Genomic DNA, 72,089 nt, shown 5'->3' with positions numbered 1-72,089 from the left:
TTCTATGTTCGCCGATGTGGGGGTAAAGTGTGTGGAAGTAGGCTGACGTGTCGTGATTGGGCGCATGAGTGTTTATAATGCACACTTCCTTGTTCTCTAACAAGCCTTTTATTATGACCATTATCCCCTCCATCCTTGTCTTTATCTATGCGCAGCACTATCGGAAAGTGACCGTGGGTACTATCCAGGTTAATACTCCCCTAGGGTATGTTGAGTACGAGGAGTCCGCTGTAATGCCCTGCCATCTCCCCATAAGCGCCGTAAGTTTCTCTTTGTTAAGGTGTGTTTCTTGTAGGAGCGCTATATCTATCTTTTGGCAGCGTAGGTATGTCATCACTCTATTCCTCTTCATATAGCTATTTAGGCCCCTTACATTCCAAAAGGCTATGTTTAGTTCTCCTATCATTAATGCACTCTACTGTGTTTCTAAATAACATACTAGGTCTCACATATGCACGCTGTGTGATTGTATAGGCTGTTCCCCAACAATCTCCCACCCCTTATTAATTCCCTTAACCCCAACATTTGCCCAGCTCAGTACCTTGTGCTCGGGCATTCCCACTTTTCAGATATGCACCAGTTTCTTGGTCAGGTGTCTAGGGTGCGACAGGTGGATACTTAACAGCTAGTATCCAGGTAATCAAACCTTAAAACTACTCTTGGGTAAAGAACGCGTCTTTGACTCCTGTACTCTGTAGCTTGGGATTCACGTGGGGTGTTCCCGGATTCCCTTGAGTAATGAGTCGCCAAAGACTATGGTCTCGATGTGCCTATCCGTGTTCAATTTGACTTCTGAAATTGACCCTTGACCTGCCCGGTTTGCTGCGGCTTGCGCTTATATGTTGGCTGTGGCACCTTCTTGTTTGTCCATCCCTGATTGTAGATTTTCAGTGTCCATCCATGTTTGTGCATCCGCAGGGGTATCAAAGAACCATATACGCCCCTTGTGTATTATTTTCAGTCGTGCTGGGTATATCAACATGTACAAGAGTCCGGCTTCACAGTCGCCTTTTCACAGTTGTGAACTGCATCCTTTGCCTTTGCACCTGCAGGGTATAATCTGAGAATGCCATGATTCTAGCTGATGCTCTGAGTATCGTGCTCCCTTTCTGAAGGGTTCAAGGATTTACTCGCAATCTTTATAATTCAATATGCGGGCTATGATGGGTCTCGGTGGGGCTTCCGGGGGCAGTTTCCTAGCATAGGATCTATGCGCCCTTTCCACTGTGAAGCCCTGGGATAAGTTGCCTGGGCCTATGTCTTGGAATAACATGTCCTCTGTGACATTTGTTGGTTTTGCGCCTTCTTCCCCTTCCGGGTGTCCAATGATACAAACATTATTTCTTCTTGCGCGTCCTTCTGCATCCTCGACACTTCCCTCTAGGTTCTCCATTTGTTGGTGCAGTGTCAATATGGCTTTTACAGCCCCTGTCAGATCTACAGTGTTTGCAATCACTTGTTTCTTGAGGGTGCCCGCGCGGTCCGCCAGTGCTCGGACATCCTGTTTTAGGAGGTTGACATTGATACTGACAACATCCATCTTTGTTTCTAGCGCGATCTTTAGAGCTGCGATTGCTTTAAAAAATAAAGGGCAGCTGGTAAAGATCATTTATAGTCCTCCAAGTGAGTATACCAATCTAACAAAAATGGACCAATAGATAAAGATGACAGAGTACTCTTGTTGTTGATTCAATAATTCACAAAAAAATATTTTAATTAATCATATATCAATACAGTACAAACTTTATATCTAGAGTATAAATATTCTAGGATGAATCCCAAATATGCTCTGTCCAAGGATCAAAAGAATGGTGTTCTTACAGAGCGGAGAACAAACAAACAAACAAACAGGGGGCCTAATATGTAAAACCTTTTCAACCAGCTTAGCCCTGACCGCATATACAAACAGCAGTGAAAAAGTTTTAGTACTCACTTGAATTAGTGAATTAATCGTATCAGACATCCAGTAGAAAATTTCTGGGTATGTAAATGTAAGGACCACATCTAGTTCATGGATCTCCTATTACAAAATAGAGTGCCCATTTTAGTGGTGCATTAAACCTTTAAGTTATGTAAAGTAGCATCTATCTAAAGTAGCTCCACCAGTAACTATGAGGTCAATCTCATATTTAAACTTACCAAGTGCCGATATGCATCTTGTGTATCCAGAGGATAATTGATGCTTACACACGTCATGGTATATATAAATAGTGATTTCCTGTCTGCATACACGTTGCAATTGGTGAAACCAAAGGCATGCAAAAAGCTTTTGTTTCTATTCCTTATTTCACAGTGATTCATGATTAGACATAGGACTGTGTTTCCCCTGTGATAACATCCCTCGTTCTTTGTATGGAACAGGTAAAGGAATGTGTGCTCCTTATACTTTCACCGTACAATGAAGACAACAGGGTGTGGATTATATTTGCAACTAAGTCAACACTTAGTTTCAATCGCAGCAACAGGCAGATGAAGGCTGCTTTTACATGTTAAAAAACTTAATTTCAGTTGCAACAAACAAACAGATGAAAGGCTGCTCCAAATTAAAGAGACGCTGCCAGAAAACATTTTTATTGTTGTCATTTTTACATGTTTTGTTTGTACCGAGCAGGGCGTCAGACACTGAACACAAGTAAAGTTGCCTCTCGCCTCCCGCGGTTTTCCCATTTTTCAAACACCCGGCGAATACACGCAGTGCTCTTCCGTTAGATTGTATCAATACGATCCCCACTGTGGTAGGCTTAAGTCGAATCTCCTTGTGTAAACCGCAGCTTACTTTTCATGCATATACGTGTGGTACATTTACTTACCTTTGGCTGGATCGGATGGATTCTCAGTTCTCTAGGGTACGTCCACAAGGTACGGGCTCCCGCACGTCTATGAGGGTGTTATGGAGCAAAGCACACAGGCCCCTTTAAGGGAGGGGCGGGAGGAAGGGAGGGGGAGGGGGAAAAGGAAATCAGCTTTGTAGTAAGAATAAAGAGAGTGAAGACGTGCCTAGCGTCCGTGTATCATTGCGTGAATGGGCCCAGGTACATCATAAGAACTGGCGACGAGAAGAGTGGGCCATGCCACCATCCCGTGAGGAGGGGACGCGTGCATCCAGAAATAGCGAGGAGAGCCGAAGTAAGGAAGCGATGGAGGATGTGCGCGGTGCCGCCAGGGGAAGGAGGCCCAGCGGAGCTGCCGGTGAGGAGGACCGACGTGGTAGTGACCTTCCAGGCGGAAGGAAGGGCCAGCCCAGGAGACAGAAGAAGCCCAGCAGAGCGGCCGGCAAGGTAGACCGACCAGCCCAGGAGGGCGTAGAGACCCAGAAGAGCTGCTGGTGAAGAGGACCAGGCCGCAGGAATCCAGGAGGGGCCTGCGGAGCTGCCGGTGCGGACGACCGACCAGCCCAGGAGAAAGAAGAGGCCCAGCAGAGCGTCCGGCAGGAGGAAGACTGGACCGGAGGACGCCCAGCAGGACCGCAACGTAGCAGCGGAGAAACACAAAGACCACATGGAGCAGCATCAGCCTGCCGCAAGGAGGTACGGCGGCAATCAGAGGGGCGGGGGGCACGTGGGCAGAGGAAACGCACTCCAGCCAGAGGATTAGCAGTGCGGAGAGTAGCATATTCATAAGGCCACTTGAAAGAGAGGATCATATAAAGTGAGGATCATCAACACAGAGAAATCATACCAATAAGGCCACTTGAAAGCGAGGATCAGTAAGGATTACCAATAAAAGGGAGAAACAAAGCAACAAAGCCACTTGAAAGCGAGGACCATTCATGAGGATAAGAGAACACGAAGGACACACCACTAGGACACGAGGATCACGCACAAGACGATACTGCGTCACAGGCCACGAACCAACACAATTCACTGCCACAGCACCACATCTGTGGGAAAGTGAAGGCAGCTCGCTAACTGACACTGCCAGAAAGCCCAGGACAGCCCAGGACAGCCAACACGACATCACGCGCTTAAGAAACACAAACCCACCAACCATAAAGAAGTCAGTCCAACCTGACCAAACCTCAAAATGACGCAATCAGGAGCCACTGCATTAGATGGCACCGCACCACCCACACCTTGGGTCGCCCCCAGGAACACAATATCATTTCTATGCCGCCCAAACCCCTTCCCACTGGAAACCCAAGAAAATAAAGGCCAGAGATGGCAGGAATGGATGGATGAATTTGAAGAATTCATGAGAGCCCTGGGAAACCAAGATGCGCCAAACAAGCTGGACATCTTCACCAACCTAGTTGGTAAGGACATCAAGAGCGTCATTAAAACGATCCCGCCCACAGAGAGAACAACTTACCAGAAACTCATCGACGCTATTAACGGCCACCTAGTCGTTGTACCAAACCGAGATTATGAATGATACACTTTCAACCAGTGCAACTTCACAAACTTCAACGATGACGAAGCCATCCGGCTAAGGGTAACAGAAGGGTGTTTGTCCTCCCAATTCTGGAAACACCTACTAAAGAAGCCCCTTCCCCGGCAAGAGATAGCGGAATTGGCAAAGGTTTACGAACATGTAGATGTCCAAGCCGCTAACATTGAAAGCCCAAAGAAGAGATTCAAGATGGCCGCTGGCACTTATTGGACGTGCCGACATCTCTCCCGAGGCTCAAAACTGGTTTGGGCGTCCCACCACCCCGCCAGAGTCTCCAAAGCACTCTGTTAGCTGTCGTGGGAGCCGCGCGATGCAGGAGGTGGCCGCGGGACCCGAGTGCGTCGTAGTAGGAATAGCGAAGTGTGCGGCTGGTGGAGGCGGTTGGGAAGGAAGGAGAGAGAGCCGAGAGCGGAGGCGGGCAGCAAGGCGAAGCCCGCGAGCGCGAAGACGCGGCTCTTCCCTGACGTCGGAGGAGGAGTGCCACACGAGGAGGACTGGGACCAGCGTGGACCTGAGAAGGTGTGAGTGACCTGCGGAGTAAGGCAGGCACTGGAGTTGCGGCCCGGCGCAGAGCTCTTGGGCCCGCGTGGAGATCGGCGCTAAGGGCAGACCGCCGGAGTTGGAGGAGGGGCGGAGCACAGCCGAGCCCCGAGTGTTATACGGGGCGGCTGGCCCGACGGTGTTCCGTGGCGAGACCGGGTGGCCCAAGGAGAGAGAGAAACAAAAGGGGACCCAGAGAGAAGGAGGTAAGGGAGCCCCCAAGAAGACCGGAGGGAGAGCCCTCCCTGCTACGGTCTCAGGGAGGAGGTGGCTGCCCCCAGAGCAAACAACTAAGACGCTTTGGCAGTGGGAGGCAAAGGGAAAGAAAACATCAGCTCCCCTGGAGGAGAAAGGGAAGAGAAAGGAAGTTTTCAAGCCCCCTGGTGGGAGGAGGAAGGTTATGGGCGGACCCGGGCCCGTGGGTACATCTGGACTGTGATATTTGGACTGAGCCAGGAGGCCCTTCCACGTTCTAAAAAATCTGGAGCTGGGGGTCTGAGCAGGGCTCTGACGTGTGTTGACGTGTGCGGTCTTGTTGCTGCCGGGGCCCCTGGGGGCCCTGCGAATCGGGCGGCTAGCCTGGGCCCCCCGGGAGTCGGCACCAGTTCCCCTGTTGTACATGCTGCTCTAATAAAGGCTGACCAGACCAGTTGGACACAGGGAGAGAATCTCCCACGCCGAATTGCAAGGAAAGGCTGAAGGAGGGAGAGGGTGCTCAGGAAGCTTCAGTGGGCAGAGGAATAGTGCAGGAGGACACAAATCAGAAGAGCATGACAACGAAAACAAAAGGAAGAGGAGGGAAGCCTTCTCAAGTTTCTGGAGACACATCGGGCACCCTTCAAGCAATGTGGTCACCGCAGAACACCAGGGATGGAGCTAGCAGCAGTCAGGAGGAGGGCTCTCTTCCTGGAATTATGGAAGGTGTGCCCTCGATGTCCCGACAGGATCTCTTGGGCGAATTCCAGGCGTTGCAGGCTAATTTGACAAAAACATTCCAAGACCAATTTCAACTCATGCGAGCTGATCTTAACGGGGCCCTTGGAGGGATCAGACAAGAGATGAGACAACTAGGCGAAAGAACTGATCTCCTGGAAAAGGACCTTCAAGAAGTGGATAAGGAAACCACTGAGAATAGTGAAGCTATTGAAAGGCTCCATGTGGCAACACGAAACCTGGAAATACAAGTGGAATATCTGGAAAACAGATCTCAAAGGGCAAATATAAAGATAAAACTGCTGCCGGAATCGGTGTTGGATAAAGATCTAAAGATGGTGGTCCAGGAAGTGTTCGTAGAAATATTGAAGGAAGAGAATCTGAGCAGGATTGAACTGGATAGAGTACACAGAGTGGGGAGACTGGTTAAGGGTCGGGCGGCGAGACCAAGAGATGTCCTTGCAGCATTCACCAGGTACGCCCAGAAGGAAGCAGTCCTGCTGGCGGCAAGAAAACAAGAACCCATTTAGTAACAGGGGCAGCAGATTGCATTGTATCAGCATCTGGCGGGTAATACGCTCACAAAGAGGAGGCAAATGAGCCTAGTGCTGAGAGCGTTGAAGGAGAAAGGCATTCGGTATAAATGGCCTTTCCCGTTCGGAGTGGCTTTTGAATGGGAGGGGAGCCAAAAGCGCATTACTTCGGTGCAGGAGGGAGCAGACATCTTGCGCATAGAACTAGAAGGGGACGCCTCAGGACCCGGCTTGCAGAGCGTGAGCAACCAGCCTAGACCGAGACCATGGGAATGGTCAACGGCCGGGGAGAAAAGGCAAAGGGCTCTGCAGGAGAGAGGGCCAAAACGAAAGGAAAACACTGACGGGATGGCGAAGGGAATGCAAGAGAGCCCCTGAAGTTATATGGTGGTATGAGGGGAGGTGGGCCTCTAAAAGGAGTAATGAGATTCTTGTGCTTGGTGGGGATTTTGAATCAGAATGGGCAGGTTTGCCTGAGTTAGGAGTGGAGGACGAGCGGGAAGGAAAAGTTCTTACAGGGGGAAGGGGGGAGGGCATAGGGGATGGGGGGGAGGCAAAACGGGGGGGGTCGACAGGGCAACTCTTCTGGGAAAGAAGGTGAAAAAGAGGGACGAGCAGCCGGGACACGGAAGTGGGTTGGTGATCCTTTAAGTGGCTAACACATAATGTACGAGGGCTGAACACCCCTCTTAAAAGGAAGAAGTTGGAACAATTCACAAGGAAAGAGGGGGCGGATATCCTGGGGCTTCAGGAAACTCATCTATTGTCAAAAGATCAGGGGCGGTTGAGATTGCGGGGGTTTGATAAAATCCTTCATTCTACTAGTACCAGCAAAACGAAGGGAGTGGCTCTGGCTTTTAGAAATACTGTGGACTTTAGGATTGGGGATGTCATAAGAGACAAGGAGGGGAGGTATATAATAGCTAGGGGGAAGTTTCAGGATACACCCTATACCATAGAAGTCGTGTACGCACCAAATTCGGGTGAGAAGCAGTTCCTACTGTGAGTGTTGGGGGTTTTGGAGGAGAGGGCTTGTGGCCAGGTGATCCTGATGGGTGATCTTAACATTGCATGGCACAGGGAACGGGATAGGCTTAGGAGCCAGTTAAGAGGAGGAGGGCAGTGATGTCAGCAGCTTTGAAGGATAGGATTGAGAGGATGGGATTGCGTGACACATGGCAGGAGCTGAGGGGGGAGGAAAAGGTATTCACGTTTCTGTCCGGGGTCCATGGGTCGCAGTCCAGAATTGACTACATCTGGGTCTCTGCGGGCCTGGTGAGTAGGATTCGGGAGGTGAATACTGTCATGATGCCTGCCTCCAAGGAGCCAAACCAGGCCCGGCACCCTCAGTGACAGACACCATGCATTCAAGGGAAGTCCCAGCAGCACCAGATGGCGGCACTTTGGTCTCAGTCCTGGCGCCGTTGGCGTCAGGCTCATAGGGGACATCAGTCCTGGCGCCATCAGCGCCAGGCTCATACAGAAGTAGGTTGGGAGTAGTGCTTGGTGTAAACTTACCTGTGCAGACCATGCTGCAACTTCCAAGACTGGAAGGAACTATTTTTCTAGGGACTACTTGATCTCTAGGGTGTGACCGGTGGAGGAATACATATTTCTGGGGGAAGAAAACATACCTGGAACTACTTGAAAGGCTATTTAAGCCACACCCAAGCAGCAGACCACGCTTCGCGTTGTTCTGCACTTAGCAGCTGGACGCTCACCGTGCCTGCTCCTGCCTTGGTCCTCCATCACGCCTGCCAGCATCCTGGAAACACCTAAAGAAGAAAAGGGAACAGAACAGGTGAAAACAAGAACCTTACCTGATACATCTGCACTCCGGATTCTGCACGCCGACGATCCTGCAAAGAAGGCAAACATTTTAAACGCGCATCGCGTCACGCGCAGCACGCTGCATTTCACTCACCTGCACGTGGCGTTTTCGAGTCCTGCGACGTCCATCCGGAGCTTCCACCGCCATCCAGCACCTATTGGAAGGAAGGAGAAAGAGAGGTGAGAAGGGAAACACGAATCTAAGTAGAACTTACCTGTGGTTCAATTCCCTCTCCGCCTTCAGGTTTGTGCCATACCTTCGGTATCTCAGCACCCCGGCCCCTAAGGGGAAAAGAAACAGACATTGTATTAGTGAGAGCATGTGAGAACATTAGCAATACGCTCACTCAAGACTTACCCATTTGCAAGAGAGACACAGCAGCTCTTTTCGGGTCGGCGCCTTACCTCCGGCATTGCCGTACCCCGGCCCCTATGGGGAAAAAGACATTGGACATTAAAGGAGATACTTAAAACTGCAAAGGAATCTCTCATTGGAATTCTTACCAGAATTTGGCTTCATCCAAATCGCCTGCAGCCCGGAATCTTCTCCAGCACCTGCGAAAGAAAAGAACAGATGAGTGAATATAAACCCAAACTTGCCATAAACATTTGCGGTACGACGGGAATGGACAAACTGGTTTAAACTCATCAATCCAGTGAAGTAACTGGAATCACAACGCGCCCCTGCATCAGAAGCAGGATGGAGAGCTCGTCATTTTGGTCCCTAAGGTGAGTCTTCGCAGGGAATCCCAAAAGGGTTTCACGGAGGGAGAGAAGGGAAGTGGGAGGTCGGAACATCACCCGCAGACTATTAACCCTTCCTTTTCACACACAGTGGGATATTCCTCCGAGCCAGAAAAGCCAGGTTGGGGAATCCAGTCCAGTCCATCTTCCGGGTCTTACGCATCTCTGCAGAAGAGGTCACAGCAGTCCCAGCCACGCCCGCGCCTCCGTGGGAGCCAGGTGAGCGTTACAAATACAGGCCCTATAGGAATAGCAGACCATAAGACAGTCTCCATTGTTTTGGATTTAGGGCGAAAAGAAAGGAGGGTGTGGGGATGGAAGTACCCTAGAGCCTTATTAAGGGATGTGGCGATTAGGGAAGAAATGGAGGAAAAGATCAAAAGTTTCTTCGCTCTTAATAGGGAGGGGGATACGAGTGAAGGGGTCAGATGGGACGCATTTTAGGCCACTCTCAGGGGGGAATTAAAAGCGGCGGCCACCCTTCGGACAAGGCAACTTAAGGCACTTGAATCACAGTTGGAGGTAGAGGCAGTTAGACAACAAATGGGTATGACTCCGTCCAGGTCAGCCATGAGGGACTACAGGAGGGCAGTGGCGCAATTAGAGGTTCTCTGGACCAAAAACGCGGAGGGTGCTCTGCTTGCAGTGCGCCAGAAATATTACGCAAAGGCGGGTAAAGCCGATGCGCTGTTAGCGCACCTCCTTAGAGGAGTGAGATCGAGGAATGTTATTACAGTGTTAAAAACGGGAGCAGGGGAAAGGATGACACGTCTAGAGGATCTACAAGAAACACTCGCAAAGTACGCTTCGCAGAACCCTCGGGCTGACCTACAGGAGAGGTTTTTGGGGAAGGTGCAGCTGGGGAGAATAGGGAGGGAAATACGGGAGACCCTAAATCAAGAGATTACAGAGGAAAAAGTAGGGAAAGTGATTGGGGGAATGCAGGCTAATAAAGCCTGAGGCCCAGATGGGTATATGGGAGCTTTTTATAAAACATTCAGCACACTACTGATCCCGTACCTGACCTCACTCTTCAATACATTTAGGAGGACAGGCAGAATAACTCCCTCCATGGAAGAGGCTAAGTTGACCCTCATTCTAAAGCCTAATAAGAACCCAGAGGAAAGGACTTCATATAGGCCTATCGCGTTGATAAACACTGAGGCTAAGATTTTTACTAAGGCTTTGGCGAATAGGCTTGAGAATTGTCTGCCGGATTTGATGCACCCGGATCAGGCGGGCTTCGTTAGGGGCAGGCAAACGGCGGACAATATAAGGCGGATCGCCCATTTAATAGAAAAGGCGCAGAAAACGGGCACTCCCGTGGTCCTTCTTGCTTTGGATGCAGAAAATGCATTTGACCGCGTGGAGTGGTCCTTTCTGTTTCGGGTGCTACGGCAGATGGGATTTGGAGAGGAATTTTTAACGATGGTGCAAGCCAATTATCAGGCCCCGTCCATAAGGATAGCTGTAAATGGAGTGATGTCCAGAATCGTTGGTTTGCATAGGGGTACGAAACAAGGTTGCTCCCTCTCCCCAATGCTTTATGCAATTTATTTGGAGCCTCTCCTTCAGGCGACAAGGGAAGTGGGGGAGATACAGGGTACTTGTGTATAGGCGCGTTACAAATGCCATATCATATCATATCATATCAGGGTATACCTTTTGGGGGGAGGCAACAGAAGGTAGCAGCGTTCGCTGATGATACGCTGCTTACCCTGACAGATCCAATTAATTTAGTACGGGCTAGTGTGAGCCTGTTAGAAGAGTTCGGGGAGGTTTCGGGGGTTAAAAATTAATAGTGGTAAGTCTGAAATTTTGAACCTTTCGCTTAGGGGAGGAGAGCGGGACATGTTAAGGGTGAGTACTCTGTTTCTGTGGAGACCGGGGGGCATTAGGTATTTGGGAGTCAAGATTACGGCATCCCTTGCGGACTGGTACTTGGCTAACTACCCCCCTCTTCTGAAAGAAATGAAGAGGGATTTTCAGAGGTGGAGAAATCTTATGGTTTCATGGCTGGGGCGGATTTCAGCGGTCAAGATGGTCACGCTCCCAAGACTCCTCTACTTATTCCAAGCGATTCCGCAGACAGTGCCTCTGGGGTTCTTTGGGGCTTTGGGGACACTGACCAACAAATTTCTATGGGGGGGGGAGCCAGAGTCAGCAGGTGTCTGTTAATGGCGTCCAGAAGGGAAGGAGGACTGGAACTACTGAATTTCAGGAGGTATTTTAAAGCGGTCCAGTTGAGAGTGATCAGGGAATGGTTGAAAGGGGAAGACGGGTCGCAAGACAAGCTATGGGATGGATGGATAGGGCGGTTGTACACCGTGATTTTGCAGAAGTTCTTTGGTTGCCAAGTCTCATAGGCCTACACATCTATATGAGAGTTCAATAACTAAACTTATGGTGGACACTTGGGATAAACTCCCGGGGTCCATAGGGATAACGACATTCCCATCCCCATTTACGCCGATTTTTGGTAATAAGGACTTTACGCAAGGAATGGAGAAAGGGGCGTTTCAGCAGTGGCGGGATGTAGGCTGAAGGAAGTTATGTGATATGTTTTGAGGGGGGAAATTGTTGACTTTTGAGGACTGTAAAGGGGAGTTTGTGATACGAGAAGGGGAAAGGTTAAGATACGCGCAGATAAGGCACTGGGTGAACAGGAAGGCAGCAACCAGGGAGCTAACGAAACTTGAAGCCTTTCACTTATCCAATGCTGGGGTGAAGGGCGTGATCTCAAACCTTTATAAGATCTTGGGGAGTGAGAGTGTGGATCAACGGTGGGGGTATATGCAGAAATGGGACCGTGTCTTGGCAGGAGGCTTGGTACAAAATTCTGGTCGGATGGCATTATACGCCAGCTCGTCTTCATAGAATTTATCCGGGAACTTTGGGCAGATGCTGGAGGGGTTGTGGGCTGGAGGGCACAGCAGATCATATTTGGTGGACATGCCCAAAAATAGTACCGTTTTGGAGGGAGATTCAGAGGGCCCAGGAGCAAGTCTATGGTCTGAGGGATGATAGAACGCCTGCTCAGATTCTCCTGGGAATTGGAAGAGCCCGGTGTGCGAGGGAGCCTAAAACGAGGGAAAAGGTGAGACTGATATTAACTTTAGCGGCTATGATGGTAATAGCGCAAAGATGGAAGAGCCCGGAACCCCCCATGATGCAAGACTGGCTGCGAAAGGTTTGGGAAATAGTATCTCTTGAATGGGCGACATTTGCCATGGACAATAAGGTTCAAAATTTTGCTGGGGACTGGGGAAACATGCTAACCTTTCTTCGGGATGATTTCAGAATAATGTGGTGTCCGCAGCGCTTGAGACTGCTTGAACTGCAATGAGAAACGGGGAATGGACAAAAAAGAAAACAAATCGGGATGGAATGGAAGTTGCCTTAGGGGGAGGGGGAAGGTGAGGGAGGGGGGCATTGTTGGAAGAATGGTTGAAATATGTTGTAAAACTTAATAAAAAGAGTTTTAAAAAAAAAAAGAAAGCCCAAAGAAGCTGGACACGATAGCGGCCATCACCGCCAATCCACAAGGGCAGGCTCGCCAGTTTGGCACCTCATCCTGACAAGACTCCTGGAACTCAGCACGGCGATCCCAACTAGAGAGACAGTGCTACCTTTGCGGGTTTGAATTTCCCCACAAAGGACAGTGCCCGGCAATCGGCCAGATGTGTATGAGATGCGGCCAGGAAAACCACTTTTAGAGCATGTGCCCGGAAAGAACACCACAACTGCAAGCCTACAGGCCTCAGAGCCAGTTAGCACCAAACAGACGATATGAACCGCCAAGGCCACTCAACCCGTGACCATAGCCTGAGAGGGACAACACCAGAAACAACATTCCCAGAAACACCATTCACCCCGGATTCAGCCGAGCAGTAGAAAACCTGCAAATGGAGCCGGTAAGTGAAGCATATCATAATCAAGAAAAAATCTACCATGTACAGACTGTGCCCAATGAAGATCCGAGAAGAGAATTCAATGCCCGGGATCCATATGAGAACCCTCCCGTTGAAGAGAAGCCACCAGTGACGGAGCAGTATCCGGAATACAATCGGTACAGTAGAGAATATGTCCATCTCATATCTGACTCATCTGATGACAGCACTGCGCCCCGAGGGACGGTCCATCTGGGAGGGATCGACATACCGTTTCTTATCGACACAGGTACAATGGTCAATGTAATGAACCAGAGAACATATGAGGCACTCGTCGAGGAATATCCCATACGACCTTCTCAGGCCCACATCTTCCAATGGGGCATGACCCTACCACTGACATCCAAGGGTCAGTTCCTGTGTGATCTAGTACACAGAGGAAGAAGGGTGCCAGTAACAATCCACATCATCCACAGCCCAGTAACAGAGAGATGCCGCCTGAGATTTAAAACAGCCATCGCGCTGCACCTAATAGACATCCGCTATGACCAGTCGAAAACGATTCAAGGGTTGCCACCAAACGCCCAATCCATACAGGCCATATCCCAGAAGGAGGTCAACATTGAGACATTGAGAGACACGTTTCCCAACCTGTTCAAGGGCGTCGGCATGTTGAAGGACACTGTAATCAAACTACACATCGACCCCGCTGTGCGGCCCATAACGCAACACCCCAGAAGAATTGGGTTTCACCTGCAAGCCAAGGTGACTCACGAGCTGCAGCTATTACTCGACAACGACATCATCGAGAGGGCAGAAGGACCCACCCTGTGGGTATCCCCACTGGTAGTTGTCCCCAAGACAGACGGACGCCTTCACCTCTGCATCGACATGAGAATTCCCAACACAGCCATGCAACGCGAGTGGCACCCCGGACCAAACATCGCGGATATGCTGGTGAGCCTCAACCAGGCCACCAGGCTTTCGAAGCTGCACCTTAACAAAGGTTATTACCAGCTAATAATTGATCCGGAATCAAGACCAATAACAACTTTTATGACACATGAAGGACTATTCCGCTATAAGAGGCTGAACTTTGGAATTTCATCAGCGGCCGAAATATTCCAAGAGACCATTCGCAGACTAATCAGCCCAGTGACTAACGCTTTCAACTACAGCAATGACATCTTAGTGTTTGGAGTGACACTGGACCAACATGACAAGGCACTGAATTAGGTATGCCACATCCTCCAGGAAGCAGGTCTCACGCTCAGTGGTCTTAAGTGTGAAGTCAACAAACACAGCATGTGCTTCTTTGACCACATCTTCTCGGACCAAGGCATCAGAGCAGCCCCTGACAAAATCAGCGCCATAGTCAACTTAACAAGCCCGAAAGATGTGTCCAAACTGCACTCATTCCTGGGCATGGTGGGATATTGTGCACAATATCCCCCCACTACGCGACACTCACCAACAACCTACGACAACTGCTGAAGAAGGACCAACCATTCATCTGGGAGGAACAGTGCCAACAAATGTTTTCCACAATGAAACAAGAACTAGTGACCAACCGCCAACTAGCATATTTCAACCCACAGTGGGAAACAGAAATAATGGTGGACGCCAGCCCCGTAGGCTTAGGAGCCATATTAGCCCAGACCAATCCACAACAAAACACTGAAACGCACGTGGTGGCGTATGCCAGCCGGGCGTTGAACTCCATTGAGCAAGCCTACTCTCAGGGAGAATGGGAGAGCCTGGCGGCAGCCTGGGCATGTGAAGAATTCCCCCATTTCATCATTGGAAGGACCTTTGTACTGATCACCGATCATCAGGCCCTGCTAGCCCTATTGGGAAACCCCAAGATAAAGATGCCGCCATGCATCGAACGTTGGGGCATCCGTCCACAAACCTGCAGGCTAACCCAATCCAGCTGACTACCTATCAAGACATCCGTACAAGCCCCCAGACACCGAGATGCAGGGTGGCATTAAGCGGACGCGCCAAAAAGCTGTAACGGACCAAACCTCCATGCCTCAAGCCATCTCTCAAATGCTGAGGAGCTAGCGACACACCCCACGAAGCGACTGGCCGACCCCAGCAGAACTGATGATCAGGTACAAGCCGCAAACCAGATTACCACAACTGGAAGACTATACCCCCGGCAGAGGACGCCGAAATAAGAAAGCGGGAGGCAGAGAACAGAAAGAAGGCCAAGGAGTGAGCCATCCAGAAACAGAGAGCCAGAGAACCTCAAATTCCCGTAGGTGAGATTGTGCTAGTCAGGCAAGCCCAAAACCGGAAAACTGACTCCCGATACAGATCGGAGCCCCTAGTGGTGACTGAAGCCAAAGGGCCAATGGTCACTGCCATAGGAGAGCAAGGGGAAATAACAAGGAACGCATTGTTCTTCCGCAAAATGTTCCAAGAGGACCCGGAAGAAGATGCACCCCTTGAAGAGGAAGAGTCCAAAAGCCAGGAGACACCCCCTGAACCGCCTGAGGACCCCCCACCACAGGCACCGGACGATGATACATGCGACCCGGCTGGTTCGCCTCACGGGTCTCAAGGAAGCCCGCCCACCTCATTGAAAAAATGTAAGCACTGAACTTCCATGATAAGTAAGGGGGAAGGGGGTGTTATGGAGCAAAGGTCTGAAGGTCGGAGTGACTGCTCATTCTTCCGGCAGTGCTGAGGGGATCCTTGGGCTCAGACGACCCACCAGTCCTCTTTCTGTGTCCTAGGCTCTGCCCCCGCCTCCCGCCTCGCTTTCATACCGCTCCAGGCACTTATGTGCTGGATCGGCCGCCCGCGCGCATTGAGGAAGCTGCTCCGCTCGAGGACAGTTCCCAAAATTGGTTTTTAACCATTTTAAAGTATTGTGCTTTAGCTTTAATTTTAATATTGTTTCCCTGGCATTACAACTGTGCAGCAGTATGTTTTGACATGTTTGGATGCATGAAGGTATCGAATGTCTGAAGGTCGGAGTGACTGCTCATTCTTCCGGCAGTGCTGAGGGGATCCTTGGGCTCAGACGACCCACCAGTCCTCTTTCTGTGTCCTAGGCTCTGCCCCCGCCTCCCGCCTCGCTTTCATACCGCTCCAGGCACTTATGTGCTGGATCGGCCGCCCGCGCAGCGGGCGGGCGCAGCGGGCGCGCCGCCAGCGCGCCTAAGGCGCGCTTAAGGCAAGCCCGTCTGTGCCCGTCCGTGCAGGGACGCGCTGGAAGGGCTATTTAGATAGAAACTTATTAATTTCCTTAGCCCACCCCAGCACCAACTGGCCAACTGGTTGGAACCATAATATAACCCCATCTACCCCCTCTCCCACCAGAAGCACTCCTAGCAGCGAGTCCACGCTGGATAACCCTACTCTCTGCCTGCTTAACACAAGGTCCCTTCCTGCTCACTCGGGTGAAATCCGGGACCTGTTAACCAATAGGCAACCTGCCCTGCTATGCCTAACTGAAACGTGGCTGACACCGAGCTCGGCACCTACAGTAGTGCAAGCTCTCCCCCCCGACTATCGCATCATTCACTATGATCGCCCCCCCCCTAAGCGCGGTGGAGGCATTGCAGTTATTTTTAGTGACAAATACACGGTGAACCAAATACCTTGCTCGCATACACTTAACATGGAAGCCCTCCTCTGCCGATGCGAGCTATCGGCATCATGTACCACCCACCTCCTGCTTATCTACCGCCCCCCAGGCCCTATGGGAACTTTTGGGAAGGACGTAGCTGATCTTATTGCTGCCCTAAACTTGCAGTATACCAATCTCGTGGTATTAGGTGATTTTAATTTGCATTTTAACCCTCCAAGATCAGATGAACTAAATCTGCTTTTAGATAGCCTCTTCGATCTTCATTTCTGTTCATTGATCCAAGCACCCACCCATCTGCATGGAAACACTCTAGACATGGTATTTGCCAATGATGCTTTACTTGGCCCTGGTCTTATTGAGCCTGTGACCTGGTCCGATCACCATCTGATTTCATGCTCGTTTACTCTAGCCACCCCTGTCTGTAAAGCTCGCCCTCCCAAGACGTTACTTCGCTCTTGGCGATCAGTTGACCCCAAGGCACTTGGTGCCTGCATCGTTTCCAAGTGTACCTCCTTGGGACCGGTATCTCTATCCACGCTCTCTACATCGCTGCTCTCCGCCGCTAATGTTCTCGCTCCTCCAAAACTTACCCAGAGTCGGAGATTACTCTCTCAGCCTTGGTTTACTGATCAATTAAAAAACGCCCGTCTGCTACTCAGACAAGCCGAACGCAAATGGCGGGCTAGCTACGACCCTCTACTTAAAAACCTGTATAAGCTCAGTCTTTCCACCTACCTAGCCAATGTTAAGCGGGCTAAAGCTACTTTTTTCGCCCAACAAATTGAAAGTGCCCTGTGTAAACCCAAAACACTATTTTCTATTGTTCAATCACTTTCCTCCTCTGAACCCCTCACCTCGATGGTCAAACCATCGCAAAAGCTATGCAATGACTTGGCATCGTTTTTTATTACGAAAATCGTTGCGGTACGATCTAACATCGCCTCATCTCTTGCTATGCAACCTGCCGGCGCTACTTGCTTTGTACCACTTACCTCTACTGATCCCCCGGCCAGCTGGTCTACCTTCCCTCTATTTACTGAGGCAGAGGTTTTAACAGCGATTCTTAAAATCAAGTCCTCCTCTCCAGAGGACGCCATTCCGGCCAGTATGATGAAGACTATTGCTCCAGACATTCTGTCTGACGTCACAATGGCTATAAATAACTCATGCCAGTCTGGTCTGGTCCCGCCGGAACTTAAATCGGCTAGGGTTATCCCCCTGCTCAAGAAGCCGTCCCTCGACCCTACTATCCCCTCAAATTTTTGCCCCATATCCCTGCTCCCGTTCTTGTCTAAACTCTTGGAATCTCTGGTCACACCCCTTCTCTCCTCCTTTCTGGAATCCTCTAGGATCTTTAATCCTGCCCAGGCAGGTTTCAGACCTGGTAGGGGAACGGAGAGTGTGCTTGTCTCAGTACAAGATGACATGTCTAGACTCGCAGACGCAGGTGGAGTTGGAGCTCTGATTCTGCTGGATTTGTCTGCCGCATTTGATACAGTGGACCATCCTATTCTCCTCTCTCGCCTAGCACAAATCGGGATCTCTGGATCAGTTCTGGCTTGGTTTACCTCCTTTCTTGCAGACCGCACTCAGACCCTTGCCATGCCCCCTTTCCTTTCTGTCCCCTGTGCCCCCACCTGTGGTGTTCCCCAGGGATCCTCTCTTTCCCCTATTCTATTCAATATCTACATATGGGCTCTGGTCTGCCTTATCCGTTCGTATGGACTTAATTGCTATTCCTACGCGGATGACACTCAAATCCTGATCCGTTTGGATCAGGATCATATCAAGGCTTCAGCTTCTCTTCATGACTGTTTGACATCAGTCGGCATTTGGATGGACCAAAACTGGCTCAAGCTTAACGGCGACAAAACTGAGGTGATGTTGGTGGGTTGTCCCCCCCGCCCATCACTTTGGACCCCTGCTTTCTGGCCCACCTCACTGGGCTCCCTGCCTTGTCCAGTGGACAAAGTAAAGAACCTAGGAGTTATTCTCTCCACTTCCTTGTCCATGTCAAACCAGGTCTCTACGGTCTGCCAATCTGCCCATCACCAGATCAGGATACTCAAGAAGGTCCTCCCTATGATCCCAGAGGCTATGCGTCCTCCTGTGGTAGCCGCATTAGTCCTCTCACGGTTGGACTATTGCAACTCCTTATACCTTGCCCAGCCAATGGGCCTTCTCCAACGTCTCCAGCGCATACAGAACCTGGCAGCCAGACTGGCCACAGGTTCCCCCTATGGAGCTCACATCTCGCCAGTGCTTCGCCAACTTCACTGGCTCCCGGTGGCCCAGCGAGTTAAGTTCAAGTCACTATGCATTGTCCACCGGGCAATCCAGGGCCTAGGTGCTGAGTTTCTCCAAACTAAATTTGTCCGTTATATACCAGAACGCAACCTTCGCTCCCTGAACACCAACCTTTTGGTGGTTCCTAAGTACAATCGGGAAAGACTCGGCGGCAGAGCCTTTTCCATTGCTGCGGCAAGGCTGTGGAACGCCCTCCCACTGCCACTCAAGTCTATCTCCAACCATCTGGCTTTCAGGAAAGCCCTGAAAACTACCTTATTCTAGCCCCCCGACTATTACTGCTCTTCCTGTGTGACAGTTTCCTCATCAGCGCCATGATGCCCCTGGGCGACAGTGCGCTCTACAAATTTAGGTAACATAACATAACATAACAAAGCACACCGGCCACTTTAAGGGAAAGCAAAACCACGAAGGGGGGTGGGAGGGGCGGGAGGAAGGGAGGGGGAGAGGGAAAAGGAAACCAGTTTTGTATTAAGAATAAAGAGAGTGAAGATGTGCCTGGGCTTCGTGTATCACTGCGTGAATCGACCCAGGTACATCATAACAGAGGGCAGAAAGGAGAATGCTCCTCATCAGAGCATCTGTTGTATTAGAGGAATCATATTCATAGAAAGGGGACTGGCTGGTTGTCTCCCGATGTCCTGGAAATGGCTACTGGCAGTGAACCCAATAGTGATTCTTCTTGATGTTAATAATAAAAATGAAATAAGTGTATGGACCATCCTTAAGTCCTGCACATATTACTCCAAAAATATAATGAAGGGTGCCTCAGAAAGATATGACGTCTCCTGGGTAATGTAGTTTCAACTTGGTCCACATAAAACTGTATCTTAGAAAATCATGTAATGGCAAACATGCAGCTGCTTGCTGACTCAGGGAGGCTTTGCCTCGATCCTGTAGCATTCCTTAGTGCTTTTTGGTGTTTTTACACCTATGGGGCATACTGATGTGGAATAAGTGCCTGTGAACTGCATTTAAGTCATAATGGACCAACGCTCACCTGGTGATTAAGGTAGTCCACTCTACTGCAATATTTAGACCATGCCGCAGCTGTATCTAAGGAGTAAATCCAGCGTTGTTCCAACTTATGGAGTACGGTCCATCCACGAGTGGGGCAGCAGGCACACCATCAAGAGGGAGAGGTCAATATCAACAGCAAGTGTTTTTTTCCTGAATGGGCTAACGGACGCCCACGACAAAGACCACCCCAATACCAGGGTGTAAGGACACGACAATGGTATTCGAACCAATGAAGACCGATGGCATACCCATTGTAAATTTGTCCTCCCACATACTTGGCACCAGTGAAATAGAACTGCTTTCAAAGGGTTTGTCCTACATCCCAGTGGCTAAAGCTGACCTATTCAACACAGAACTGGAGCTACTTCGATTCTTTTAGAAATGTCTGTTTAAAACAGTACTATTGTTATTTAGATTACGTTGCTCACCCCATCCTCACCCCATCCTCCTACGAGGCAACATAGTGGATAGTTGATCTCTGTCCTGATGAAGGTTGGCAGAATTGAACGGCACAAGGTATGATGCCCTACACAATATCAACTGAAACACTGTTAGATCTCCTGTAATAGATACAGAGGGACATACCTGAAAATTAGAATGGGTCTAAGCTTTTATTTGTATTATGTTTTATGACATGGTGAAACTAAGACACCATTTTTGAAAAACATCTGAGAGCCTATGTGTATGAATGAGTACGAAAGAGTGTGGATGATGGGTTAAAAATGTATGAGATTCTTTTTTTTAGATACTAAGTTTTTACTGTATTGATATATGATGAATGAAAATCATTTTTTGTGAATTATTGAAACAACAACAAGAGTACTCGGTCATCTTTATTTATTGGTCCATTTTTGTAAGATTGAGCTGCGATTGCTGCAAGTACTTGGTTGTCCCCTTGGGTCTGGTCGGGTAGTGGATGTTGTGCTGGGGTCGCTGTCGTCAGGCTCACGTCGGCGTTTGGGGGAGCCGCAAACTTATCCAGGGTGGGTTGCTTAAATTTGTTCTTAGGGTGTTTGGACGCCATGCTGGTGGCTCTCCTGGTCACTTAGCTTTGTTGCACCTGTCTGCGGCTTTGTGCAGTGGTCTCTCTAGGCCTGCCAAGCTGCCTGGGGCATGTGCCTGTTGTAGTATGGGCCCACTCTGTTTTGTCCATGCCGTGGCTAGGATTGCAGTGTTCTTCACCTAAAGCACAGGACTTGTGACTGTTGGGGTGGCAGGAGGGGCCTTGTCAAACACTGAGCACCTGTCCGAATAATCTTCCTGTGGCAGTGATTCCCTGCCTTACCCTGCGTTGTCCGCTTTGTCCCGCTGTGCTCCTGTTTAGCGTGTCCAGTGGCTGTTGGTTCCACCACCTAGTGTCCATGTGGTAGCGCCCCTGCGCCCGTACTTGCTTTACCAGCGGTGTGGGGCCTGCAGTGCCTGCTTCAACTGTATCACTGCCCTCCTCTGAACCTGAAGAGCTCTACAATATTGCCTTTCCTGTCTGTTGCTGCACGAGGTGAAGGGGCTATGCTCTGTATGGGCAGGGTTTATGTATCATTATTGTCCTCCTTTCCTTCCCTCAAAGCTTAGTGTAACTTATTCAGCCCCCTCTGCTTAATTCACTGTGCCGGCCCAGGTTATATCGTTCGCTCTCCGCCTCATCGCTGCCACGCGTAATTGTGCCCTTACTTTATGGCTTCTGTCTCTTCGCCCCATAGGGGGCCTGCTCCCTTGCTCGCGGCCATTTCTCCGTCCCGTTGCAAGTCCCGAAAGCTTGCACGCCACATAGCACCGTCCTCTTGTTTGTTGCTGTTTTGGCTGCTACACTGTATCCGTGTGGGGATTTCTTCTCTGCCTTCGTTTCAAAGCAGTTTCATCTACAGTGCATTTATTCTGGGTGATCCTGTCTGAGCGACCCCGTCTGAGCGATCCCGTCTGAGCGCAAAGCAGAGCGTCCGACCAGCTCTATCTTCCCTTTGCTGTGGGAATCTGAGCATTGCAGTGCCCACCGTGCGTCGGCTGTCCATTTCTTCCTGTGGTTGCCGCCATGTTTTGCTTGTGTCTGTTGGGGGGGCCCGCCCCCGGGTCACCGGAGTGGGCCACCCCAATGTCGGGATCACCCGACATGGTCATCAGGCCACGTTCACACAACCAGCTGGACACAGGGATCACCCTGCCTGCCCCGGATCACCGGAGCTCTCCAAGTGGGCTGGGGGCACCCAGCTAGCACCAGCCTCGGCTGTGGGGGCACCCAGGCCGAGGATGGTGAACAGGCCATGCTCACATGGTGGGGGCATTTACAGAGAGGATGGTGTTGCCCAGCAGGGGCACCGTCCTAGGGCCAGGCCGCATGGCTAGGCCCATGGCACGCTGCGCAACACCAGCATGGTACACCAAAGGAGACGAAGGAGTCCAAGTAGGATTGACTGACGAGCCGGAAGTGGCTTGTCCCTTTTATTTACTTGGTCACATTGTTACCCCATGTGACCATGCTGCACAAACTGGGAGGTACCATGTCTCCCAGAATGGGTGACATGCAACAGTGTCCATGCTTCACAGCCAGCGTGCTGTACTCCTGTTTCATATTTCCAGGCACCGATTTCATCTCACAGTTCGTTGTTTAATTCCTCCATTGCTCCGGTGTCGGTGCATAAGCACCTGGCTCATATATGTTACGGGATCTATTCCTTTGGGCCGGATCATTTAGGATCTTCCAAGAGTGTTGAAATAGGCGTCCTTATTGCATGGCTTGCTAGCCACGCCCCCAAATATCACTTCTGTTTCCTTTAGACAATCCACCTTGTGTTCTAAGACCTTCAACAACATTCTCTTTATAGTACGCGACCACTCTGATACAAAGGATTTTGAAATGTATTATTACCCAGAGTTCCTTTGTTTCACTTCTGTATGAAGGTTGACATGTTCTTTGGGCTTTGGCACTGCACGCATCAGCTGTTTCCCTTTTTCCAAATACTTTCTCTTTAAGCCTTTGTACTGTTAAAGGCTTAATAACTTCACAATGGAAAAGTTCACTTACATGTTGTACCTCTCTCTCTGAGTCCTCCAAATGATTAACTTAACAATGGCCTATTACTTTGTCGCTGTTCACATACTTTAAGTGGTTTCCCTTCAAACGGTGGAAACGTAATGAAGATTTGCTTGGGAGTCATCTAACTCTCGCTAAATCTTCCGAACAATGGCCTGCAACAACATCAAATGGATTTTGCATTTACTCTTCGTGCATCGCTCTTGACTTGCTAGGTTCAGCGAATGTTTTCCCTTGCACTACAGACTTCAGGGGTCTTCACTCTGTCCTTATGACACCCCAAATCCCCTCTCGCCCCTTTAGGTAACGAGCAGCTTGCACTGGGTTTCAGGAACCGGTGCAACGTCACTTTTTGCTATCTGTCAGAAAATCCTATCGGTAGGAAAATCTGACAGGAATTGTAATGTCATTTTTTGTTACCCATCAGAAAATCCTACCGACAGCAGGCATTGGGCAAGCCACCCAGGGGTAGGAAAATTTGACGGGGTAGGAAAATCTGACAGCCTGACCTGTCATTTTTTGCTACCCGTCAGAAAATCCTACCGCAAGTGGGCATTTACCCTTGTACCAGGAAAGTGGGGTAAGTGGAGTAAGAGGTTATGGAAACTATTCCTCTTTTTTCAGTTTGATGACATACTCAAGTGGATTGAAACGTCTCCCGATGCAAGATACTCACGGAAGTCGGTGGAGGTTTCCGAATGCCCAGCCAGCGTGTGTGTGCCGAGGTGCAATGTTCAAGGTGCTTTAGGAAGTAGCAGCCTATAGAGAGAGGGGGCATTGCTTAAAGAGTCAGGGACTGAACCCTGTGAGTTCCCGGCAGTATGCTGTCACACGTGGGTGGGATGCAGAGTGCCCTCTTACGGCAGCCCAAAGACTGATGTGCTTTCTTCAAAGAGGTGTTTTATTTGCAGGTAATTTCTTAATGGGGGCGGGCATGTTAATGGCAAAATGAGGAAAGCAGATTATTGTGTAAATATAGACTGGGGTGTGAGAAAATCGCCCCTCCAACAAAAGGGCCCTGCCTCTCTGACTTTCGATCCTGATGAGACCCCCGGCCCAGCCCAGATCCCCCATGAATGAGGGTCTTGTGGAACGCCAGGCGCCCCCTCCCTTCTCCCTGACATCAGCATGCTTTGCCCTGTCCGCCTCATGTTACTGCTGGGGGAGATGGCTCATCTGGGCAGCATTGAGCCTTGACCACATCAAACAAGATCTAAGGCAGGGGCACCTCCTCACCCACTCCCTGGGCCGGTGTAAAATGGTTGAGGTGTGTAGACACTGCCCTAAGCGCCCCCTCCCGTGCCCCTACTGCTTTCCTCTGTACAAAGATGCCTCTGCTATTCCGGCGGCCCTGCCCCCACTATTTAACTATATAGTCATGACTGAGCATGTGTACGCACTGCACACTTTATTTAGTATTCATTTTTGCAGTTACATAGCGCTACAGGCTTCTGAGCGCTGCTCATTACCAACAGAGTATGGTGCTCATTTATCGAGCTCAGCAGGTTAAACATCAAAGCTTTCTCTGAATACAGAACATGAGGGAAGAAACCTGGGCATGTACTGCAGTCGGGGCGGGGAGTGAGAGGATGGATGCGAGCACGTGCGCATGTGTGAAAGAGCCCAGGGGGGCATGGAGAAACATCCACAAGGGGCTGAGAGGCCAATGTGGGCATGTCTGCATACAGACTGGTGCAGCAGAGGTCACCTAATGGCAGAGTTCACTCTGGCCATCTTATGGTCACAGTAAAAAGAGCTTCCTGGGGGGCAAGAGGGGCTCGGGGTGGGTGGGGGGGACACACAAACATCACACAGAGGCAATATGCCCTGGTCTTTCTACAGCACAATTCCAACCATGGAAGTGACTTTTGAATAAGTTGCCATAAGTAAGCAAAATGGGAAACAAAAGAAAATTAAAGTTATTTAAGAGCAAACTTACCTGGAAAGGCAGCAGCATTACTACTATGGGATTCTACACCTTTCATCGTCCAAGTCAGCAAACAAAGAGGGCTACTACTCCCCAAACCTCTGCATATAAGCATTTCCCTGCCTCCCACTATCCAGCCTTGCCTCTGGACAGCCCCTCACAACTTGCCCCAGCATTTGGCCAATGTCCTTCTGCCTCCTGCCATCCTCTTCACCCCAGCATGCCCTCCCTTTTATCACACTCTCCCATTTGCCAGGCGCCCCTTCCCCTTGGAGCTGCCTGCATCACTTCCCCCCAAGCCGGTGAATCTCCATGGCTGGTGGGGGGCTCACCAAGAGGCCAATGTGGACAGGTCTGCATATAGACTGGTGCAGCAGAGGTCCACTGCACAGTTTTAGTATTCATTTCTGCATTTACATAGCGCTACAGGCTTCTGCATTTTGGAGCTCGTAGTATGTCAAATTTAATATGGAACTCCAAGTTCCAGGGTGCAACGCACGGTTGGCTAAAATTATAGGATCGTCCTACCATTTCATACACCATGAGGAGAAACTCTAAGATTTGGTCACAGAACAAGTTTGTTGATAATTGTCCAGTAATCAGGGTATCTGCAAAAAGAAAGATGTTTTTGGAGGGGACACCATTGTGTTACATGACTGGCATACTTTTGTGTTCTTCGCTTGTGTTTGAGCCAGGATCATGACCTAATCCTGTTGAACGTTAAATAATGAACAATGTGCGCATAACTTTTAGTTTCCTTTTCAGGGCAAGATAGCTCTGGGAGCTAATGCAGAGCCGGATCGACCTGGTTGTTTTTGAGTAGTCTACTAATAACGAGTCAGACTCTATCGCGCATATTTGAAGCCATGACTTCCAGGCACTTTTTAAACAACCCCTATAAAAGTCATTGTGTTTAAAAAGGTTTACTAAAGCGGTTCCATTTGATGTTACCTTACTACCTGTGGATCATTTTCCAAGGCATGCTGAGTAATGGTACACCAGCATTAAACTGTTTCAGCGCAAAGCCATATTCACTGACAGAGGGTGTTTCTCTGTTGCATCCCTTGTGATGATGTAGCGCTGGTGTGGTTGCCCTTGGCCCCATTACCCAGACACCCTGCACCGGTCGCCGGCAAGCACTGCGCCTGGCAATTCTCACTTAACCACAGCCGCAATCATTGGGTCCAGTTGTTGTGTGTTTTCTCTCCCTGAGGAAGGCAACTTAAATCCTTTCTTGGAATCATTTGCCAGACAGGTGGCTCTTTTGCCGAAACGTGTTTAAGATGTCTATTTAGTTTGATGTTTTTGTCACTTTCTATGCGATGACACGTACACGTAGGCAGACCTGTCAACTAAAAGAATAACAATAATCAAACATTGCCAACCCGAAAAAATTCTTTGTAGAATTTATCTTGAATAATGTGAGTGTTGGCTGAATATAAGCCAAAAACTTGAGTGTTGGCCTACCTAAGGTCATCACTTAAAGTTGGCATTTTGTTTCTCTCCAGTTTATATTATTTGTTACTATCTGAAGTAGGATCATTGTTTTTGTTTCTCTGTGTTTATGTTCAACAGTTTAACTACAGACTAGTTTATTTATTTGTTTACAAGACTGCTTTATTTATTTATTTATTTACTTCCTTTTTATGATGTTTTTTGTAAAATAAATATGTTTACTTTTTCACCATGAGACTATCCTGATTGCTTTCAGAGTCTGCTGCAGCCTAAATCTATTGGTTCAGTGATACCATCTTGGTACACTCATTAAATAAGTAGACAAAGTAATTTTCTAATTGAATTTACAGCAGTGTGGACCCCACTGTTTTTGTCTAGTTCATAGTCCCTCTCCATCACTGCCTTTGGGACACTCCCCCCTCATTTGTGTTTGAGCTAATGCACTCCCTACAAGCGATCAGCTAGCAACCACCTGGTCGTGCATTCACATCATGTCAGGGTGCACAATGCTCAACTCTTCTTAATTAATTCCAGATACATTTATTACAACTGTTACGATGCCCAATGCCTGTCACAACCATTCTAAATTAACATCACGCTTCATTGCACCCAGAGTTTGCGTTCTATCTATGCTGTGCCCTGTCTACTGGCGAGGAAATCGCACGCATCAGTCCCCTGCCTCTGTTTACTGCCCTAAATTCCTTAACCTTGTGCCTTAACCATTGGACAACCTACACCATTCACCACGCGTTTGAGACATGCTTGACCTGCGGTTCGGGAGCCTCATGTGCAATGTTTTATGTGCTCCCTTATGTGGGTACCCCACCAAATGCATTCTGGTATCTGTGGTCCGGAGCTAACTATCGCAGTAAACAGAAGTTGGGTCAGGGCTGTGCTGGGTTGTGCCAGGATTGGTGGAGGCTATGCTGGGGTGACCTAGGTGAGTGGGAATTGCGGCAAGTGAGCTGCGGTGGGTCAGTGCTGTGTTGGGAGTGGTTGAGGTGCTGGCTTGATCTGGGGCATGTTGGGTGCCAGGTCTAAGCTAAAGTAGGAGGGTGGAGTGCTTGGAGGCTCTAGGGGTGGTGGAGGAGGTCCTACAGTGACCTGGTTTGGGCGCAGCGCTGTGGTGAGTGGGCTGCTCGGCTGTGCTAATGTGGGTGCCAAGGGCCTCATTACATGTTTGGTGTTCATTATGTGGCCCCTATTCTTCATTACCATTTCCGCCACTTGGTCCCTTGAGTGCACCATGGGATTACAAGGGGTGGTAATGTGGTGTAATTCCCTATGCATGTAGTGCACAGGTCTCCATGAAGATTTGTGGCGGATTTACCACCGGCAGATTTGTTGCTGCCTCCACTTTATATCCAAATGTATAATTCAGTGGTTTGTGAAAAAATGGCGGTAATTCTGCTACTGCCCAAAAAGGTGGCAGTAATGGAATTACCACTTTTTGCCGTGCCACTGAACTTGTAATGAGGCCCTTAAAGTGTGCTGCTTTTAGCTCAGTTGGGTGTGTGTTGTGCTCGGTCGAGCAATGGGATGCTTGTGTGAGCTATGGGATGCGTGTGTGAGCTAGGGGATGCTTGTGTGAGCTATATGATGCTTGTGTGAGCTATGGGATGCTTGTGTGAGCTAGGGTTTGCTCGGTTGATGCAGTGGGCGGGCATCAAGAAGATGCAATCTAGGGTGGTGTGTGATGTCTTGAGAGGAGCCTGTACTGGGATGTAATTGGGTGCTTGGCTATACAGCTCGGGTGAGCTTATGTGTGTGTGTGGGTGGGCTGCTGGGGTGAGCTAGACTGGGTGGGTGCTGTGCTGGGGTGAGTTACGGTGGGGTGCTTGGATGAGCCACGGTGACGTTGTTATTTGCTCTAGTGTCCTAGGGTGGGTGGGTGATGTGCTGTGATAAGATATGTAAGCTTGTTCAGATGCTGGGTGGCTAGGTTAAGTGGGCTGGGTGCTGGTATGAGCTTAGGTCCAGCGGGATGATGAGGTGAATTAGGGTAGGCGGTTGGGGTTAGTGGGAATAGCTCTGGTGGGTTTGGGGCTAGGGGGAACTAGGGTGGATGGTTTGCTGGGGTGAATTAGGATCGGCGTGCTAGTCTGTGTCATGCTAGGCTGGGGCGTTTTGCTGGTGTGAGCTACGGTCGGTGGATGTTGTACCTGATGAGCTAGGTGGGTGAGTGCTGTGTTGTGGTGAGCTAGAGTGAGTGGCTAGGGGCTGAGATGAGTTAAAATGTGCGCAGTGTTGGGGGAGCTTATGGTGGATAGGATGCTTGGATGATGGGATGCTTTGGTGAGCTTGAGTTGACAGATGGGGTGCTATAGTGATGTTGTGCTGGAGTGATCTGGGTGCAGGGGGTGTTGCTAAGAGCTAGAGAAGGGTGGTTGTACTGCACAGGTGAGCTAGGGCGGGTAGATTGTATGCTAGTAAGAGTTTAGGTGAGTGGATGTTTTTTTGTGGTGAGCTATGTTGTGAGCTATGAGCTGGAGAGAGGAAAGGTCGGGATTGTACTGATGCACGCTGGGATTGGTTTGTGGATTGGTTTGCTGAAGCAGCTTATGGTGCCCTGGGTGAGCTACAATAAGTATTGTGCCAGGGCAAGCTATGCCGGGAGGTTTATGTACTGGAGGGAACTAGGGTGGATATGTTATGTGCAGGGATTAGTTAGGGTAGATGGGTGGCATGCTACGGAGAGCTAGTGTGGGTCGGTGTTATTTTGAGGAGCTAGGGTGGGGTGACGTTGTTGGGTAAGCTTTTGTAGGATAAGTCAAAGTGGTTTGTTGAAGTTTGGTGGGGTGTGTGAGGTCTGGTGAGGTGTGAGGGAGGTTGTGTGACTGGGGAGAATGGGGCGCTGGGGTGAACTCATGTTTTCTGGGGGGCTTTGGCAGTGGTTGGATAGGTGGGCTGCTGGGGTGAGCTATGTTGAATGAGTTGTGTTTGTTTTTATTGCATTTGCATTAGGGTGAGTGCTTGACTGAGCTAAGGTTCCTGGGTGTGGTAGGTTGTGCTGGTGTAAGGTAGGTTTGCTGGGATGAGCTAGGGTTTGCTAGGGTGCGCAAGGGTGGTTGGGGTGCTGGGGTGAGCCGGATGTGTTGCAGTGATGTAGCCGGGCTGGGAGTGATCAGGGTATTATAGGGTATGGGGTGGGCTAGGGTATGGGAGTGAGCTTGGGTGGGTTCTTAGGGTGTGTGTGTTGGTGTGATGCTGCAACCAGCAGGGGGGATTCTAGGTGAGGAAGAGTGGGTAGAGAGTTAGGTGTGATCCTGGGGTAGCAAGTGTGGGTGAGCTATTGAGATGCTTGGGTGAGCTTGGGTGGGTGGACTCCTGGGGTGAGCTCTGGGTGGGTTGCTGGGGCATGCTGGGTTGGGTGGGTGGTGTGTTACTTTGAGGTGACCTAGCGTGTGTGAGTGGGGTTTTGGGGTGAGCTATGGTGTTCTGGGGCTAGTTATGAAAAATGGGTTGTTGTGCCTGGATGAGCTAGGATAGGTGGGTATTGTGCTAGGGTAAACTAGGGTCCTGAAGCATATGTGCTATTGTTAGCCTAGGTGGGAGGGGTCCTGGTGTCAGTGAGGTGGTGGGGTGATATTATGTTGGATGAGGCGAGCTAATGTGATGAGGTTGGGTTAGCAGGTGACATGGTTGTGTGGGTGCTGTAGATGGGGTGATGTGAGGTAGTGGGAGGTTGGTTTGGTTGAGGAGAGGTGGTGGTTGGGTGGAATTAGGTGTATTAGTGGGGTGATTGTGGGCGGTCTGAGATTTCTGGGTGAGGGTTCAGGGTGCGTTGAGGTCGTTGGGACAGACTGGGTGGATGAAGTGAAGTGGGGTGGGGTTGGGTGTGGTGAGCTTTAGACTGGCATGTGCTAGGGTACATGGATGGAGGAAGGGCAAAGCTGCTGCAGGTAAGTTGTTGACCAGAACTACGGTTGGTTCCCGAGGGCGTTCAACCTACCAGCACTTTGAGGTCATACCAATGATATATAGAGCGCTATATAAATGCCAAGTATCCTAACATAACATAACATAACATAGGACTGGGGTGTGCTCGGATTGGTTGGGATTCACTACTGGCGTGATCTAGAGTGAGTGGGTTTCAGTGCTAAGGTAAACTAGGCTAGGTGTGTTTCGGGAGTAGGTAGGGTGACGAGACGATCTAAGATGGGGTGCTAGGGTGAAGTAGGTGAGTTGGGGTCAACAAGGGTTGGTTGGTGGTTGAGGGGCTAGTGAAAGTTTGGGATTCTGGGTGGGGCTCGGCTGGGTTAATGAGTGGCAGGCCAGGGCATGCTAGGGTGGGTGAGTAAAGGGGTGCAGTTAGGTTTCACAGCCATTTGGAGTGCTGCGGTGAGGTAGGATGAAAGGGTGGGCGGTAGGGTGAGCGTATACTGGAGGTTGGGCTACTGGGGTGATCTAGCGTGGAAAGATGAGCTGCTGGGCTGATCTAGTGTGGAAGGATGAGCTGCTGGGGTGATCTAGAATGGTTGATGTTGTGCTGGGGGGATCGAGGGTTGCTGGGAGGTATGCTGCTTCAAGCTACGGTGGTAGGCAGTGAGATGGAATGACTATACCGTGCTGGGGATGAGGTAGGATGGGTCATTTGAGGTGTTCTGGGGTAAGATTTGTTGAGTGTGCAGGTTGGTGTGTTGAGCCAAACCAGGGTGGGTAGCATGCTGGGACGACATGGCGTGGGTGTGTTTGTGTGAGGAAAGGTGAATGGGTGGTGGGCTGTGGTGAGTTAGGGTCTGTGCATGTTAAGTAAAGTGGTGCGGTAAAGATGTGTGGGATGAGGTAAGAGAGAGTTTAGTTTTGGTGAGTGGATGGAGTGGGCAAGGTGGTGGGTTAAGGGTGGCTGGGGTGATGTTGGTGAGGTGGTGAGGAAGCGGTGGATGGTGTGGGGAGGTTGGGTGGCGTGAGCTGTTGTGCTATGGTGAGTTAGGGTTGTGGTGGGTGGCAAGTGTGCTTGGATAGTTCATTGCTGAGGTGAGCTTGAGGGAGTGGGTTGTAGAGCTGGAGCAAACCAGGGTGGGTGGTGTTCTGTGCTGAGGTGCATGATAGGTGTTTAGGTGGGGTGCTGGAAGCTGCTAAGGTGGGGTGGGCATGATTATTAGGGTGGACGTGTTCTTTAAGCGTTGCTTGCAGGGGAAAGCAAGGCATCAGCTTTCGCTGCACTCCACCCCACGCCTTCACAGGGGAAGCGTGAGGCATTTGGTTTGTAGCAACCCAGCAGGGGCTTGTCTTGAAGACCCTGACTGATCTTGGCTTGGCCAGACTTAGCAGATATGAGGATGAGCACAGTTCTCAGCAGAGAGCAATGAACTCGCTGAGCTATGCAATTTCAACACTTTTCCTCCCCTATAACGAGGCTTCACTAAGAGGGGGGCAATATGGACAGATGGCTGAGCGCCCCGTCCCCTGCCCCCACTGCTTTCATCTGTAGAAATATGCCTCTGCTATTTTGGCGACCTTGCCCCCACTGCTTAACTATATGACATGACTGAGCATGCGCAGTCAGCCGGATTTATCATGAATATGTACGTGTATGTGAAGTAAGTGAACTATTAACATGATAATGATGCACTTAGTTCGCATACACGTACATATATATTTGTTATGGATACTTTCATATGTTTTGCACATTTATTGGTTATTAGAATCCTGGGTCTTTATGAAACACAGTGTCCTCTGCGTTCATCTTCTTGAGTCCGCTGGGTTTGTGTTGTTTGCGTCCTTTTAAGAGTCGCTCTTAACACGGCTTCACCGTGTTCTGTTATTTCAGTGAGCCTGGCTCACATCAAGTTACAGAAACTGCACCCCTGGGACCCCACAAACACAGGCACACCACATTCCTGCTGTCAAAAAATTATATCTGTTAAGTACTGACTGAGCATGCGCACACATGCTCAGTCAGCAAGATAGGATTTTCTGACAGATAGTCACGCCGCGTCCCGATATGCAGCCTCTGCTATATGGAGTGCCTGTTCCAGCGCTACCCTCAGCGCCCAGTCTCTGCTCCTTCTGGTGCTTCTCAGTGCCACGCTCAGCAGTCCACGGTCTGCCACAGCCCCCACAGCTGCTAAAACTCCTCTGTTCCTCTACAGCCTCTCTCAACTTGCCAGTTCCCAGTTACAGCAAGCTTCCATGTTCCAATCTGCCTTGCACTCCTGTGAGTTCCACCTTATATACATAGGTGTGCTGCTAACAGGCAGCGGGTGTAAGGTTTCAGGTTTAATTACCTGGCCCTGCCTAAGCCTATTAGTGGAACCTGCCTGACTCAGGCCGTAGTATTCCTCCATGGCCCTCTTCCTCGTCCCAGTACTAGAGTAGTGTTTGACATAGGAAGTGTGTACTACTCCTAGTCCCCTCTTCCTCGTCTCAGTACTAGGTAGGGGTGAAAAGGGAAGAATGAGGCAATGACCCATAAAGTCTGAGTGAGGATAGGTTAGGTTAGTGTTAAGAAAGGGTGATACTATAGCATTCCTTCAGGCCCCATCTCCCCTTTATCCAAGGACCCTCCACCCAGGTGATCCTCCCTCGCTTGTACACCCACAGGGTCAGGATCCAACAGCGATGGCCCTTCCCTGGCCATCTGGCCAAAGGTTCCAAGGGGAACAAATGTGAGGACGCCCTCCGGTTTCTCACAGTACCCCCTTTTCTCCCCCTGCAGTTCCCTCAAGCAATCCACAAGGGCCAATTCTTCCCCATGGTGCTCCCTGGCTATAATACACCTTTGTGCTCCTGTCGGATCGTGGATCCCACCCCAAGTTAAAGTCCCCCAACAACATTAGGTAACCTGTGGTGAATCTCTCCAGCGTAGCCAGCACTGATTGTATAAACCCGTCCTGCCCTGTGTTGGGTGCATAGATCATTGCTATAGTATATGTCTCCTTCTCTCAGCAGACAGACACTGCCAGGTACCTTCCCTTGTTGTGCCCCTCGGTGGCTATGATGTTCAAACCGCTAGTTCCCAGATGGCTATCATCACCCCCCTCTCTTTCCCTAGCGTTAGATTGGAACATATGGGGAAACACCTTGCGTTTCAGTTTGTGCTTATGCTGCTTTCGGATATGCATCTCCTGTAGGGCCACAATTTCTGGCTTCCCCTCCCCAAAAACTGCTCCACTGTCATGTCTCGTGTCTTTCCCTACCGGCATCGGTTCGCCCTCCGCAGTGTCTGGTCCTTGCCTCGGCGTTTCTCGCAACACCCATTATGCCGCTAGCTTGGACGGGACTGCATAACCCCGGCATCCGTCCATATGACAACCAACATATAATCATAACTCATTGCCCTTTCCCCCCCAGAAAGTGCAGAATGCGACTTGTTTGTTTGTTGGCATAAGAAGGCCGCAGAATTTATTCCACAATCATAAAACCAAACTGTACATATCTGTGGAAAACTTTGTCTGCCAGGTGCGGTGACTACTCCGTGTCCCAAGAACTTGCTTCCCCCTTTTCCTTTCCCAAGAGTCCATTAGTAGGCCCAACTCTCCCAGCCTTGGTAGTATCCGAGCCTGCCTGCCCTTGCAGGTGCTCCTGGGCGGGGAGAGTGCCGTTTCTTTGGGGGAAGCTGAGCCGTAATTGTCCTTCCCCGCCGGCCCTGCCGCTTAAGCTCCCAAGGGGCTTTGGGTCTGGGAAGAGCGAAGACCCTTCCTGCATTCTCCTGGCTCTTCCGGAGTTTGTCTCCTGTGTTTGTCTGGCCAAACACCGCCACACCGCCTTGTCGTCCTGTGACGCCGACGACCAGGCGTTTCCTGATTGTTCTGTTCGTAGGGTTGGTGGGTGGGAAAAAGAAAACCCTCTGCTGCAGTCCCGTGGAAGTGCACGGGTGTCCCTCGGCTTCAGCTGCTTTCTTGTCAGTAGCGGGAACCCCGCTCCTTATGAAGGGGAAACCCCTCCCCTTTCCCTTTGTTGCCCTTCGCGGGCTTTCTTCGTTATTTGCCGCGCTTCGGCTTTCGCGGGCATTTCTTTTGCTTGCCGCACATTTCTTTTGCGGGCTTTCCCAATTTTGCTGCCTTGGCCCGGCAACCCCCACCGCCCCCTTTCCAAGGGGGAAGGGGCTGGGGACCAAGAAGGACGCCGCCCGGGTTATCGGGGGTGCCTCCTCCATTCCGCCGGGCTCCGTGTCGTCGGACCTGGCATTTCCCATGCACACTAGTATGGTAGCAGTCACGTGATCTTGGCTGCAATCGTTCCGGCGTAATTGTGTCATATTTTTATACATTGCAGACACTCCATGGCTTTGGTGCTCCTAAACCGTTGCCTTGCCTCAGGAAGTAGCACTTCTGGTTGAATATGATCTTGGATTTCTTTGTTGCCGACCCAGACCGCTCTCTCCTTGATTCCCTACGGAACGTTCCCTGACGGCTTTTTGCTTCGTGATACTCTGGTTACTGACCTCTGGCTATGCTCATGGATTGTCACAGTGTTTCCCCTTATGTCTGATGCCCGTTCCCTAAACCACGTACGTTAACACTGCTGCCTAGATTACCCAGTGTTCAACGCACTCTTCGTATACTGTTGCTGATTGTTTTTCAATGCGCTTCTCACGTGTTGCTGCACGTAATAACAGCTGTTTTCACTACGCGCTCGTTGGGTTTTCTTGCCGGCTTCTTTCTACACCATCCACTGTTATTGCACCCTTTCCCTGCACTTCACACACCCCTTTAAGGTTCATTGATTGTCTGCCCTTTGTTTTTGCACAAAAGATTCATTGTTTTTTTCTATCTGGACGCTTTGCTGTTTTCTGCTCACGGATCACATCCAGGAACAATAACAAGGCATTCTGGGATGCTTTTCTGAATTTGCCTTTTTTGGTTCTCAAAGACATTTAGTTTGCGCCCTCGTGCCGTGCGGGTCAGGGTTATTGAACTGAACATTTATCTTGGAACCTTTTGATTTCACCCTTCATCACCAACCTCAGGGGGCACTCACTTTCGCAAGCAGGTTTCCAGCCTTCTCATCGTTCATTGCAGGTAAGAGTGGAGATTCTGAGGGTGGTGCGGCTGGGACCTGTGGTTTACCTTGATATTCATATTCCACTGTGTCTGTTTGTTTTTCTCCCCTTGGCTCTGTTGCTGCTCCTGCCTTTCCACTCAAGCCCCTAGCCTGCCAGGTTACTTACTATCCGGCAGGCTGCGCTCTTGGGGGGAAAGTCTTTTTTCATCATTAATGAAGACTTCTTCACCCCGTGGAATGGTCTGTTGACCCTGGTGTGGTGGTTTATACGTTTCAAACACCCCAGAACACAACATCCACCTTCCTTCTCTTGATTGGGGAATTGAGCCCACTAACATTAAGGTTGGTTAGAAGAAGCATCTCCCTACTACCCATAGCTTTCATGGAGTGAGCCTATCTCTTGAACCAGATGATCATTGCCTCCTTCCCCCACCCCTTCCACTCCTCCCAACCACAACTAACTCCCCTCCACCCTACCAACCAACCTGTGGTTGGGCTTAACCATCCTATAGATCCCCCAGCGCTAATCCCTGGGAGTTGAGCCCCTGTAGTAAACCAGAGAGAACCTGTGCGGGTCCCCCAAGGTCCATGTGATGAAACCAAGATGGTAAGTCCCTCCTTAGTGCCCCGTCAGAGCCCCTCACTCTTCCCCCAGGGTGTATTCCATTGAGGCCCTACTATCTGCATCTCTCTCTCCCGACCATGGTGAATCCTTGTTGGAGGCCGAGAGAGCACCTTCTGAACCCAGCCCCTTATCCAGGAGTTTGACCAGGGCCACTCAGTGCCTGCTTCTTGAGGCCCCTCGCTGGAACCTTTGTCCATTCCAACAATCTCTGTTTGACGGGCTCCCTTGTTGTTCTCTGCTCCTTTCATGCGGTCACTTCCTCTTACATCTTCAATACCTTTGCAGGTGGTAACCCGATGCTGCCTCCTCTCCCATTCGAATAATAGACCAAAAGGGAAGGTCAATCTTTAATGCACCTCGGCTCGCGCCAGTGCCTGCACCACCGGGCCCATCATCTGTCTCTTCACCAGGGTGGCCTGTGCCCTGTCTTGGAATAACTGGAGCTCTGACCCATTGTGGTTAATCAACCTTGCACACTTGCTGGCTGGAAACTGTTTTTCCTTCTGACCATACTGGTGCAAAGCCACCACACATCCCTGGGTCTAGCTCCCGCTTCTCCTCTCTTAGGCCCCACTTTTTGGATGCGGTCCAGTTGTATCCCTGACAAATCCTCCACTTCCAGCATGTCCGCAAACATGTGTTGCGCCATCTCCCGTAGGTCTCTTATCTGCTACTGCCTCAGATAGGCCTCTTATTCTTATATTAGATCTTCTTGAGCAGTTCTACAAGTCTTCTCTTTGAATTTCTAGGTTCTGTGTGACCCTTGCTCATTGATCCACCAGCTCACTGATCTTCCAGCTGTCCTCTGCGATTTTCTGTATGGCATTCTCCGCTGCATCATTCCGCTCCTTCAGATTCGCTATGTTGCCTTTCACTTCTTGCAGCGACTGGTTGAGAGCTGCATGAATCATGGTCAGCTGTGACTGAATTGTTTCTGAGATTTTGTGCCCAAAGTCCTGAAAGCTCTGGTGAAGGACTTGCTGAGTGACCACATGTTCCTTCACCGGAACAGCCATTTCAACAAGCTCTCCCTCTGTGGGGGACACCTGCTTGCCCCCTGTAGCTATTTCTCCTTCTTTTCACCAGAGTCTTTGCAAATTGTCCTCCTGGGTTCTTTTTAGAGGATTTAGGGGCTGATTGTGAGTCCTTGCCCTTTTTTAGACATCAGGGGGATGATCTCCGGTGGAGGGGTCCAAGTCCCCACCACCTCTCCTTGCTGTCTTGCCGCTCTACTAAAACCCCACCTGTCTCCTGCTTTAGGGCCTCAGAGACCCCCTCACTTGGACACTTCTTCTTTCTGCCCCATGCCAGGCTTTAAGGCTGTGCCACTTCCCTCCGCGCCAACATGTGCTGCTACTCCTTAGACCCCCCAAATGCCACTCCTGCGGGGCCCCAGGGTACGTATCCAAGCCTCCAAGGTTCTGCTTGGGGGGCACGTTCTGAATCACCTCAGGCCCCACCTCCAAACTTGGGTGGACTTCCAGCTCTCCAGTCCCCTCTGCCACTCTGTAATCTAGCCAGGGGGTAGAGGGGTGAGGAGTGAATCTACTCAGTGTCGCTGCTGACCCAGTCCTGGAGTATGACCCACCTTGCACTGACTTGGACTTGTGCTGTATGGATTGGGGGGGTCGTGGGGCATTCTCACTGGCCTAGGCTGAGTCTTTCGGCCATGGGCTGCTGCCACTCCTGTGCCGGGCCCTGCCTTCTTGGTGTCGCCTAGCGGGCCCCCCTGCCGCATACTGCCCCTCCTCACTGTGTGCTCCTGTGGTGCATTTCCTGTGCAGGTCTGTGGCCGCCTGCTCCTTCCACTCCCCTGGGTCGGGCCATTTGCTGCCATACTTTCTGGCATGCCCGGTGGTACAACGCCCCCCGGGTTCACTCCTCCTGATCTTGTGACCCCTTCTGGGCAACCCGGGAGCACACAGGCATCGCTGCTACTCTCTGACACTGGAGGAGGGGGGAACCCTCCTATCCTCTTCAGCGGGCAGTCACCCCACTGCGGCCGCTTCCTCGCTCCATTTACACTGCTCCATGCCGAGCGTGGATGTCTGTGGGCCGGCCGCGTCTCCGGGTCCAAGCTCAGTTCTGATCCGGCACCTCACATCAATGAGTGTTGTAGAATGTCAGCCACCAGATGCGATTGTCGCCTCTGCTACTCCAATAATTTGATTGCTACCTCTACTACACCATTGCTTCGTGAACGATTTCCCCACCTTGGGAGGCTTTATTGTAGTTTCTGCAGTATTTTTGGCCCCATGGGGTGAGAGCACTACAATTATGCTGCTCTTCAACTGGCGGCCATCTCGGAATCCCCATGGCTGCCTCATGTTATGCTATCAATAGGCATAGAAAGGCAGCCCTCTAGTTCTCTAGTTCAACTCTGTGATCCAACCACACCTTTATGTTGCGTGGTCGCCATTGTTATATTCGGAATACGCCACGCACTGCAACAAGCGATACGTAGCCTGGAGCATGGGTGCAACATCATTAGGCTAACTGGGCTCCAGTCCCCCCTCACCCCTGACATTCTAGGCCCTTCGTATGGGATCAGGAGAAAAGCAGACTCTCACCTGAGTTTAGGTCTGCGTAATTACTTTCCTTTTGTTTGCAGCAGTGCTGGTCTTGGGAGAGAATTGTTAAGCAAAAGGTACTGCAATGGGGCATTTCCAAATAAAAGACCCCATCACAGCTCCAATTAACTAGCAATTCTGTGTCTGCTTCCAAGACAAAGGGCCTAATTTCTAAAAGCTCTTTGCTGTTGAATTGGATAGTTCAGCCCCTTTGATGAGCAGCAATTACCCTTGAGATGGATGGGGTTGCAGATCTTACTCATACACCAAATAATAGAGCGACTGTTTTAATGTCAATTATCTAAAACAGGGAGCAAAACGAACATCAATACAAACGCTCGTTCTTCAAACTCAAAGCATTTTAAAAGAAACTGTACTTTTATAATCAAAATGTGTCATTACTGACGTCTAACCTACTTGTTACCAACGTCATCCTACATGGCAAACTACAAAAAACTAACGGAGGGAGTGATTGGCTCTAAGTGAATATCTGAGTATATGATCCATACTAGTCTAAAAAAGTGCAACTATGTGGTTGGTTACTTAACATCAGGTGGGAAACTAAGCCCTCCTCTAAAGATTACCACTATGAACGTCACTAAATACACAACGTCCCATTGCTTTACACACTATACGACGCTTGAATATGCAGGTCCTCTACAATTGGTTGGCACTCTATCCATCTTCAGTACTTTTCCACCTACGTTAGCAGCCTGCAGTCTGGCCGTCCAGATGCTGGTGAGGTTGCCTTAACTTTAGCTTCCCACCAATTAGCATATCAATCCATCACCACCTCAGTGGCCTCCTGTCAATTAGGCCTTTGAACTTCGTCCTCGAGAGTGTTCTTAGCTCTGAGAAAATTAGGGAGTGAGAAGCACAGCCTGCCTCATGCGTAGTTGTGATAATCTTGTTCATCCAACTTCATGCTTCCATGTGACTAGAGACCATGAAATCAAGCCTTTTCGTGTATTTAATTTTTTATTCCAATAGACCTCTGATGTCTTCCTTGTTATGTTCACTCCTTCTGGACAGGAGGTTTGTTCTTTCAAACGATTTTGTATCCAAAGTCAGTCTACTCCAGTTTGATATGATCTTGGCTTCTTCGGGCTCATCCAACCGCGCCTTTCTGAGTTGCGCTTCTGTAATTCAATGTCTGTTTTTAAACGATGACACACTGATTTGAGGCCTTTTTGCTAATGTCCAACCTGCTTCAATACGTTTAGTGGAAACATCCATAAATCTCTCATTCCTATGTATGTATACGATGGCGCTTGCCGCAATCTATTTTACTATAAGATTAGAGCTAGCTTCATGATTACTTTGCTTCTTGTGTTTCTTCTGCATCTGTACACGTGTAAAATGATCTAATATTTTCATCTGTTTCTGTAGCATAAGTTTCTACACCTTGAGCCCAAAATTTCACTTATCCTTATTGCTTTCTTGATGCCTTTATAGAATATCCGCATTCTCTGATTACTGCACCCTTTTATGTACTTCATCTTCAGCTCCATATAACATATACTTGGTAATGGCTAGTAACACTACCATTCACCTTTGCCTTATATTGATTCTGCTTCTAAAGAAATCTCATTCAGATGGCCATCATATTTCTTTGTATGTAGATATGGTTTCCTCAATGGATACCTTGGCTCCCAGATTCTCTTAGGTACTGGCCCTTTCACTGGTACTGGACTGAGTCCATATTCTGCTCTTTGTTGATTCAGCTATTCTGTATACGTCTCATTCACTGGTTTCCAGCATACAGGCAAAAGGGGCGGGTCAATTGAGGTAGGGGTACTTGGCTCCTTCTCTACACTCCCCCCTCTGGGCGATTCATCAACCACTCCCACATCATCCTTCACATTCAGGCAACTTGGCCTGAAGAACAACTTCTTTGGGACCCATATCTTGACAACTGCCTTCAGGCATCCTGCTGTTTTCACATGTTCATCTTTATTCCATGTCATAAGCTCACACTGTCCACTTGGACTGCAATAGATCCATCTTCCCACATATTTCTTATGACTCTTCGGATATAGGAACTTTGTCCCCTCAGGTGCATGTATACTGACTTTCACGAAGTCTCTGATCTCTTCATCTGTCAGGTCTCTGGGCTTCCATCCTGATTCAACATCGATCATGATCTTCATTCCTATAGCTTTCTTCACTGTCTTCTTGCATTGTGAGATTATTATCTTGATCACACAAAATCCAAGCAATATCATCACTATCAGAGCTTCAAGGATCTTGAATATGTCTGCCATCTATTGTGGAACCCAAGAGAAGAGTGATCACAACCAGCTGTCATCAGCAATGTCTTCTACTTCCTCTATCAACTGGCCATGGAGTTTTGTTAGCATGTCTATGGCCTCTGTCAGTGTCCCATTCTCATCATCATGAGAACGTATAAAGGTGCAACATGATTCTCCGATTTTTGCACAAATACCTACATCCATTGCTGTGATCATGTCTAAGACATATCTATTCTGAAGAGTCATCAATCATATGGCTCTTATCTCTTGTCTGATTGCATTGAATCCTTGTATTGTAGAGTTTATTGTCTGCAGCAATTCCCACCTCGTGATTTGTAGTCACTTGGTGTTTGCACCAACCTGAACAGCCGGCATGAAGATCAACGTGAACACGGATGAGGTCTGGCTAAACAGTCTGTGCTCATATGGTATGGCATCGAAGGCTTCTATTGACTTAGCTGAGAAATAATTCTCTCTCTTCATCTTCTGGATCAGCTCCACAGACCTCTTCTTCCCCAGATGAGCATCTGCTTTTGGAAAAATGTCAATGTGTAAATCACCTTTTGGAATTACTAAAGCTGGAACATGGACATTCACAAATGTACATATTCCTCCCCAGTCTGCAGGCAATCTGATGTAGGCTCTGGCTGCACAAGCCCAATAATGATCCATAATCACTGCTGTACCTTGTACCATTCCTCGAACATCAAAGATTCGACCACAATTCTAATTTTCTCCAACTTTTCTTGTGGCATTATTTCTGAAGGGTACAATCTGCAGAGGTCCTCCTCTGTCTTCAACCCAAGTCAGTAATTTAGCAAGTCTTGGCCATAATGGCTAACAGCCATTCTGCACAATGTCAATGACTGGTTTGTAGCTGTCACGATCTATGCCCCTAACCCCTTCAGGTATAACAGCCCCCTGGCAGCAGTGGGGCTAAATGTTACACAGCTCAGTTCTTAAGAACCAAGCCATGCGGTCTAGTGTTTTGGGTGTGGCTGGGCCTGGAACTACTTGGCCTGGAACTACTTTACATGGGCTATTTAAACCACACCCAAACAGCAGAACATGCTTCGTGTTATTCTGCACTCTTGCAGCGTAACGCTCACTGTGTCCAGCTCCTGCTCATCTGCTTCTCCGGCGGCCCGATCCTGAAGCCCTAGATCTGGATTCCATTAATAACCTGGAAGAACCAGAAAAGCATTAGCGAACAAGAACACTCATCTGTGAAGTAACTGGTCTTGAATCCATCCTGCGCTTCCCTTACCTCGCCCATCTCCGGAGTTCGCTGCAACCTGCAAAGGTAAAGAAACAAGGACAGCATTAATAGCAATTCTTACCTGGGCAAGCAGCGAGTCCTGGCAGCACTCTGCGCTTCTCTTACCTCGCCCATCTCCGGGTTTCACCACAACCTGCAAGGAAGAAGGAACAAGGTCAGCATTAACAAAGCACTTACCTGGGCAAGCAGTGCTTCAATCGCTCATCACTCCAGAACATCACTGCAACCTATACAAAAAAGGGAAGAGAACACAGCTTAGCAATTAACACCAATAAACAGCGCAGCGCTCTGCGCATCAATAACTCTCTGTGGTCTTTGCCATCAGCGCAGCAACTCCGAGATCGCAACCATCCCTCTGAAAACAAAAAGAGACATTGTTAGGGAACAGTGTAGTGGAGCAAGACGCCGAGAAGACAGAGAAAATGGAGGGAAAGAAAGAGACAGAATAAAGACGGAAAAGACATTATAACTCACCTGGAAGACAGCAAGCAGAGTCGGAGTCGCAGCTGGACTGGACCGGACATATGGGCCCACGGACCAGTGAAGCAACTAGGTCCACAGAACGCCCACACCAGCCACGCGCCCCTGCACAGAGATGCAGGACAGAGAGTTCAATGTACAAAAACCTAAGGCGAGAAATTACCCCAAGGGAGGGGATTTGGACCAAAGGGAGGTGGGAGTCCACCCATCACAGAACCAGTATCTTAACCCTCCATTCTCCTGTTATAGGTGCTACCCAACGTCTGGCACATAACCAAGCAGAGAGGGGTCCGGGATAGCGCTTAGACCTCCATCCAGTATCGTGTGGTGCCCCCGTGGATACCAGGTGAGCGTAATAGTACCATTCAATGATCACCAGGCTCTGCAGATGACTACTCCTTCTTCCCATCCATCGGGTGATGACACAGATCCCCAGATCTGCATTGGACCTCTATTCTTCCATCTTCGAGCGTCTTCTGCAGATTTTCCTGCAACCTCCAATTTCTTATTCACTTCCCATCTGATTCCAGCTCCTTTTACTCCAGGCTTCTCATATCTGATCACATGATTCTTGGTGTGGGCTCTGTTTCTTGTTTTAGTATCTTGCATGTAGTTGTCTTCATCTGGATCTGTCCATTCAGTTGCCCATTTGAGGTAGGCATCTCGACCCATGAACTGACCTCCGCTTTTGCAAAGTACTATGTGCGTGTTAGAGCCCAAGGGCTAAATCCAGTAGTAGTGGCTTGACACGTTGTGATGCAATTCAGTCTTTCTGACAATATACCCCTCAAGAGAACAAAAGGACAGATTGAGGTGAGTATTGCCCGAAAATAATGGTACACCATGGTACCCAGACAGCTGGCTGCAAGAAAAATTAACCAAGTATTAACATTTGGCTTAAGGCAATGCCATCTCAAAACAAGGTGAAGAACTGATACTGTCATGATCTCTGCTTCCAAAAGGTCAGGGTTTTCCCAACTCCCTTGGAAGCAGATCCATAACCCAGGTTCCGAGTGCCAACCAGTCCCAATTGGGACCTTTTGGACCCAGTCCTGGCGCCAGTGGCACCAGGCTCATAAATATGCCCAGTCCCAGCGCTGGAAGCGCCGGGCTCATAATGCTTGGGTGGACTTACCTTCAGCAGACTATGCTGCTTACTTGCCTGCCAGTTGAGCCTCTGATCCTCTTCTGTTTGGAGCTACTTTTCCTGTTGGGTGGGGCTGGAGCCACTCCCTAGATTCAGAACACTGGAACTCTTCTGGAAGGCAGGAACTCTTTTCTTACCAGGAACTCTTTTCTTACTTGGGCGTGGCTGTGGAAGGAGACACCTAAGCACTACAGGAGGCTATTTAAACCACACCCGGTGGATGAATCTTGCTTTGCGTTATTCTGCAACCTCTGCAGCAGAACGCTCATCGTGTCTTCTGCATCCGGTCCTGGGCCTAAGGAAAAAGGCTTACCATCCTGAATCCAGTCTTCAGCAACACCTATAAAGACAAGAAAGAACAGGTTAGCATTCCGGCATCTGAAAGGCAAAGGCTTACCATCCTGAATCCAGTCTTTAGCAACACCTATAAAGACAAGAAAGAACAGGTTAGCATTCCGGCATCTGAAAGGCAAAGGCTTACCTACTCTTCGTGCGCTCCGGAGGTCTTCACACTGCATTCCGGCATCTGAAAGACAAAAGTTTACCAACTCTTCGCACGCTCCGGAGGCCTTCGGCGCTGCATCCCGCATCTGAAAGACAAAACAAGGTGCGTTTAAAGACATTGGGGAACTTTAATACTCACGTGCCATTACTCCTTTCCACATCTAATCCAGTGGGTATTCCGGCACCCTGCAGCCGCTCCGAACTCGTACCTGCAAAATAAAAAGACAGTTAGAGCGCATAGTGAAGCAGGCAACAAGCGCTTACTTACGTGCTTCCAGGCGCTTCTATTCATCACACGGGCTCCATCTTCAACTCACTTCAGCCCGTCATCCGCCATCGCCGGAACCCTGCAAAACAAGAGACATCATTACTAAAGACTTTAAAGACATTTGAATGACTCGAAACTTACCGTTCGTGCAGTAAACGACGGACAGCAGTCCTCTGAAGTCAAGAGGCCTGCGCTACCTATCCAGTGAAGAAACTGGTTACAGCACCCTGCCCCGAGGCAGATGGAGAGCTCGGCATTCACTTACCTAAGGTGAGAGCGTTAACCTTTGGGGGTCTACAGGAGAGGAGAAGAGGAAAGAGATAGGGACACCCCAATAACCCCAGTTCATTAACCCCATATTTTCTATCTGCAGACATCTTACTCTACACGTCAGGCATACAGTGCACAGAGGTCCAGCCCAAAGAGCCAACCGGGTGCTACACATCACCTTTGAAGATACGGTAGTCGCCCAGTCAAGACCGGCGCCTCTGCGAGAATCAGGTGAGCGTTACAGAACGCAAAGCCTACCGCAAAACTCTCGCCCAGGCGCTATGGAAACCTCGGATACTGACCCCCTAGCCCGGTTACTTGGGGGACTAAGGGCAGAAGTGCATGCAGCTCATCAGGAAACGAATGCTCTAAGAAGGGAACTAATTATTTCCAAGGAGAGAACAGACAATCTTGCTAGACAAGTGCTACAGTCACAAGCCGGACAGACCCCGTTACCCGCATCAGGGGCAAATCTTCCTTCAACATCCTCTATGAATCCAGTGCAGATCAACCTACCTGGGAATGTACCTCTGGCTCCGCCCGAACGATTTTCTGGTGACCCAAAGAGGTTTGCAGTATTTATCAATCAGTGCCGGTTGCACTTCTTATGCCGGCCAGCAGCCTTTCCAACTGATCAAGCAAAAGTAGCTTTTGTACTTTCGTACCTTAGTGGCAATGCGGCAGACTGGTCGATCCCTCTAGTTAATCAAGATGATCCGGTTCTCCATGATTTTCAAGCCTTTCAGCTTAGTATGGAAAAACTGTTCGCAAGACATTCACAGGAGCAGGCCTTGGACAATGAGCTTCTTTCGTTGCGACAGGGTAATCAAGACCTTTTGGCTTATATTGCATCTTTCAATAGACTAATAGTGGAAACTCAATGGCCTGAGGACAAAAGGATTACGCTGTTTTATAGAGGTCTACGTGGAGAGCTCAAAGACGTTTTAGCCCAAGTAGTGAATCCCCCACAAGACTGTTCGGATTATATAGACTTGGTCGTTCAAATAGATCACAGGCTGCAGAACAGGAAGGCCGATCGTTCCAAGTTTGATGCTCGAGTATTTTCCAAACCGCCAACTCCTTCCAAAGGAGTAGACTCCGGGGAACCCATGCAAATAGGGGGTCTGAAAGGTCCTCTAACACAAAGGGAGCGGGAAAGGAGGAAACAATTGCAATTATGCCTATATTGCGGAAACTCAGGGCACTTTCTTCGAGACTGTCCGGTGAAACCTGCCAAGAAGGCAGTAGGAGCTGCAGTTACCAAAGTTACAAACTCTGAGCAGGGAAACGACCTCGCCCGACAAGAATAGAGGTCCTCTTGCCGAGCGTGAAAACCAGTTCCGTGACCTCGCATTTCGTGATACCTATGGTCCTCATTAGCCCTGATAATCCGGATCGATTACATGCAATTGAAGCTTACGTCGACAGCGGTGCCATCGGCAATTATGTGGATCATGAAATGGTTTTGAGGATGAATCTAACTCTTTGTCCCAAGGCTGTAAAGGACGTCATTACTACGGTGGATGGTACGGAGATAGCCTCCGGGCCAGTAACGCATACCACTCAAGAAGTGACGCTAGTAAGTCAAGATGGACACCATGAGAAGATCGTGTTCGATGTGATCAAGGTCCCTCAGTTTCAGATTATTCTAGGAATACCTTGGTTAGAGAAACACAATCCTCTGATCGATTGGCGAGCAAGAACGGTTCAGTTTCCAGAATGTGTCTCTACTTGTCACCCTCCACCTGGTGTTGCACTGGCCGCAATTTCTTCAGAGACTCCCCAGTTACCTCCCGAATACCTAGAATACCAAGATGTTTTCCGGAAGGATCAGGCTAACTCTCTACCTCCTCATAGGTCTTATGACTGCCAGATAGACCTGATACCTGGATCTACTCCTCCTTGTAGTAGAATTTATGCCCTCACCGAGCCTGAGAACCTTCACCTTCGACAATACCTGGATCAATACCTGGCAAATGGGTTTATTCGTCCTTCCAAGTCCCCTGCTTCTTCAGCTTTGTTCTTCGTTCCAAAAAAGGAAGGAGACCTTAGAACTTGTATCGATTATCGCTCCCTGAACCAGATCACTGTTAAGAATAGATATCCGTTACCTTTGATCCCTGAACTCCTGGACCAAGTCAGAAAAGCATGCATATATACAAAGCTGGATCTTAGAGGAGCTTACCACTTGGTACGAGTAAAAGAGGGCGATGAATGGAAGACGGCCTTCCGCACCAAGTATGGGCTATTTGAATATCAGGTCATGCCCTTCGGACTTTGCAATGCCCCGGCCGCCTTTCAATATTTTATGAACGATGTCCTCAGAGAGCTCATAGATGTATGTGTTGTTGTTTACATTGACGACATCCTCGTTTATTCTTCATCGGAATCTGAACATCGGAAACACGTGAAAATGGTCCTCGAAAGATTGCGTCAACACAAACTTTTCGCTAAATTGGAAAAATGTGTTTTCAACGTGACTGAAGTTGAATTCTTGGGATTCATATTATCACCTGGCGGAGTGCGTATGGATTCAAAGAAGGTCGATGCAGTTCTCAAATGGCCATCACCATCCTCCGTAAAAGGTGTGCAAAGCATGTTAGGCTTCGCTAACTTTTACCGCAGGTTTATCCCAGAATTCTCTCGAATAGTCCAGCCCATCACTGCCTTGTTAAAGAAAAACAAACGTTTTGAATGGTCTACCGAGGCGGAACAAGCTTTCCAGGATTTGAAGACTAAATTTATCTCTGCACCAATCTTAAAACACCCTCGCCCCGAACTCCCCTACATCGTGGAAACTGATGCTTCAAGCCTTGCCATGGGGGCAGTTCTATCACAAAAGGACCCGGTAACCAATCAGTTGCATCCCGTGGCATTTTGGTCCCGCAAATTCTCGCCTCCTGAAATCAATTACACGATTACTGACAAGGAACTTCTGGCTATCAAGTCTGCCTTTAAGGCTTGGCGGCATTATCTGCTGGGGGCCCGACACACCGTTACTGTGATTACGGATCACCGAAACCTGCAATATTTGAAGACCGCAAAAGCCCAATCCTCTAGACAACTCCGTTGGGCATTATTCTTTGCCGAGTTTGACTTCATAATTACCTATCGACCTGGTACAAAGAACGGTAAAGCCGATGCCCTTTCTCGGATGGGAGTGGAAGAACACTTGGTCAACCCTAAACCTGTACCAATCATTCCCGAACAAAGAATTCTGGGTGTAATCGCCACAGAATCCATAGAGGAAGTTAAGGATAAAGCCAGGCAACTTGTAACTCCAGCAGACATACAGAATTGGCATCTGCAGGGAAAGGACTTTGCAGTAAAGGACAACTTATTGTATTTCCAAAAACGATTATACCTACCCAGCACAGATTTACAGAAAAAAGTAATCTCTTGTTATCACGACTCTTTAATGGAAGGTCATCCCGGTATAGCCAAGACCTCAGAAAAGATCAAGCGCTACTTCTGGTGGCCGTCTTGGAAAAAAGATATCAGAGACTTTATAATGTCCTGTGGAGTATGCGCCCAAAACAAGAGTCAAAAGGAAAGACCAGCAGGCCTCTTACGCCCTATTGACATCCCACCTCGCCCTTGGCATACGCTTTCTATGGGCTTCATCACCGATCTACCTCCATGCTCCGGATACAATACGATTCTAGTAATCGTGGACTTATTCTCCAAGATGGCGCATTTCATTCTGCTCAAAGGCTTGCCAACAGCAGCAACTCTGGCCCGAGAATTTCTCGAAAACATCGTCCGACTGCACGGTTTTCCTTCGGTTCTAATTTCGGATCGAGGTAGTCAATTTATTTCTCATTTTTGGCGAAGTTGCTGTCGGTCGGCTCAAATTGATGTGAGACTATCGACCAGTCACCACCCTCAGACCGACGGACAAACCGAGAGGACCAATCAAACTCTGGAACAGTATTTACGCTGCATGCTGCAACAAACTGAAAAAACTTGGAAAGATATCCTTTGGATAGCCGAGTATGCCTACAATAACTCTGTCCATTCGGGAACTGTGAAAACCCTGTTTTTTCTTTTGTACGGCAGTCACCCTCGAACCTCGGAGTTGGATCCCCTCCAAGATCTTGAAACACCAGCAGTAGACTACCTGCATTCTACAATCACCCAAGCCTTTAAGGAAGCTGTTTCTCACCTTCAAAGGGCTAAAGAACAATACAAGAAAGGAGCAGATCAACATCGGAAGGAAGCCACTCACTATCAAGTAGGGGATCAAGTCTGGTTATCCACCAAATATCTATCTCTAAAAGGGCCACGCACATTCAACCCAAGATACCTTGGTCCCTATTCCATCACTACCATAGTAAACCCAGTAGCGGTCAAGTTGGACTTGCCCCCGCACATGAAGATACATCCGGTCTTCCACGTCTCTCTATTAAAACCCGTGCAACCTCAAACCCGACTAACCAAATCTCCAAAACCTATCCTAGTGGATGGAGAACTCGAGTTTGAAGTCAAAAGCATTCTGGACTCCAAGATCTCCAAATCTAAACTATTCTACCTAATTGACTGGAAAGGCTACGGCCCCCAAGAGAGATCCTGGGAACCTGCTGAATATGTCCACGCTCCTCGCCTAATCAAAAGATTTCACCGAACATTTCCTGACAAGCCAAAACCCCCGGAGAAGCCCGGTTTGGGAGGGGCCTTGAGGGGGGGTACTGTCATGATCTCTGCTTCCAAAAGGTCAGGGTTTTCCCAACTCCCTTGGAAGCAGATCCATAACCCAGGTTCCGAGTGCCAACCAGTCCCAATTGGGACCTTTTGGACCCAGTCCTGGCGCCAGTGGCACCAGGCTCATAAATATGCCCAATCCCAGCGCTGGAAGCGCCGGGCTCATAATGCTTGGGTGGACTTACCTTCAGCAGACCATGCTGCTTACTTGCCTGCCAGTTGAGCCTCTGATCCTCTTCTGTTTGGAGCTACTTTTCCTGTTGGGTGGGGCTGGAGCCACTCCCTAGATTCAGAACACTGGAACTCTTCTGGAAGGCAGGAACTCTTTTCTTACCAGGAACTCTTTTCTTACTTAGGCGTGGCTGTGGAAGGAGACACCTAAGCACTACAGGAGGCTATTTAAACCACACCCGGTGGATGAATCTTGCTTTGCGTTATTCTGCAACCTCTGCAGCAGAACGCTCATCGTGTCTTCTGCATCCGGTCCTGGGCCTAAGGAAAAAGGCTTACCATCCTGAATCCAGTCTTCAGCAACACCTATAAAGACAAGAAAGAACAGGTTAGCATTCCGGCATCTGAAAGGCAAAGGCTTACCATCCTGAATCCAGTCTTTAGCAACACCTATAAAGACAAGAAAGAACAGGTTAGCATTCCGGCATCTGAAAGGCAAAGGCTTACCTACTCTTCGTGCGCTCCGGAGGTCTTCACACTGCATTCCGGCATCTGAAAGACAAAAGTTTACCAACTCTTCGCACGCTCCCGAGGCTTTCGGCGCTGCATCCCGCATCTGAAAGACAAAACAAGGTGCGTTTAAAGACATTGGGGAACTTTAATACTCACGTGCCATTACTCCTTTCCACATCTAATCCAGTGGGTATTCCGGCACCCTGCAGCCGCTCCGAACTCGTACCTGCAAAATAAAAAGACAGTTAGAGCGCATAGTGAAGCAGGCAACAAGCGCTTACTTACGTGCTTCCAGGCGCTTCTATTCATCACACGGGCTCCATCTTCAACTCACTTCAGCCCGTCATCCGCCATCGCCGGAACCCTGCAAAACAAGAGACATCATTACTAAAGACTTTAAAGACATTTGAATGACTCGAAACTTACCGTTCGTGCAGTAAACGACGGACAGCAGTCCTCTGAAGTCAAGAGGCCTGCGCTACCTATCCAGTGAAGAAACTGTTTACAGCACCCTGCCCCGAGGCAGATGGAGAGCTCGGCATTCACTTACCTAAGGTGAGAGCGTTAACCTTTGGGGGTCTACAGGAGAGGAGAAGAGGAAAGAGATAGGGACACCCCAATAACCCCAGTTCATTAACCCCATATTTTCTATCTGCAGACATCTTACTCTACACGTCAGGCATACAGTGCACAGAGGTCCAGCCCAAAGAGCCAACCGGGTGCTACACATCACCTTTGAAGATACGGTAGTCGCCCAGTCAAGACCGGCGCCTCTGCGAGAATCAGGTGAGCGTTACAGATACTGACAAGCAAGAAAATCAGAATGGGACTGAATAGTTCCAAGCTAGATTGGTGAGTATCCTGAAACAAGAAAGATAACTGTTACCAGGAGTACAGAAGATTAAGAAAAAGGAAGAACCAAACTGTTTGTGCTTACCAATTGAATGGTCTGGGTAGATGCAGCAGATGTAATTTGGGGAATGAAATGGTAGTCCTGGAAACACGATGTCCTGTTTCCTATTCTCGCCGGCACACAGACGCCTAAGGAGTCTATTGATCCTTGCACCGTTGCGCTAACGTCCTTTGATCCTTGCGCCGATGCGCAAAAGTCCTTTCTGTTCCTTAAAGTCTTTGGGCGGTAAGAGAGTGAAGACGTAGCACTGATTGTAGTTGGAGCAATCCAAGAGACTTAGGTCTTGGCAAACAGGTAAGACGTGAGGAAAGAGACAAGGCAGTTGTTAAAATGGATTTCTGAACTCTGTCCTGGAGGGGCATAGGTTCAGATGGCCAGCCTAGTTTCTTGAAACAGGGTAACCTCTGGACAAGCCAGACCAATCAGGGTAGCAATGGCAGCGGTCAAGACTAGGTCTCAAGAGGGGTGAGGGTGACTGAAAGCCTGCAATGAGCACACAAAGCAAGGACGCTTACAAATTACTCCAGACAGGTGTTATATTAAAAATATAGACACATTTATTACAAGGCCTTTGTAACATCGACCATAGTAAAGAATCACGGTAAAACTCCAATAAACCAACACATCACAAGCAATACAATATATATACAAGACCACGAGGTCTAAGGAATTAGAAGCACAAAATATGCAGACCACATAGATGGGGAGGAAAACAGCCAGTGCAAGTAATCGTTAGACCCAGTTCGACATCAGAGGCCACCTAACTAGAAGGAAGTCCGAGCCCTACGAAGAGTGGAGCCTTGTGCTCAAAAGTACCTGCACACGCGGGTGCCAACGGGCAAAGGGGAGTCTCTTCAGGGAAATCAGGCAGTTCAGAGAGGTGAACAAAACGATGATGAACAGATCCCCGCTACTCAAGCGCGGCCTCCACTTGTGGGCAGAAGCAGGATGCAAGTGTGGAAAAGGGTTGCTGTTTACGACAGCAATGGAAAGCCACAGGCTCCTGCGGGAGGGCGACCGGGTAGGGTATTGACTACTCACCGGTCTCCGATGCAGCAGACCCAGGCTTTTCCGGTTCCATTTCGGTACTGGCAGGTTCAGATGCGATCAGCAGGACGTCTCGACGCCGTGTAGATTCCACGACAGCAGGAGTCAGGGTCGAGGGTGTCCGAAATGCAGCGAACATGCACAGGTTTGTTACCACAGCAGGGCAACTCGGCAACCGCATGTATTCCGGTCCCAAAGCACACATCTCACTTCAGACCTGGGAATGCCAAGTGTACGAATTGTGTGAGAATGCCGAGGACACAGGATTAGCAGTAAGCCAGACGGCGGTGACAGAGCAAGGTTCCTGTGTAGGCTGGTCAGTCCACTGGATGGCCCAGGGACGCTTCCGAAGGCTTACGTACAGGATTTGGTGAAGATGCCGAGAATAGTTGTTCTCACTATTCTAAAGGGTCGAAGTGCCTTTGCAGACCTTCTCGTTCGATCAGAGGCTGAGTGGTCTCGCAGGACGACAGCAGTGCAGAGTGCCAAACCTTCAGCGGGTCACCAGCGATTCCTCGACTCAGCTTCTTAGTTGCAGGATACTTGGCTCCTTATCCTTTGTTTGTGAGAACTAAGGAGATCAACATGGTAGTGGGGTTTTCAGCCTCCTCTTATCCAGAGTTCCCTTTGAGCCAAAACGGAGAGGGCCCAATGGGAGATCCGCTCACAAACACTCACACCATACGTGGACCTATCACGGACCACTGTGGTCCCGGGCATTCAGGACACTCTAGACTCTCTGGCACCCAGGATGTGTATTGGGAACAGACATCCCAGCCCACATCCTGGAGGCACACACAAGGCATGCAGAAGCCCGCGAAAGTGTTGTGTTTTGCGGGAAAGTGCATGACCAAATAAGGACTGCCCCGGGCCGGCTCGACCTGGGGGAAGGTGAAGGGGCAAGACGGTCAGCGGACAGGACAAAGAACCTCATGGCATGGCCATTTTGGAGGCCAGGCCACCCATTTGGGCCAAACGCGGGAAGCGCGGTTAACATGGCAAAAAGGGGTTCAAAACACAAAGAAACGATAGCTGCCACCAGTCCCATCTGTGACACACTTGCACATTTCATGATAAGTCCAGCGAGAGTTTCTAGGGCCTTTGGAATGACTAGAGACCCAAGAGCACGGTAATGTAAGTTACGGTGCACTCTTGTCTCATTGTTAGGGAGAATTCTCTGTTTAGGCTGAATTTCCCTACCTAGTGAGTCCCCCAGCAGCTTTGCTGGATTTCTGGGGTTTCTTTTTTTCTCCTGCCAAGAGTGAGACTCTTTTACCCTCACTCTTGGACATGTTGAAGTGTGTTTTCTTGGTTAAACCTTGTGTTGAATGGGCTATGGGGTCTTTTACTCCATAGGGCCTCATGTATTTTTGTGATGTGGGTTACACAGCACCCTCTGTGCCGTGACCCAGGGGTGTCCTAGGGACCCCCCAACATAGACTCCATACCCTGGGACTGACTACTGTCTCCCAGGGCATGTAAAGTCACCAAAGACTTTGCTAGTCTTGAATCCTGAACAGAACCTGTACAAACCATCATATTGTGGACGTACTGGCTGGGGCAATTCGATTGCCCCAGGGTCTGTTAGTCGAGGGGGCACGTCTCCGTCCCCCCTGATCGAGTTTTGGCTGGTGGCAGTGGAAACTACGTTTTATATTCAACCGCGAATATTTTCCTATGGGATTTCCCATTGTTTTAGGCTAACACATTTAATTATTTATTTACGGTAGCCTTAAACATACCGCCGGTTTTATATATTTATTTTTATAACTCCGGTTGGGACTTTTTGCCAAAACTTGATTCTAAAATGGCGTTGGTGTTCGCCTCTGTAACTCTGACCCAAAGTGGAGCCCTTTGTTCCACTTTTGGCGGGCTTCTCCACAGAAGCCCTCCAAAGTGGTGCCACTCTGTCTGGGGTACTTAGGAGGGGTGGAGGGGGATTTAGGCACCCTGGACTGAGTTACCTTGGTAACTCAAGTCGCACTCCGTCCTGATTGGCCCAAGTGGTGAGCCGGCCGGCTCACCACTTAGCATGTTTGAGTGACAGCTAGGCTGGGTGAATGGGGGTTTGCTGCATAAAAGCAGGGCTTTGGGGACTGGAACTTCAGAAGTCGCCACAGGACCAAGAATCCGACGAGGGAAGAGCTGAGCCGACCTGCTTCGACGACACCACCCGGTGGAGCCCTGCTGAACCGTCTCACCACTTTTCCCGACGACCGAGGAGAACTCTTAGCGGAGTGGCTCCTTCCCTTGACTGGTGGGGACAACCAGTTTTCGCCTTCTTTTCGCTTCTCGAGGTATCTCGTGGCCGCCTTGCCAGTGCCAAGCACCCCGGCAACCGGGACCCCACCACTTTTACCCCAACCACGAAAGTCGGTACAACCCTTTAACCGGAGGACTCCGCGGCTGGTTTCTTCCCGGGCAGTGCAACGACCCTCTTCTTCTGCTCTTCAGCGAGAACTTCTTCTCCCCTGACCGACGTCGAGCCCTGCTGCCACTGCCTGGAACAACTGCCACCGCTGGAGGATCCTTTCCGCTTAAGGTACCGTGTTCCGCCTGGCTTCCCTTGCTACCGACTGTACGGGGTAGATTTAGCCCCCGGCTTTCGAACCTGGGAGTGCCTGGAGCACCTTGGCTAAACTTTCTAAGCCACCCTAAACTCTTTCTAACTCTGTGCAAGACTTTGAATCCCTAATAACAGTGTGATCTTGGGCACATTTTTGCTCCGGCTACTCTAAGAGTGGGCCCTGCCTAGTGACTTTTGCTCACCTGTGACTTTGTGCTTCTTTGAGCCTATTGCAAGTGTTCTGGATCTTAGAGTGGTGTGTTTAACCCATTTCTGTTTCTCTTTACCCCTTTCCCTAACCTACTAGAGTGTCATCTAACGTTAAGCGCTCACCTCTGTTTTAATTATGTGGTATTAACTTAGAGTTGTCTAGATAGGAGTAAGGGTTGAAACTGCTTTCATCATAACTGTGTTTGAAGTGTTTTTACTATATTTTGCTAGAGTGATTTCAACTTATGTGTGTTTAATAAATAAATAACTATATACTTTTGAAACCAAGCTCTGGTCAGTGTTTGCTTGTGCTATTGTGTCCGGGTACATATTGTGTATACTTTGCATACTGCCTAACTCTTCTTGAGGGAAGTCTGACTGCTCAGCCACAGCTACCAGGTAAATCTGGGTGGTGCGGACTGCTACCAAGTGGGTTTACTGCTATACCTGTAGTCTTAAATCTTTTGCAGTGTTCCCCAAGGGAACTGCACAGGTTTCTGCCTAACACTGGTGTACAGCGGTGGGATCTGTATTGAGTATACATTTTATTGTACTCTAGATACCTTAGTGCAACTAACCACAAAGCTTAGCACTATAAAAGTAATCCTCTAACATGTCAGTTATAGAAAGCTATAGTCAAGAGTCCCTTGCAGCCAAAACTGCTGATTGTTTAAGAGTGCTCTGTAAACATAAGGATCTCCTGACTAAGGGCAAGAAAATGGAGCTGATTGAAAGATTGTTAGCTAACCAAAGTCTGGGTGATGGTTCCGAGGAACCTACCACTCCAGCAACTGTAGATGACAGTATTGAAGTTAACATGGAGCAAAATGTTGATGATTCTGAGGAAGAGTCAGAAGAGGAGGGTGAGGCTGTTGTGACTGTCCCCCCTAGGCCTCTGCCTGCTCTACCTGCTGTACCTACTGGACCTTTACCAGGTCCCACATTTAGTCCTCAGTACTATGAACTGGAGAAAATGAAGCTAGAATTGGAGTATAAGAAACTTAATGCTCAAACTGACAAAGAACTAAGGCTAAGGGAAATGGAGCTCAAGTATGACTTAGAAATGAAGAAATTATCTGTTGAGAATGTTTCTCTCTCTGGCTCCTCTAGAAGTTCCAGTCCTAAAAGACCCCGGATGCCTAAAGAATTGATTGGTATGTATGAGCCTAAATTGGATGTGTTGGATTGGTTGTCTCTGTTTGAATATAATCATGGGCTCCAGAACATCACAGGAAATGACTTACTCACCTGGTTGTTCTCTAGGCTTCCCCCTGTTGCAACTGATGTGGTAATGGAGATGGGGGAGGAGGATAGGAAAGACTATGAATGTGTGAAACTAGCTTTGATAGCTAGGTTTGGGAAGACCCCTTCCCAGTATCTTAAGAGGTTTAGGAGCCTCAAAAAGCATGATGGTACCCCTTGGGCTACCTGGGTGAGTGAATGTTTGAAAAACTTAGAGGGATGGATTAAGGGTTACAAGGTGAACACTTATGAAGGTATGAAGAATTTGTTTATGTTGGAGACTATTTATGATGCCTGCTCTCCTGAGCTCAGACAACACTTGGCTGATTCCAGGGAATTAGATTCCCGGAAGCTAGCTAAGGCTGCTGACTTGTGGGTTGCCAACAGGGCCACACACAAGGATTCTGGGGTAACTCAGAAGAAGGATGGGGAGAAACAGTCTAAAAAGGACTCCAAAGAGAATTCTAATACTACAAATTCCAAAGAGGGCCCCAAACCAAACTATAAGGGTAAACCACAAGGGAAACCAAATCAGGCTAGTGTACCTTCTGGTCCCAGACCAGAAGGAGGTCAGAACAAGCCTCCATTCCAGCGAGCCTTTGGCTCATGCTTTGTTTGTAAGGCTACTGACCATGTGAAAGGAGATCCCAGATGTAAGGGTAAACCTTCAGGGGTCCAGCTTGCCTCCTTAGCCTTCTTCGCTCCAGAAGAGGAAGTACATATGGCAAGTGGAAACTTTCTATTACTAGCTGATGAACCCACTGGAGTCTCAGCTAGTGTTTCTTTAGTCTCTCTGGGGTTGTGGGAACAACAGAATTTAGATGTCTATAACTCTATCCCAGATAATACTAAAGAGTATTATAAGGACAGTGTCCAGGTGAATGGTCAGGAGACTCCTGCCATTAGGGACACTGGAGCCAGCATAACTGTGGTGGATGAATCATTTTTCAAGGCAGAGGATGTTGCTAAGGCACCCAAATGCCTCACCAAGTTAGCTGGTGGGCCTGTGCAGATGTGTCCCCAGTTACCAGTTCTCATCCAATGTAATGATATGGCTGTAAAAATACCTGTCAGTGTACAATGTGAAGTGCCAGGTAGGGTTCTGTTGGGTAATGACCTCAAAGCTCTTGGAGTTGTATCTCATACCCCCAGACCCCCTAGCAAAAGGTTACAGGAACTCACAAAACCTGCAAGAGAGAAAACCCTGAGAGGGTTATCTCAGGAGATGATGACAGAAATCACTCCTCTCCCACTGGAACAACTTACTGCAGTAACTACCAGATCAGGAGCAAAGGGGCAACCCAAGACTCCTAGGAAAAAGCCAGCAGCAAGCACTCCAGTGCTTCCAACAAGGACTTCCCCTAGGTTGTCCAAAGTTACCCCTGTAACTCCACCTCCAGCTGAGGCTGAGAGGGAGGTACAACCCTGTGTGGTTGAGCTAGACTCTGAGGAAGAGCTAGAAGGAGGCCCCGACCTTATTGGAGATTTGGACCCTGAGGACCATCCTGAGCTGCAGTCTTTACTGGCAGAAGGTGGACCTAGCAGGGCAGCTTTTCGTAAGGGGCAAAGAGAATGTCCAACTTTGGAAGGTCTCCGCCACCAGGCAGCTTCTCAAGCTGATGGGCAAGAGCCTGGGAAGTATAGGTTACACTGGGAAGATGGCCTCTTCTACAGTGAACCCACCGAGTCTGAACCTGGAGACTATAAACGCCTTGTAGTCCCACAAGAGAACAGACAACAGTTCTTACAACTAGCCCATGAGATACCTTTGGCTGGTCACTTGAGTTTCAAGAAGACCAAGGAAAGGCTCTCACTCTACTTTTATTGGCCAAAGATGGGGGCTGAAGTAGATAGATATTGTAAGAGCTGCCATACCTGCCAGACTTCTGGTAAGGTTGGTGCCAAGAATGTGGCACCTTTAGTGCCTCTCCCAGTTGTGGGAGTCCCATTTGAGAGGGTAGGGATTGACATTGTTGGTCCCCTTGATCCCCCAACCTCCTCAGGCAACAGGTTTATCCTTGTTGTAGTAGACCATGCTACTAGGTACCCTGAGGCAATTCCTATGAGGACTGTTACAGCTCCGGCTGTGGCTAAGGCCCTCCTTGGTATTTTTACCAGGGTTGGGTTTCCTAAGGAGGTAATCTCTGACAGGGGGTCAAACTTTATGTCCCACTACATGAAAGCCATGTGGAAAACCTGTGGAGTTACCTACAAGTTCTCAACCGCATACCACCCTCAGACAAACGGGTTGGTTGAAAGGTTTAACAGAACCATGAAGAGCATGATAGGTGCTTTAGAAGAACCCCTTAAGAAGAAGTGGGATCTTCTACTGCCATGCCTTCTCTTTGCTTATAGAGAAGTCCCTCAGGAGGGAGTAGGTTATTCTCCCTTTGAGCTTCTCTATGGCCATCCAGTCAGAGGCCCATTGGCCCTGATTAAGGAGGGATTGGAAGGTGCTCCTCCCCTCAAGCCAGTCAGAGTGACTGACTATGTGATAGGTCTCCGGAGGAGAATGTCACACATGATGGCAGAAGCAAGTGACAACTTGAAAGCTGGTCAAGCCCTGGTCAAACATTGGCACGACCAGAAGGCTAACATGGTCGAGTTTACTCAAGACCAGCTAGTTCTAGTTATGCTCCCAACAAGGCAGAGGGCCTTGCAAGACAAATGGATGGGACCCTTCAAGGTTGTGGGAAAACTTGGAGAGGTCAACTATCTGGTGGATCTGGGCAGACCCAGGGAAGCTCCTAGAGTCTTCCACACCAACCGACTAAAAGCATACATCTCCAGACCTGATGTAGGAGCCTTGCTTCTAGCTTCAGCTGCCGAGGAAGAAGAGAGTGAATCTCTCCCTGATCTCCTCAGAGGTGTGCCTTTAGATGAAAAAGTTGAAGGAGTCAACCTCTCTTCAGACCTGACACCTGAGCAACGAGAGGAGTGCAAATCTATGTTAAATCAGTTTGCCTCCCTGTTCTCACTGTCACCAGGCTTGACCCCTTGGGGCCAGCATGAGATACTCACTGGTGACTGTCTGCCAGTCAAAAGCAGAGGATACCGAATGTCAGAACATATCAGAGCCCACATCAAAGGAGAGGTCAAGAAGATGCTTGATCTCGGGGTAATAGAGCCCTCTACTAGTCCATGGTCTAGCCCAGTTGTGTTAGTACCAAAGGCAGGATCCAAAGACTTGAGATTCTGTGTGGACTATAGAGCTCTAAATGCAGTCACCAAGACTGATGCCCACCCTTTGCCCAGGACAGATGAGTTGGTGGATAAACTTGGTGCAGCCAAGTACCTCAGCACATTTGACCTGACGTCAGGCTATTGGCAAATAGCCCTGACAGACCATGCCAAGGAGAAAACTGCATTTTCAACCCCAGTTGGCTTGTACCAGTTTAAGGTCATGCCTTTTGGACTAAAAAATGCACCGGCCACATTCCAAAGGATGGTGAACCAAGTTCTGGCTGGGATGGAAGATTTCTGCATGGCATACTTGGATGACATTGCAGTCTTCAGCCACTCCTGGGAAGAGCATGTGAACCACCTAGGACATGTGTTGCAGGCTCTGGAACAGGCCCATTTGACAATCAAAGCCAGTAAATGCCAGATTGGTCAAAGTAAAGTGGTCTACCTTGGACATGAGGTAGGAGGTGGAGAAATAAGGCCTTTGCCCAGCAAGATTGAAGCTGTGCAAAATTGGACAACACCAACTACTCAAACCCAAGTGAGAGCTTTTCTAGGCCTCACTGGATATTACAGGAATTTCATTGAGAACTATGGGACCATAGCTTCTCCACTGAATGTAATCTCCTCTCCCAAATTCCCTAAAAAGGTAAAATGGAATGAGGAGTGCAATCAGGCCTTTGAAAAACTGAAGAGAGCTCTTTGCCAAGCTCCAGTATTGAGAGCTCCTGACTACCACCAACCTTTCATTGTACAAACTGATGCTTCCAATGTAGGTATAGGTGCAGTTCTAAGCCAACTGGATGAGAAGGGTAGGGAGCACCCCATTTGCTTCATCAGTAGGAAACTGAAGGATCCTGAGACAAGGTGGGCAACTATCGAAAGAGAATGCTTTGCTATTGTGTGGGCACTGAAGAAGTTTAGGCCATACTTGTATGGTTCTACTTTTGTCATTCAGACTGACCACCAACCCTTGAGATGGTTAATGCAAATGAAAGGGGAAAATCCAAAACTATTGAGATGGTCAATCTGCCTGCAAGGGTTTGATTTCACCATTGAGCACAGGTCAGGGTGTCACCATCAAAATGCTGATGGACTCTCTAGGATGTATATCATCGACTAGAGGTATGAGGTTCATCCAGGAGTGGATTAAATCCTCCTGTCCCTTAGTCTGGGGGGGGCGAGTGTTAGGGAGAATTCTCTGTTTAGGCTGAATTTCCCTACCTAGTGAGTCCCCCAGCAGCTTTGCTGGATTTCTGGGGTTTCTTTTTTTCTCCTGCCAAGAGTGAGACTCTTTTACCCTCACTCTTGGACATGTTGAAGTGTGTTTTCTTGGTTAAACCTTGTGTTGAATGGGCTATGGGGTCTTTTACTCCATAGGGCCTCATGTATTTTTGTGATGTGGGTTACACAGCACCCTCTGTGCCGTGACCCAGGGGTGTCCTAGGGACCCCCCAACATAGACTCCATACCCTGGGACTGACTACTGTCTCCCAGGGCATGTAAAGTCACCAAAGACTTTGCTAGTCTTGAATCCTGAACAGAACCAGTACAAACCATCATATTGTGGACGTACTGGCTGGGGCAATTCGATTGCCCCAGGGTCTGTTAGTCGAGGGGGCACGTCTCCGTCCCCCCTGATCGAGTTTTGGCTGGTGGCAGTGGAAACTACGTTTTATATTCAACCGCGAATATTTTCCTATGGGATTTCCCATTGTTTTAGGCTAACACATTTAATTATTTATTTACGGTAGCCTTAAACATACCGCCGGTTTTATATATTTATTTTTATAACTCCGGTTGGGACTTTTTGCCAAAACTTGATTCTAAAATGGCGTTGGTGTTCGCCTCTGTAACTCTGACCCAAAGTGGAGCCCTTTGTTCCACTTTTGGCGGGCTTCTCCACAGAAGCCCTCCAAAGTGGTGCCACTCTGTCTGGGGTACTTAGGAGGGGTGGAGGGGGATTTAGGCACCCTGGACTGAGTTACCTTGGTAACTCAAGTCGCACTCCGTCCTGATTGGCCCAAGTGGTGAGCCGGCCGGCTCACCACTTAGCATGTTTGAGTGACAGCTAGGCTGGGTGAATGGGGGTTTGCTGCATAAAAGCAGGGCTTTGAGGACTGGAACTTCAGAAGTCGCCACAGGACCAAGAATCCGACGAGGGAAGAGCTGAGCCGACCTGCTTCGACGACACCACCCGGTGGAGCCCTGCTGAACCGTCTCACCACTTTTCCCGACGACCGAGGAGAACTCTTAGCGGAGTGGCTCCTTCCCTTGACTGGTGGGGACAACCAGTTTTCGCCTTCTTTTCGCTTCTCGAGGTATCTCGTGGCCGCCTTGCCAGTGCCAAGCACCCCGGCAACCGGGACCCCACCACTTTTACCCCAACCACGAAAGTCGGTACAACCCTTTAACCGGAGGACTCCGCGGCTGGTTTCTTCCCGGGCAGTGCAACGACCCTCTTCTTCTGCTCTTCAGCGAGAACTTCTTCTCCCCTGACCGACGTCGAGCCCTGCTGCCACTGCCTGGAACAACTGCCACCGCTGGAGGATCCTTTCCGCTTAAGGTACCGTGTTCCGCCTGGCTTCCCTTGCTACCGACTGTACGGGGTAGATTTAGCCCCCGGCTTTCGAACCTGGGAGTGCCTGGAGCACCTTGGCTAAACTTTCTAAGCCACCCTAAACTCTTTCTAACTCTGTGCAAGACTTTGAATCCCTAATAACAGTGTGATCTTGGGCACATTTTTGCTCCGGCTACTCTAAGAGTGGGCCCTGCCTAGTGACTTTTGCTCACCTGTGACTTTGTGCTTCTTTGAGCCTATTGCAAGTGTTCTGGATCTTAGAGTGGTGTGTTTAACCCATTTCTGTTTCTCTTTACCCCTTTCCCTAACCTACTAGAGTGTCATCTAACGTTAAGCGCTCACCTCTGTTTTAATTATGTGGTATTAACTTAGAGTTGTCTAGATAGGAGTAAGGGTTGAAACTGCTTTCATCATAACTGTGTTTGAAGTGTTTTTACTATATTTTGCTAGAGTGATTTCAACTTATGTGTGTTTAATAAATAAATAACTATATACTTTTGAAACCAAGCTCTGGTCAGTGTTTGCTTGTGCTATTGTGTCCGGGTACATATTGTGTATACTTTGCATACTGCCTAACTCTTCTTGAGGGAAGTCTGACTGCTCAGCCACAGCTACCAGGTAAATCTGGGTGGTGCGGACTGCTACCAAGTGGGTTTACTGCTATACCTGTAGTCTTAAATCTTTTGCAGTGTTCCCCAAGGGAACTGCACAGGTTTCTGCCTAACACTCATGTTGCTCAAAAGCTGCAACATGAGGAAAGGACTAAGGGAAACAAAGTCTCCCGGTACTGACTGTCTTAAGGGCATGTCAGTTTCCCCGTAAGAATTGAGCGAAAGCCCAGAAGAGTGCGGCGGAAGGCTGCACTTCTCTGGCAAAGTCTAGATCAGGGTGTAAAAGAACAGCAAAAAGTTTGGGGGTTGCCACATGGAAGGAAAATTACCTACAATTATGAAATCTTTCCTAACAGCAGTCCGTGGACGTTCCGAGGTTGGCAATAATCAGGTAAGACATGTGGGATGAGGCGAATGCAGTCCGTGGCAGTTCCCGGTCTAGCAATGAGCAGGTAAGACTTGTGGGATGAGGCGAATGCAGTCCGTGACCGTTCCGGGTCTAGCAATGAGCAGGTAAGACTTGACGGATGAGGCAAATGCAGTCTGTGGTCGTTCCGGGTCTGACAATGAGCAGGTAAGACGAAGGCAATGACAAGAACAAGGCAGGAAAGTCAAAGACCAGGGATTCAAGGAGCCAGAAGACAAGGTAACAAGATGCGTAGCTTAGGAAATTTACAAATTTAGAACCACTGCCGTGCGCTGGGGGGGGACTTAAATACCAGTCAGCTGACCGCAGGCATAACACGGCGTCATTGGCCTGAACACCTACATGAATGCAAAGGGCGCCAGCGTCTCGAAGGCAACCCATAGCGTTCCCTGAAAGGGAGCGGGGAAAAAGACGAACCATGGTTCCGAGCTAAAGAGAGTACCGCTTTGGAATGAAAACTTTTCACTCTACTGTGGATTCTGGAATGTTTGTTCCTGTGCGGGACCGATCTATGATCTGACGAAGAGACATCTAATGGAACCCTGACAGTTTCCTCCCCCAAAGATGAATCCCCGGAGCGAGTGGCCAAGAACCTGGACAAGAGGAGAGGAGCATGAACGTTTGACTCAGGTTCCCATGTACGCTCTTCCGGACCGTAAACTTCCCAAGCAATAAGGAAATGACGAACCCCATGTATCTTCCTCATATCCAGAATAGCTTTAACCTCGTACTGCTCCACACCCCGACCATCACTGGTGCAGGACGAGAAGGGAGGCGGGTACCTGCGGCGCATGGCTTCAAAAGGGGAACATGAAAGACTGGATGTATCTTCCATTGGAAAGGCAACTCTAAACGAACCACCAATGGATTGAGCACTTCTTTGATAGGAAAGGGACCCACAAAACGAGGTATCGGGCATCTACGACCAGGCAAATGGAGGTTCTTAGAAGCCAACCAGACCAGCATTCCGAGTTGATAATCGGGAGCAGGGGTCTGGTGTTTATCAGCATAGTGTTAAGCTTGCCGTTGAGCGGCCTCCAAGTGGTCCGAGACCGTTTCCCTCAGAGATGAAGCCACAAATGCAACCCTGGGCTGCCAGATTGCCAGTGGTAAGAATCACATCCTCCGGAAACGACCTGGGATGTAGGCCGTACAGGGCAAAGAACGGAGTGATTCCAGTAGACAAATGGACTGAATTATTGTACACATATTCTGCTGCTCGCAATACGTTCAACCATGACTCTTGATGCTGAGCGATTAGACAGCATAAGAATTGTTCCATACTGGCATTCGCCCTTTCTGTTTGCCCGTCTGTTTCAGGATCATATGCCGTGGAATACCGTCCATCTATACCCAAAGCAGTGACTTGATGACGCCAGAAACGGGAGGTAAACTGTGAACCATGATCAGTAATGATGATTTCTGGTAGCCCAAAACGACGGAAAACGTTCTGCAAGAACAATTCCGCTAGGACCGGAGCAGAAGGTATGCCCTGGCAAGGTACGAACAAGGCCATCTTAGAAAAGTAATCAACGACCACCCATATGGTATCACAACCTCCGGCAAGAGGTAATTCTACCACAAAGTCCATTGAGATCATTAGCCAAGGATTCTTCGGGATAGGCATAGGATGAATCAATCCCATTGGCTTGGAAACCGTACCTTTGCACTGAGCACAAATAGCACAATTCCTGATGTAATCGGAAACCTCTTTAGACATCGTAGGCCAGAACGCCCATTGTTTTAATAGTTTAAGAGTCTTGCGTCTCCCCGGATGTGCAGCTATTAGAGCATTATGACACCACTGGAGAACCAAAACACGTTTTTCAGATGTAGGGAGGTATAGCCGTCCTTGTACATATAGCATGGAATTGATGACTTCCATCTCATGGTCATGGAGTTCAGGAGGACTAGTCGCCATCCAGGATTTAATCAAACCCTTCAAAGAAGAATCAACAGTATAAGAACAAATGACAAACGACAGCTGTAAAACCTTCCCTTCCCGGAGAGGCATCTGTCCACCGTCATTCATTCGGAATAAGGCATCTGCCTTAGAATGTAAACTGCCGGGACGGTAAGTGATCTGAAAGTTGTATATTGAAAAGAATTCATGCCAACATGCGTGGTGTGCGGTGGTACAACATACTGATTTAAGAGCAAGAAGATTACGGTGGTCGGTGAAGACCTGTACTGGTGTAATAGTACCCAATAGATGGTGCCTCCACACCAGGAATGCATCACGTATTGCCAGTAGTTCCCGCTCAGTGATAGTATAATTAATCTCGTACTTAGTACGTTTTCTAGAATGATAGGCCACGGGATGTAGAAGACCAGTATCCTCACATCTCTGGGACAGAACAGCCCTCACAGCCAAATCAGAGGCATCAGCTTCAACAACAAATGGATGTTTTTGATCCGGATGCTGTAGCACCGGGGCTGAAGTAAACGTGGACTTAAGTGTGTCAAAAGCTTCTTGGGCTTGATCAGACCATACAAAGCGAGATCTGGAGCTGGTTAATGCAGTCAAAGGAACTGCGATAGCAGAGAAGGAGTGTATGAACCGAACGTCTGTAAAAATTTGCGAACCCTAAAAAGGACTGAAGGGACTTTACATTATTTGGGACAGGCCAGTCTAAGATTCGGGTCTAGCAATGAGCAGGTAAGATATGAGGGATGAGGCGAATGCAGTCCGTGGTCGTTCCGGGTCTAGCAATGAGCAGGTAAGATATGAGGGATGAGGCGAATGCAGTCCGTGGTCGTTCCGGGTCTAGCAATGAGCAGGTAAGATGAAGGCAATGACAAGAACAAGGCAGGAAAGTCACAACGAAGAACAGGGATTCAAGGAGACAGACGACAAGGTAACAAGATGCGTAGCTTAGAAAATTTACAAATTCAGAAGCACCGCCATGCGCGGGGTCGGGACTTAAATACCAGTCAGCTGACCACATGCATAACACGGCGTCGTAGGCCTGAAACACCTACGTGAATGCAAAGGGCGCCAGCGTCTCCAAGGCAACCCATAGCGTTCCCTGAAAGGGAGCGGGGAAAAAGACGAACCATGGTTCCGAGGAGCTAAAGAGAGTCCCGCTTTGGAATGAAAACTGTTCGCTCTACTGTGGATTCTGGAATGTTTGTTCCTGTGCGGGACCGATCTATGATCAGACGAAGAGACATCTAATGGAACCCTGACAGTGCGAAAGACAATGAGCTGTCTGGACTTCTATTTTGATAGCTATGAAGATTTTAGACTTTCCCAAACTGTATGGAATGAGTGCACACACAAAACATTCCTTATTCGAGGTCCTTCTTCCTACCTCTTTCATATGCTGGTACCAAATGTTATTTCCCAAATGTGCTGTACTGTCCAGATAATCATTTAGCTCGAAACCATCTTCTTGAGTGTTTCTTTTAGTTCTCATTCTCCTCATGTGACCTTCCAGAATCATGTCATGAAGTGTACCAGCATAACTCCTTCTTTCTGGATAGATCATAGGCACATCTGTCAATGGACGAGGTACACCTGTTAATGTTCTCCTGGTAGGAGAAAGTACAGAGAGTTCCCTTTGCTCAGCTGCCCATTGAGGCATACAAATGTCTCGCATAAACTCCATATGTTTGTCTTTTAGGAGTTACCTTTGGGTTCTTCATTACAGGAGCAAGTGTATTTGCATGCATTACTTGTATAGAAACATTGTCTGGCAAACTCTCATCTTGCCCATTTTGCAAGACCTGCTTCTTGTGTCCAAACAGAATTTCTACAACTTTTCTTGCGTGTGAATGATTGCTAATGGTGCTTATCTCAGATTCAAATAGTGGGTCATCTTTCTTTGTAACAGGAATAACTACGTAGGGCCTTCTGTGTGTCGTAGTTGCCACAATTGCTACTTCCTTCTGCTCAGGAAGATTCACTGGAGTCTTAGCCCCATGTATATCAAGGTAGTAGGATGTGCGGGCTGTGAGTGAGAGTAGTATGCTTATAAACAGAACACATCCATAAATAAGGCAAAGGTACATTGATGTACAACACCTATTCCGTGGACAACGTGAATGTCTTTATGCATCTGGGATCACGAAGGTACTACTAGTACTACCCATTGTTTATTTATAAGGAAGGAAAAAGTAATTATTTAATACATTAGCATTACACACTCCTCCTGGAAGATTATGTCCTGCCTTGGCACCTTCGTTCTTGATCCACTGGTCTGCTTGCTGAATAACAAAATTAACTCTCAATCTTTATTCTTCTGGAACCAGTCATTAACCATGCAAAATAGAAATGTCCCCAGTAAGAAGAAACCTGCTCTCAATATGTCTAGATCAGTTCCACAATAAATACCAGCTCCCAGACCACTCCTCGAATTTGCTTCAAGCCAGACGACATGATGACTTCTTTCGGTATGAAACAAAATGTCTGTCTTTGTCAGCAACCTTCTTGATCTGTCCCTCGAAGGAAAGTTTCACACCACCATCCTGTGGGTTCTCTCAGAATATAGGCTTACTTGGATAATTATTCCCTCCAAGATCACAGTAAAAGTTTCAGTATTTCTGTGGTCCCTTAGGAACGTGAGGTCTCCTTACAATCGGGGCATTGTTAGGATCTTGCAAAAATACACGGATATTAGAAGTTCTCCCCACAATCGCTGGATATGAGCGCAGCACATAGAGAAAAACTTCAAATATGATCCTTGAAACGTTGTCATTGGATAACACCATGGGCAAATCCGAACAAGAAATCAGTATGGAACAGATACCGCACTCTCTTCCAGTTATTAAAGCCACAATCAGAGTCTGGCATCTCTCTTCTTATCAAGGCTTAAACATGCCTCAGTCCAAAGTCAATAAGCTACTGTGGCTTTAAGAATATAGATCTTCCCGTAACCCTGCAACAGATTTGCACAGAGTGTTCGAATTTGCTTCCCTTAACCCTTTCAAAGCCAGAAAAAGGAGTGTCTCGAATCAAGCCACAGTCCAACTAAGTCTTTGTTTTTCTATTTTTCAGTTTCTGTGTCCTTCTTCCTCGTCATAGATCTCGTCTGCACATGCTGTGGTTCTTCCCCGATGCTTGTACTTGCTTCTCGGTGGGGTGCGGAGGGCAGAGAGGTTTTTCCAGTAAAAGTCTTGACGTCACCAATGAAAATCCAAGCATGCCTGCCTTATACTTTGACAGCAGACGGCGTGACGTCTTCTATGATAAATGGTCTGTTGAAACGAGGTTCGTCCCACCTTTTTCTCATGTGGCTCCAAATTAGGACCTCATCTCCGGCGAAAAATTGGGGAAGATGTAATTCCTGAATTTGATTTGTTGAAGCATCTCCTTCTGTATTCTGTACTGCCTTGCACCCTTGTCACTGCAGCTGTCCTGAAATGATAGAAATACTGGAAGTCATATAGTTCAAATAATCATGCATTTCTCTTCCAGACACATATGCAGTTGACTGAGCATCACTTCTAATTTGGGATGGATGCATTAGGAGTGTTCTCATCTACCTTCCAGTCACAATTTCGTGAGGTGTGAGATGGTGGTCAGAACCTGGTTGGTTCCTCAAAGCATATAATGCCAGTGGTGGGCACTGCAACCACCCTTTCTTCAGAGTAAGCTTCAACTTGGCTATACTTTCCTTAAGCAAGCCTTTGAGCCTCTCACAGATTCCATGTCCTTGCGGATGATAAGCAGAGGAAAACATGTGCTTTATAACAAGCAACAAGCTGATCTGCTCAAATATTTGGTTCACAAAATGCAGACCATTGTCTGACCTTATCACTTTACATACTCCCCATCTACGAAACACTTCACGCACCATAAATTTAGCTGCACAGATGGAGTCTGGATGCGTACAGGGACCTGCCTCAATCCACCTTGAAAAGGGACACACCACCACAATCATGTATCTGTATCCATTACATACTTGAATCAAATGCTGAAAGGGGCCAATGGGTCTCGGAATAACCCCACTAACTGTGTGCAGAGTATGCCCAGCCATGAATTTTTGACAAATTAAACAGTATGTCATAAAGAAGGCAACATGCTCTAGCAGATTTGGTACAAACCAATCTTCAGCAATCGTTGCAGCAAGGTTCTCCCTAGTTGTGTGCACCAGTTTGCCAGTGCTGTCCTGTTGCCACAATACTTCAGAGGGGTTTAAAGAACACCCTCTTCATATCCACAAATCTTTCTCATCTTGAGGTGCTCCCCCTGAACCTCCATAAGCTGTGCCTTTGACAAATCACTATATTTTTCAACCACATTCATCAACACAACAATTTTTTTCTTTTACATCAGGTGCTTCAAAAGACATTATATTCTCTGAACATGCAGCGATTTTCACTTCATCATCTGCTGCCTGGTTTCCGAGTGAAATAAAGTCTGTCTTTTTAGTATGAGCTCCACATTTAACGACCGCGATGGCCAGTGGGAGTTGTAGTGCCTTGATAATCCTGTCCAACGAGGCAGCGTGCTGCACTGGCGAGCCATCCGCTCAGATCTAGCCCCTCCTTTTCCAACGTGCTAATCCTGCGTGCACTGTTGACGTCACATAGGCAGAGTCGCTGTACAGTGTACTTCTTGGTCTGCATGATTCTCGAGCGTGACAATCAGCGCCACTAATTCTGCAGCTTGTGCTGAATAATGAGACGGGAGTTGGGCACTTACCAATGTCTGAATCTCCCCATTGGCTGTGTATTTTACAACAGCAGCATCTGTACAACTCTGTCCATCATTTTGATCGATTCTCGAAGAACCGTCAATAAAAACTATTTCTCCACCTGGCAAGGCATTTTCTTTTACTCTCGGGATTTCATCATAGAACTCTTCATAGTTCGAACAGTCATGTGCCTGCTCATCCTCTGCTACAAACATGGCAGGATTCACTACTCTGCATCAAACTATTTTGATCGCTGGATTTGATATAACTACCTCATAGGCAGAAGCCCTTTGAGAAGTCAATGTACCCTTAGGTTTCTCTAGAATAGCAAATAGTGCATGCTCTACAAATAACTTCATGGAACATCCCATCACTATGCTTGCAGCTTTCTCTATGGCGAACGCGGCTGCAGCCAAAGACTGTTCGCATTGGAAGTGACCTCTCATTACTGGGTCTAAAATCCCACTGTAATATGCTAGGGCTTGTACCCCAACGTGGTTCTCTGCATGAGGACTGCTGTCATAACAGTGCCATCTGTGTGCGAGAATAAAAAGAATTCCTCCACATAATTAAGAATCCCTAAAACTGGAGCTGTACAAATTGCTTTTTCAGCTCTTCAAATGCTTCTTCCATTTTCTCATTCCACGCAATGTTTTCCTGTGTTGCCTGTGCTTTCTTTAAAGCCTGTAGTAAAGGCCTTATATATGAACTGTAATCAAAGACCCATGCTCTGACCTATGCTCTGATGTATTTGCATAATCCCAAAAACCTCTGCATGTGTTTTACCGTGTGTGGTTTTGCGGTTTTCAAAATAGCCTCAGCCCTCTCAGAAGTGACCTTCTTTCCTTAATGTGAAATCAATTGGCCTATATATAACACTTCTTGTTGACAATACTGCAATTTTTCTTTGTCAACCTTATATCCTTTGTCTGCAAGTATTATCATCAGTTGGACAGAATCGCATCTGCACTCCTCCTCTGTAGTATTGCAAACTAATATGTCATCTACGTATTGCAGAACAACACTTTCCAAATCAATATTGTTGAAGCCCATCTGCAGGACTCTATTGAAAATTGATGGAGACTCACAGTACCCCTGGGGCAGCCGAGTACTTTTCAATCTTGTTTGTCTGAACGTAAATGACGTCAGATCCTGTGAATCTTTGTGCAATGGGATTGCGAAAAACGCATTTTTCAAATCAATTACAGTGAAATATCGTGCTCCAACAGGTATATTACATACAATTGTAGACGGGTTCAGGACTAAAGGGAACTCGGCCTCTACAATCTGGTTTATTGGTCTCAAATCTTGTATTAATCTCCAAGACCCCCCTTAGATTTCCTGATAGGGTACACAGCAGTATTACACAGTGACTGTGACATCACTAAGATGCCCTGCTCCATCATGGCGGAAATAGTTTTGAAAATACTTACATCTGCCTCTCGAGACATGGGATACTGTCGTGCTCGAGGTCAAATTGCTCCTAGTTTCAATTTAATCTTAACTTCTCCAACCCCCTTAAATAGGCCTACATCATAGGGGCCTGTAGTCCATAATGAAGCTGGCACTTTTGCCATATCTTCCTCAAAATACTCAGGACGTTGCTGTGCTATCATCATTTTCTGAGGTACCTCTCGTTTGATTGTTCTCACCCAATAAGTAATACTCATCTCAAATTCTACTTGCTCATCAGATAGGTGATTGCCAAACATGTCCTCATCGTTGAAGTCAGTTAATCTGTAGCCTTCTCCGATGGCAATCACTGTTCACCATTGTCTGCCTTTGTCATCGTTCCCATCAAGCAAAGCATTTTCACCTCACACTATGGCTGCTTGTAATTCCAAGGGAAATACTTGCCCTTCTTCTTCGCGCAAAGGTATCTTTGGTCTAAACAGAAATTCATCAGGTATTCTCATTGCCTTGCCTACTAGCCCTGGCAGATATGCCAATAGAACACACACTCCATAATGGAAAGCTTCTGGCTCTAGAAGTATTATTCTCATGGCTAATTGTCCTGCAAATGCTCTAATAATTTCACACACGTTTAGATAATGCATCCCTGGAGTTGAGCACACTATCCCTTCATCGATAAATGAGATGGTCATATTGAGCTTTGTCATCAAATCTCAACCCAATATATTGGCAGGAGTCTGCCTAGAATATAGCAGTGGCACCTTCATATCTCATTCTCCTATAGAGACTGGTAACTCTTCAATGAAAGGAACTCGACTTGTAGCTCTTGAAAAGCCTTGAGTATTCATGGTGGTGCCAGACATTAAAAGCTTTCCCTCATGTATACATGAGCATGTTGCACCGGTCTTTACAAGAAATGAATTTCTTTTGCCCCCTATTGTGACGTCAACCCTTGGTTCCTCATGAGGGTTCGGCGTCACGGATAGGACCGAACACATCAAGTCCCCCAGCCAGCTGTCCTATTGCGGGTACAGACTCATTCCATTACCTGAAAACGGATTCCCTTCACTCACTGTGACACTCCCTATCTTAGGTGTTGTTAGCTGCCCTGTACTTACACTCTGTTGAATCTGCATGGGTGCATGCTGCGACTGCCCTTGTGGTGGAGCCACTGCGACCTGCTGTGTCTGCAAGCCTTGCTGCACTCTCAGTGCTTGTGTAAAACTATATATGGAATAAAGGCACAATAACCATATACTAATGACAAGCCAGTTGTGAGGTTTGTTTCCCAAACCAGTCTGGTTTATTTTCAGAGTATCTCAGTCA

Source organism: Ambystoma mexicanum, chromosome 10 (assembly GCF_040938575.1).
Source record: "Ambystoma mexicanum isolate Mex_15411 chromosome 10, UKY_AmexF1_1, whole genome shotgun sequence".
Lineage (NCBI taxonomy): Eukaryota > Metazoa > Chordata > Amphibia > Caudata > Ambystomatidae > Ambystoma > Ambystoma mexicanum.
This window is presented reverse-complemented; position numbering follows the sequence as displayed.